The sequence below is a fragment of the Rhinoderma darwinii genome, chromosome 8, assembly GCF_050947455.1.
Source record: "Rhinoderma darwinii isolate aRhiDar2 chromosome 8, aRhiDar2.hap1, whole genome shotgun sequence".
In the NCBI taxonomy this organism is placed as follows: domain Eukaryota; kingdom Metazoa; phylum Chordata; class Amphibia; order Anura; family Rhinodermatidae; genus Rhinoderma; species Rhinoderma darwinii.
The window spans coordinates 116,741,306-116,813,223 of NC_134694.1; the positions used below are offsets into that span (position 1 = coordinate 116,741,306).

Genomic DNA, 71,918 nt, shown 5'->3' on the forward strand with positions numbered 1-71,918 from the left:
GTGTATGGTGGTTGTATGATCAGGTGTATGGTGGTTGTATGATCAGGTGTATGGGGGTTGTATGATCAGGTATACGGGGGTTGTATGATCAGATGTATGGTGGTTGTATGATCAGTTGTATGGTGGTTGTATGATCGGTTGTATGGTGGTTGTATGATCAGGTGTATGGTGGTTGTATGATCAGGTGTACGGTGGTTGTATGATCAGTTGTACGGTGGTTGTATGATCAGTTGTACGGTGGTTGTATGATCAGGTGTATGGTGGTTGTATGGTGGTTGTATGATCAGGTGTATGGTGGTTGTATGATCAGGTGTATGGTGGTTGTATGATCAGGTGTATGGTGGTTGTATGATCAGGTGTATGGTGGTTGTATGATCAGGTGTACGGTGGTTGTATGATCAGTTGTACGGTGGTTGTATGATCAGTTGTACGGTGGTTATATGATCAGGTGTATGGTGGTTGTATGATCAGGTGTATGGTGGTTGTATGATCAGGAGTATGGTGGTTGTATGATCAGGTGTATGGTGGTTGTATGATCAGGTGTATGGTGGTTGTATGATCAGGTGTATGGTGGTTGTATGATCAGGTGTATGGTGGTTGTATGATCAGGTGTATGGTGGTTGTATGATCAGGTGTATGTATGGTGGTTGTATGATCAGGTGTATGGTGGTTGTATGATCAGGTGTATGGTGGTATGATCAGGTGTATGTATGGTGGTTGTATGATCAGGTGTATGGTGGTTGTATGATCAGGTGTACGGTGGTTGTATGATCAGGTGTATGTATGGTGGTTGTATGATAAGGTGTACGGGGGTTGTATGATCAGGTGTATGGTGGTTGTATGATCAGGTGTATGGTGGTTGTATGATCAGGTGTATGGTGGTTGTATGATCAGATGTATGTATGGTGGTTGTATGATCAGGTGTATGTATGGTGGTTGTATGATCAGGTGTATGGTGGTTGAATGATCAGGTGTATGGTGGTTGTATGATCAGGTGTATGGTGGTTGTATGATCAGGTGTATGGTGGTTGTATGATCAGGTGTATGGTGGTTGTATGATCAGGTGTATGGTGGATGTATGATCAGGTGTATGGTGGTTGTATGATCAGGTGTATGGTGGTTGTATGATCAGGTGTATGGTGGTTGTATGATCAGGTGTATGGTGGATGTATGATCAGGTGTATGGTGGTTGTATGATCAGGTGTATGGTGGATGTATGATCAGAGGTGGGACCTGCATCTTACAGACATGGCATATTTTGTGGATATGCCTTAATTGTCTGAATCTATTCTCCTTCTGTGTGTAGTTGTGTATAGTTGTGTCACATACTGCTGTCTTCCTCCTGTGTGTAGTTGTGTCACACTGCTGTCCTCCCCATTTGTAGTTGTGTATACTTGTGTCACACGCTGCTGTCCTCCTGTGTAGTTGTGTCACACGCTGTTGTCCTCCCCATGTGTGTAGTTGTGTCACACACTGCTGTCCTCCCCATGTGTGTAGTTATGTCACACGCTGCTGTCCTCCTGTGTAGTTGTGTCACACGCTGTTGTCCTCCCCATGTGTGTAGTTGTGTCACACACTGCTGTCCTCCCCATGTGTGTAGTTGTGTCACACACTGCTGTCCTCCCCATGTGTGTAGTTGTGTCACACACTGCTGTCTTCCTGTGTGTAATTGTGTCACACACTGCTGTCTTCCTCCTGTGTGTAGTTGTGTCACACACTGCTGTCTTCCTCCCCATGTGTAGTTGTGTATACTTGTGTCACACGCTGCTGTCCTCCCCATGTGTGTAGTTGTGTCACACGCTGCTGTCCTCCCCATGTGTGTAGTTGTGTCACACGCTTCTGTCTTCCCCATGTGTGTAGTTGTGTCGCACACTGCTGTCCTCCCCATGTGTGTCGTTGTGTCACACGCTGCTGTCCTCCCCATGTGTGTAGTTGTGTCACACGCTGCTGTCCTCCCCATGTGTGTATTTGTGTCACACACTGCTGTCCGCCCCATGTGTGTAGTTGTGTCACACGCTGCTGTCCTCCCCATGTGTGTAGTTGTGTCACACGCTGCTGTCCTCCCCATGTGTGTAGTTGTGTCACACGCTGCTGTCCTCCCCATGTGTGTAGTTGTGTCACACACTGCTGTCCTCCCCAAGTGTGTAGTTGTGTCACACGCTGCTGTCCTCCCCATGTGTGTAGTTGTGTCACACGCTTCTGTCCTCCCCATGTGTGTAGTTGTGTCACACGCTGCTGTCCTCCCCATGTGTGTAGTTGTGTCACACGCTGCTGTCCTCCCCATGTGTGTAGTTGTGTCACATGCTTCTGTCCTCCCCATGTGTGTAGTTGTGTCACGCTTCTATCCTCCCCATGTGTGTAGTTGTGTCACACGCTGCTGTCCTCCCCATGTGTGTAGATGTATCACACGCTGCTGTCCTCCCCATGTGTGTAGTTGTGTCACACGCTGCTGTCCTCCTGTGTAGTTGTGTCACACGCTGTTGTCCTCCCCATGTGTGTAGTTGTGTCACACACTGCTGTCCTCCCCATGTGTGTAGTTATGTCACACACTGCTGTCCTCCCCATGTGTGTAGTTGTGTCACACACTGCTGTCCTCCCCATGTGTGTAGTTGTGTCACACACTGCTGTCCTCCCCATGTGTGTAGTTGTGTCACACACTGCTGTCTTCCTGTGTGTAATTGTGTCACACACTGCTGTCTTCCTCCTGTGTGTAGTTGTGTCACACACTGCTGTCTTCCTCCCCATGTGTAGTTTGTATACTTGTGTCACACGCTGCTGTCCTCCTGTGTAGTTGTGTCACACGCTGTTGTCCTCCCCATGTGTGTAGTTGTGTCACACGCTGCTGTCCTCCCCATGTGTGTAGTTGTGTCACACGCTTCTGTCTTCCCCATGTGTGTCGTTGTGTCACACGCTGCTGTCCTCCCCATGTGTGTAGTTGTGTCACACGCTGCTGTCCTCCCCATGTGTGTAGTTGTGTCACACGCTGCTGTCCTCCCCATGTGTGTAGTTGTGTCACAAGCTTCTGTCCTCCCCATGTGTGTAGTTGTGTCACACGCTTCTGTCCTCCCGATGTGTGTAGTTGTGTCACACGCTGCTGTCCTCCCCATGTGTGTAGTTGTGTCACACGCTGCTGTCCTCCCCATGTGTGTAGTTGTGTCACACGCTGCTGTCCTCCCCATGTGTGTAGTTGTGTCACACACTGCTGTCCTCCCCAAGTGTGTAGTTGTGTCACACGCTGCTGTCCTCCCCATGTGTGTAGTTGTGTCACACGCTTCTGTCCTCCCCATGTGTGTAGTTGTGTCACACGCTGCTGTCCTCCCCATGTGTGTAGTTGTGTCACACGCTGCTGTCCTCCCCATGTGTGTAGTTGTGTCACACGCTTCTGTCCTCCCCATGTGTGTAGTTGTGTCACACACTGCTGTCCTCCCCATGTGTGTAGTTGTGTCACACGCTTCTGTCCTTCCCATGTGTGTAGTTGTGTCACACGCTGCTGTCCTCCCCATGTGTGTAGTTGTGTCACACGCTTCTGTCCTCCCCATGTGTGTAGTTGTGTCACACGCTGCTGTCCTCCCCATGTGTGTAGTTGTGTCACACGCTGCTGTCCTCCCCATGTGTGTAGTTGTGTCACACGCTTCTGTCCTCCCCATGTGTGTAGTTGTGTCACACACTGCTGTCCTCCCCATGTGTGTAGTTGTGTCACACGCTTCTGTCCTCCCCATGTGTGTAGTTGTGTCACACGCTGCTGTCCTCCCCATGTGTGTAGTTGTGTCACACGCTGCTGTCCTCCCCATGTGTGTAGTTGTGTCACACGCTTCTGTCCTCCCCATGTGTGTAGTTGTGTCACACACTGCTGTCCTCCCCATGTGTGTAGTTGTGTCACACGCTTCTGTCCTCCCCATGTGTGTAGTTGTGTCACACGCTGCTGTCCTCCCCATGTGTGTAGTTGTGTCACACGCTTCTGTCCTCCCCATGTGTGTAGTTGTGTCACACGCTGCTGTCCTCCCCATGTGTGTAGTTGTGTCACACACTGCTGTCCTCCTGTATGGCCAGCTTTACTGTGCCGACATCCCGAGCATTCACTATTCATTTGGCACAGAAAGCACTGACGTCAAACGCCCCCCGGGATGTCAATCAAGAAATAATGGGTGCCGATTTATAGCTCCTTTTTCTCTCTCATAGTAAAATGGCCAATTTGAACAGGGACATGTCTAGAAAGGTGTTTACAAGCTCCGCGGCATCGTGGCTCGGTTTAATGGCCACAACTCTGGTGACAGGTTCCTATATTGCAGGTTTTACCTCAGACATCGGGGTCACACACACGGCCGTGTTACGGCTCAGCTGTGTACGGAGATGTATTAGGACTTCCTTACATGAGGCCTCTGCTGCACCTCCGTATGTCTCTGATTTTATGGGAAGGCCTACCGAAGTTTTTTCTGTCGTATCACATGAATCTGATAGAAAAACTATTGTGGCGATCTGAACCGTACTCTGTGTATACGGGGTATAAGGAAGCCATGGTTCTAGGGGAGAATATCTTAGTCTCCATGACTGCTGTCCTCCTGTGTGTAGTTGTGTCACACTGCTGTCCTGTGTATAGTTGTGTCACACACTGCTGTCCTCCTGTGTGTAGTTGTGTATAGTTGTGTCACACACTGCTGTCCTGTGTATAGTTGTGTCACACACTGCTGTCCTCCTGTGTGTAGTTGTGTATAGTTGTGTCACACACTGCTGTCCTACTGTGTGTAGTTGTGTCACACTGCTGTCCTGTGTATAGTTGTCACACACTGCTGTCCTGTGTGTAGTTGTGTATAGTTGTGTCACACACTGCTGTCCTACTGTGTGTAGTTGTGTCACACTGCTGTCCTGTGTATAGTTGTGTCACACACTGCTGTCCTCCTGTGTGTAGTTGTGTATAGTTGTGTCACACACTGCTGTCCTGTGTGTAGTTGTGTCACACACTGCTGTCCTCCTGTGTGTAGTTGTGTATAGTTGTCACACACTGCTGCCCTCCTGTGTGTAGTTGTGTAGTTATGTATAGTTGTGTCACACACTGCTGTCCTCCTGTATGTAGTTGTGAATAGTTGTCACACTTCTGTCCTGTGTGTAGTTGTGTCACACTGCTGTCCCCGTGTATAGTTGTGTCACACTGCTGTCCTGTGTATAGTTGTGTATAGTTGTCACACTGCTGTCCTCCTGTGTGTAGTTGTGTATAGTTGTCACACACTGCTGCCCTCCTGTGTGTAGTTGTGTGTAGTTATGTATAGTTGTGTCACACACTGCTGTCCTCCTGTATGTAGTTGTGAATAGTTGTGTCACACTGCTGTCCTGTGTGTAGTTGTGTCACACTGCTGTCCCCCTGTGTATAGTTGTGTCACACTGCTGTCCTGTGTGTAGTTGTGTATAGTTGTCACACTGCTGTCCTCCTGTGTGTAGTTGTGTCACACTGCTGTCCTAATGTGTGTAGTTGTGTATACTTGTGTCGCACTGCTGTCCTCCTGTGTGTAGTTGTGTATACTTGTGTCGCACTGCTGTCCTCCTGTGTGTAGTTGTGTCACACTGCTGTCCTGTGTGTAGTGTATAGTTGTGTCACACACTGCTGTCCTCCTGTGTGTAGTTGTGTATAGCTGTGTCACACTGCTGTCCTCATGTGTAGTTGTGTCACACACTGCTGTCCTCGTGTGTATAGTTGTTACACACGGCTGTCCTCCTGTGTGTAGTTGTGTATAGTTGTGTTACACACTGCTGTCCTCCTGTGTAGTTGTGTCACACACTGCTGTCCTCCTGTGTGTAGTTGTGTCACACACAGCTGTCCTCCTGTGTGTAGTTTTGTATAGTTGTGTCACACACTGCTGTCCTCCTGTGTGTAGTTGTGTATAGTTGTCAGACTGCTGTCCTCCTGTGTGTAGTTGTGTATAGTTGTCACACTGCTGTCCTGTGTGTAGTTGTGTCACACTGCTTTCCCCCTGTGTATAGTTGTGTCACACTGCTGTCCTGTGTGTAGTTGTGTATAGTTGTCACACTGCTGTCCTGTGTGTAGTTGTGTCACACTGCTGTCCTCCTGTGTAGTTGTGTCAGACTGCTGTCCTCCTGTGTGTAGTTGTGTATAGTTGTGTCACACTGCTGTCCTCATGTGTGTAGTTGTGTATAGTTGTGTCACACACTGCTGTCCTCCTGTGTAGTTGTGTCACACACTGCTGTCCTCCTGTGTGTAGTTGTGTCACACACAGCTGTCCTCTTGTGTGTAGTTTTGTATAGTTGTGTCACACACTGCTGTCCTCCTGTGTGTAGTTGTGTATAGTTGTCAGACTGCTGTCCTCCTGTGTGTAGTTGTGTCACACTGCTGTCCTGTGTGTAGTTGTGTCACACTGCTGTCCCCGTGTATAGTTGTCACACCGCTGTCCTGTGTGTAGTTGTGTATAGTTGTCACACTGCTGTCCTGTGAGTAGTTGTGTATAATTGTGTCACACTGCTGTGCTCCTGTGTGTAGTTGTGTCACAGTGCTGTCCTCCTGTGTGTAGTTGTGTCACACTGCTGTCCTCCTGTGTGTAGTTGTGTCACACTGCTGTCGTCCTGTGTAGTTGTGAATAGTTGTCACACTGCTGTCCTCCTGTGTGTAGTTGTGTATAGTTGTGTCATACTGCTGTCCTTCTGTGTGTAGTTGTGTCACACTGCTGTCCTGTGTGTAGTGTATAGTTGTGTCACACTTCTGTCCTCCTGTGTGTAGTTGTGAATAGTTGTGTCACACTGCTGTCCTGTGTGTAGTTGTGTCACACTGCTGTCCCCGTGTATAGTTGTCACACTGCTGTCCTGTGTGTAGTTGTGTATAGTTGTCACACCTCTGTCCTGTGAGTAGTTGTGTATAATTGTGTCACACTGCTGTCCTCCTATGTGTAGTTGTGTCACACTGCTGTCCTCCTGTGTGTAGTTGTCACACTGCTGTCCTGTGTAGTTGTGAATAGTTGTCACACTGCTGTCCTCCTGTGTGTAGTTGTGTATAGTTGTCACACTGCTGTCCTCCTGTGTGTAGTTGTGTCACACTGCTGTCCTGTGTAGTTGTGAATAGTTGTCACACTGCTGTCCTCCTGTGTGTAGTTGTGTATAGTTGTCACACTGCTGTCCTCCTGTGTATAGTTGTGTCACACTGCTGTCCTCCTGTGTGTAGTTGTGTCACACTGCTGTCCTGTGTGTAGTTGTGTATAGTTGTGTCACACTTCTGTCCTCTTGTGTATAGTTGTTACACACAGCTGTCCTCCTGTGTGTAGTTGTGTATAGTTGTGTCACACACTGCTGTCCTCCTGTGTAGTTGTGTCACACACTGCTGTCCTGTGTAGTTGTGTCACACACAGTTGTCCTCCTGTGTGTAGTTTTGTATAGTTGTGTCACACACTGCTGTCCTCCAGTGTGTAGTTGTGTATAGTTGTGTCACACTGCTGTCCTCCTGTGTGTAGTTGTGTCACACTGCTGTCCTGTGTGTAGTTGTGTATAGTTGTGTCACACTTCTGTCCTCTTGTGTATAGTTGTTACACACAGCTGTCCTCCTGTGTGTAGTTGTGTATAGTTGTGTCACACACTGCTGTCCTCCTGTGTAGTTGTGTCACACACTGCTGTCCTGTGTAGTTGTGTCACACACAGTTGTCCTCCTGTGTGTAGTTTTGTATAGTTGTGTCACACACTGCTGTCCTGTGTGTAGTTGTGTTACACACTGCTGTCCTCCTGTGTGTAGTTGTGTATAGTTGTCACACTTCTGTCCTCTTGTGTATAGTTGTTACACACGGCTGTCCTCCTGTGTGTAGTTGTGTATAGTTGTGTCACACACTGCTGTCCTCCTGTGTAGTTGTGTCACACACTGCTGTCCTGTGTAGTTGTGTCACACACAGTTGTCCTCCTGTGTGTAGTTGTGTATAGTTGTGTCACACACTGCTGTCCTCCTGTGTGTAGTTGTGTCACACACTGCTGTCCTCCTGTGTGTAGTTGTGTATAGTTGTGTCACACACTGCTGCCCTCCTGTGTGTAGTTGTGTATAGTTGTCACACACTGCTGTCCTCTTGTGTGTAGTTGTGTCACACACTGCTGTCCTCCTGTGTGTAGTTGTCACACACTGCTGTACTCTTGTGTGTAGTTGTGTCACACACTGCTGTCCTCTTGTGTGTAGTTGTGTATAGATGTCACACACTGCTGTCCTCTTGTGTGTAGTTGTGTCACACACTGCTGTCCTCTTGTGTGTAGTTGTGTATAGTTGTGTCACACACTGCTGTCCTCTTGTGTGTAGTTGTGTATAGTTGTGTCACACACTGCTGTCCTCTTGTGCGTAGTTGTGTATAGTTGTGTCACACACGGCTGTCCTCTTGTCTATAGTTGTGTCACACACTGCTGTCCTCTTGTGTGTAGTTGTCACACACTGCTGTCCTCTTGTGTGTAGTTGTGTATAGTTGTGTCACACACTGCTGTCCTCTTGTGTGTAGTTGTGTATAGTTGTCACACACACTGCTGTCCTCTTGTGTGTAGTTGTGTCACACACTGCTGTCCTCTTGTGCGTAGTTGTGTATAGTTGTGTCACACACGGCTGTCCTCTTGTCTATAGTTGTCACACACTGCTGTCCTCTTGTGTGTAGTTGTGTCACACACTGCTGTCCTCTTGTGTGTATTTGTGTATAGTTGTGCCACACACTGCTGTCCTCTTGTGCGTAGTTGTGTATAGTTGTGTCACACACGGCTGTCCTCTTGTCTATAGTTGTGTCACACACTGCTGTCCTCTTGTGTGTAGTTGTATATAGTTGTGTCACACACGGCTGTCCTCTTGTGTGTAGTTGTGTCACACACTGCTGTCCTCTTGTGTGTAGTTGTGTATAGTTTTGTCACACACTGCTGTCCTCTTGTGTGTAGTTGTGTCACACACTGCTGTCCTCTTGTGTGTAGTTGTGTATAGTTGTGTCACACACGGCTGTCCTCCTCCCTGTGTCTCTGGGATGGATGTGTGCGCTGCGCTCGGTTTTTTTCTCTCCTCTCTCTCTCCCCCGGCCGCCCGCGGTGCATGCTGGGACTGGTAGTTCTCGACCGGTCTGGCCCCCATTGGCGGCAGTGGTGGGCGGCGCGGTGCCCGGACTACACTTCCCGTCACGCCCTGCGCGGCCTGGCTCTCTGCTTTCGCTCGCTGCTGCCAGTGTCTCCGCCGAAACCTTCTTCTTCTTCTTCTTGTTTTCGTCCGGGCGCAGAACCCACCGCGGACACCCGGCTCACCCGCAGCCCCCGGATCCTGGATTGTGGAGTCACGGAACAGGTGCGTCTTCCAGCGACCTCTCCCCCCTCTCCTCCTCCTTCTCCCGGGTGTCCCCGACGCTCCGGACATTTAAACCCCCCACCGAGCTGCAGCTCGGCCCCCGCTCACCCCATTCCAGGCACACTCTTTACGTGGGAATAGCATGGGGTCTGGTGAGAGGTGCTCGAGTGATGCCTCCGCCGCCCGCTCACCTTCGTAACACCGGGCGCACACATCGGGTCACCCTCGGGTGTAACGATGTCCGCGGCGCCCGTGTGACTGGTCACTATGGTAACAGTCGGGCGTGCAGGAGCTGAGGGTCCCGGCTGCGCATCATCCCGTAACTCCGTATTTACCTGCGCGGAGCCGGACGCCCGCAGCGGGTGTCGCGAGGTCACCTCTCGGGTGTTGCGGGCACTTGGCAGGAGTTGGTGTCACTCCGCCATCACAATCATCACCTCGGCGGGGGGATCCTGTGTCCAGGACTGGTGTAGGTGGGAAGGATCGGCTGCTGTCGCGATATTCAGCACCATCGGCACGATACGTGCACGATATCCCCGAGATGTCCTCCCTATACACAGACATAATATCAGGACAGCTGGTGTACGGGGTGTATCATAGTGTGTCACCCCTTGTCGCCCACTAAAGAGATGGGGCGTACATTCCTAGCCTTCGGTAATGAGCCGTCCGCGCCAATCTCTGTGCGTCTACGATGAAGCGATCGCTAACGCGCAAAATAATTCAGACATGGAAAATGTGATCAACTGGAGATTCAATATGGCGTCTTACAGTTGCGCCTGATGTGAACGATCGTGTCTCATTGTCGCCACCACCAGGAGGTGAACCCCATACAGGTGTGGACGGATCGGCTGAAGACCCCGCTCCACCCCGAAGACCCAATCGTTCACATCTCACCCGCGTCTGAAAGCCGTAACCGTAGAGATCCAGCGCAGAACTTAATATTGTCGTTCTGAACAGAACGTCTCTCCCGTTGGTCGCGTGTTTGTACTTTATGGCGAGAGCTGCGAATCGATGCAGTGCGTGAAATTGTGCGGTAAAGTTGCGGACGTGAGATTTTTTTTTAGCTTCAGATTTTTTGAGATGAGAATTACAATATGGCGTACGATGTTCACAGGGACGGCGCGTTTGTCACAGTAGAGCGCAGTTATTTCTTTACAGTTGCGTTTCGGAGATTGTCACCGCCGCGATCGCTTTCGTTATGTAACATTGTAATTCTCAATGGGAAGTCGTCAGGTTCCATATATTTGTCCGCACTCTTTGCAGAGCGGCGGCTCGTATACGGTCAGTCCGACGCTTAGCGACGCAGACTACAAGTTTGGGCCTTACGTTTTGTGAATCGCCGGGGTCCTTGTATCGGTCATGGCGGAAAATACAATTAGGTGCGATTTCCCCTTTAAATACCACAACAGATATCTATCGTTCCAGTCGTAGCACGTAAATATCGCCTTACGTGGGAAATTCTCAGCCCATCGCTAAAGCAGGATCTGCCCCCCCCCCATCCGAGCATCATTACAATATTTTTTTTTTTTTAAAGGGACATACACGCAGCGATCGTTAGTATGCTGGGCTCGATTCACGTGCGAGACTGCTGCGTGTGTACTATCCTCTGCCGCTTGCGCTCTATGATTGTAGCATTGACCAATAACGACGGAGATATAGCGCGTATGAGAAGTACCGTAGATGTAACGATTATGGGAACTCTGGTTAGTAAATATCATTACTCCTGTAGTCACAATGTTTTGTAACCCAGACCCGGTTTGTAGTTGACGGAGTTTCACCTTAAAGGGGTTTTCCCACCGTCGTATTTTATGACCTAACCCCCCCCCCCACTGATTCGTACCAACTTCCTCGCCAGCCGTTGGCGCAGATTTAGCCTCTGTCTTATGCTTGTCGGTGGCCGTTCAATTAACAGGGTCGGTCCCCAACTGATCCCGGTTTTATGACGTCACCTGTTGACACCCTATGGTGGGTAAAACCTCTCCATATGTCGATTTTGGCTAGGACCCCCGAGAATCCAGAGAACGAGGGTCTGTGACCCCAATTTGCAGATAAGCGGTGGGCACGCTGTTACTGGAGAGTGCCAGTCCCCGTACATTTCCCTTCGGTAAATAGGACACAAAGGACGCCCACTTTTGTGATGAGTTCAGGGTCCCCGCTGGATCTTGCGTGGCTTTGTAAAGGGGTTTTGCCTTAATAAACGCATAAAGTCGGAGTCCCAAATTATTTGTTACCTGTAGATTAGTCACACGGTCGGGAGGGGGGAGGGGGGCGTGAGTTGTGACCCCCAACAACTCCTCAAATTAATGTCCATCACTGCTGCCTGTAATGCGCCCGAGCCGTAACTCCGACACGGAGCGTTTGGTCACGTAGACGTCATGTTGGGGGGTTTATCGTAGTGTGTAGGTCACCGGGTGGGGAAGTCCTATCATCCTCTCTGTAGACGTCTGTGACGGGCACACCATGGGCATATAAAGGGTGCAAGGTTCGAGGATGCAGCATCTTCCACTGGGGGGCAATAAAGTCGTGTGTGTTATAAATAGGACGCCGTGCTGACAGTGATGCAGGTATGATGATGATGATGATGATGCGGGCACATAGGTGAGCAGAGTGATTATGTGACTGCGCCGGCTGCTGAGGTCGGCTGTGTCGCTGCGTGTCAGTAATGACGGGTAATTCTGCATTCGCAGCTTGTAATAAGGATTATGTTCACTTCAAAGACCGGTGTTCTATTCTACATGCACGGGGGAACTTAAAGGGGGAATCCCACCTCATCGTTTCACACGTCATAGAAACATGTCAGGGGTCCACCCGAGAGGGGGCGCAACGCTCTGTTAACCACCAACCCCTTCCCCCGTGCCGGATTTTCCTTCCTGAACCCGGCAGGAGATCTGCGGACACAAGTGTAATATTGTATACGTCCCCAGAGGTGATTATACAGGGTCGTTATCATGCTCTGTAGGCGTCTTGTGTGAGTCATGTCTCCTTTAAGGGAATGCACAGTATATATTATGTTACATTTTATATTGAAAGCAATTTACAGGATGAATTTCTTTTGTATCGTTTTACGTTATACTATTGTAGCATTGTGTCCTGTACGTTCTACGACACCCTATGACATCACCATTACGCCTCATATTATAATGTATTCCCTGGGGAAGGACTCTGGGGTTATTATACAGGGTAATCTGCATAGATGACCTCATTGATCGGTGCGTCCGCTCCGTGCTGTGTAGTGCAGCCTCTCGGGTTGTAGTGCCTGGCTTCAGGAGCGGCTCAGCTGGTTTCTGGTAACGTTGCAGCGCCGCAGCTCGTGGGAGGACGTTGTAAACAACATAATGTGCCGTTCCAGTCCTAAATATTTTAAAGGCAGGAAAAAGAAAACGTACGCTTTTCTATTGAGATTTCTTTCGCCGCTCCGCAGCAGATTATAAACTTCTGACCGCGGCCTCCTTGTATCTGTGTGACTAATGTGGCAGCGGAGTATGGTGAGCGAGCGTCTCACGTAGAACTGATGCTGCTGTTCCTCCTCGCTCTGCCGTTTATTTGCTTTTGAGTTTAATTAAAGCTTTAATCACCCGTCCTTATTATTGGTTTGCCTCTTCCCGGCGCGGCGTTCCTGTAGAGTATGCCGAGCGGCGTCTATTCACACTTCTATTACTTTTCTTCTATACGATTTTGTGTCTATTATACGTTCACAATATTATTAGATTAGAGCGGTAATATCCAAATACATAAGACTTCATCATGACCTAAATAATCCTATTATTAGGAGTTTGTTATTGTTACTTATAAAATGTTTTTATATTATTTTATTTATTATTAGGATTTTCTTTTGTAAATAATATAATGCAGGACACTCCGATACCCTTAGGTTATGTTCACACAGTTTTTTGCAGGCAGAAAAATCTGCCTCAAAATTCCTTCAGCAACCTGCCGGCACTCTTTTTGCAGCGTTGTTTGGCCGCGGCCATTGAGCGCCGCAGGCAAAAAACGCAATGGAAACCGCTTTCTCTGCCTCCCATTACTGTCAAAGGGGGGTCAGAGACAGAAACACCTAATGAAAGAGCAGGTCGCTTTTTTTAAATCAATGGGAGGCGATTTCAACCGTTTTTTGGCGCGGTTTCCGCTTCAAAATCGGCACCAAAAAACACTGCGTGAACTAGGCCTTAGGCCCTGTTCACACTGAGTTTTTTTTGCAGGCAGAATAAAATCTGCCTCGTAATTCCTTCAGGAATTTTGAGGCAGACTTTGACCTGCCTGCGCTTTTTTTGCTGCGGTTTTTGATGATCTTTCGCTTGCGGCCTTTGAAGCTAATGCAAGGACCGCGGGCAAAAAACGCTCAAGCGAGCACCGCAGGCTTTCTTTTGCCTCCCGTTGATTTCGATGGGAGGTCAGAGACGGAACCGCGACAAAAAAGGACATGCCACTTTTTCGCCGTGAGCGGTTAAAAGCCGCCAGAGTAAACAAACGCCTCTGCCGCCCATTGAAATCAATGGGAGGCAAACAAAACACGCGGTGCTAGTTTGAGCGTCTTTTTGCCCGCGGTCCTTGCGTTCGCTTCAAAGGACGAAAACCGCAGCAAAAAAAGCGCATGCAGGTCAAAATCTCCCTCAAAATTGGGGGTGGGGAGCCATTTTTTTTGCGCTGATTCCTATGTGGTTTCCGCGTCAAAATCAGCGCCAAAACACTCAATGTGAACAGGGCCTTACATTCAAGACGCACGGTGCCATTCTCACCAGGCTCGTCCCGTCACGCCATTGATTTCAGTAGGAGAAAAAAAATACATGTATAAACTTTTTCGGGTGGATTTAGATGTCGCAGATTTTTTGTCACGGCTGCTGCAATACAAAGGAGGAATTCCGCAGGTAACCATTGCAGTGGATATACGGCAAAATCTGCAGCGGAAAATCTCCGCTACATGTGAACGGCAGCACACAGGTCCCTGCGGCTCTGTCATACGCAGCTGCAGGAATTCAGTGCACTGTCGTGGCTTCGCCGTACAGCGCCATATTATGGAAATATTCTCCGTAATCCGCCTCCTGATGGGACATGCCACAATTGTCAGGTTTCATATCAATCCGATAGAAATAAACCCCTTCGTAGAGGCATAGGGGGTGCAGTATCGCCCCACAGACCGTTGTTTATCTCGTAATTCGCTTGCGTGCATTACACATTCGGTTTTACCTGCCGCTGATTTTCTCCAATTGAAGAAAATGTGCGGTCAAACCTGCGCGGCACAGGACGTGCGCTGCTTTATTTTTTAAATCCTGTGCCATTCACAGCAATGTAACATCTGGGCAAAGCGCTGCAAAACCGTCGTCACAATTGAGCGCGTTCCGCGACACCGAACGTGCGCAGCGTATCGGTACAATAATTGTTATCTGCCGGCGTTGTAGGAAAAATCGTGTGTAATCGCAGCTTAACCCCATCCATTCAGGGCACTGGCCATGGCTTCTCCTACTAAGCACTATGACCTCCTGACCTCTGGACGTAAAACTGGAGGCGCCACCCCGTCCTCCCGGCCAGCGGGAAGAATAAAAGGGGATGGAAACGCGATGAGTAGAACAACAAGTCACTGCAGGCCGGACAGAAGCGCAGTCATCAGTGATCTGTTATATGGGGGGGGGGGGGGGATACCGATCAGAATATAAAATAGGATACAAAAACATTCAATTAATGACACATTTATTTATCTTGTGTGGTCAGAACGCGAAGACTCCACAAGGTCAACGCTCGAACTTCCTGACCCCCCCGGGGGCGCCGCAGCAGTGGCAGGGAGTTTAATGTCTCTAGTGAGGAACAGCTGGAATATTCCTAATAGATATTGAACGCTGTGTCATGGGACCCCCATACTATTATTCCTGCTCCTTAGGCCAGATTCACACAAACGAGTGCACCCGTGCGTTACCCGCTTTCACGGATGCCTCATAGACTTGAGTCTATTGAGGGATCCGTGGAAACGGAAGAAAATAGGACATGTTCTGTATTTCAACGGACCCTTCACACGGTGCGTTGAAACAACAGCCGCGTGAACAGCCCCATTGAAATACATGCAGCCGTGTGATGGCCGCTGTTTTAACGAACATATACCGCGGTCATCTGAATTCGGACTAATTAGTTAGTTGATCTTAGATTTTAAAGTAATTGCATAAATAACAATTCCACAGCATATACTGATTATCTGACCCTCAATAATAGGGCGAGAGGACTGTGGGAAGATCAAACCCTTCACCTCTGTTCTGGGAATCTATCTATCTATCTATCTATCTATCTATCTATCTATCTATCTATCTATCTATCTATCTATCTATCTATCTATCTATCTATCTATCTATCTATCTCATATCTATCTATCTCATATCTATCTATCTATCTATCTATCTATCTATCTATCTATCTATCTATCTATCTATCTATCTATCTATCTATCTATCTATCTATCTATCTATCTATCTATCTATCTATCTATCTATCTATCTATCTATCTATCTCATATCTATCTATCTCATATCTATCTATCTATCTATCTATCTATCTATCTATCTATCTATCTATCTATCTATCTATCTATCTATCTATCTATCTATCTATCTATCTATCTATCTATCTATCTATCTATCTATCTATCCTCATCTCTAATTGCGAAGCTGCGATTCTCATTTAGTAAAGGAATTAACTCCAACAATACACGTTATGGAATTGCTATTCATGCAATTCCCCAATGCACTAACCTAGTCAGTGGTTTTTCGGTCCCTCATTGGCTGATCACGGAGGGTCCCCATGCCGGGATCGTTATTGCAGAGGTCCCTGTAAGTGATCATTGCTCCTGCAGCATTACATGATACCCGTCTATTACCATAAGAGCCCCCGTGCATTGTCTCTTGGCTTATTGGGGAGGGGGTGGTGGATTGATCAATTGCCCTACCCACGTCTGTTACCTCTATAAGTCCAACTAGGGCATATGGTAATGGGTCGTTGATCTGGGACTACCCCTGTAAGAGTGATAGCCCCAGGTATGAAGGCTTGATGTAGCGGAGGAAGCTGCGTTCTCTGCCCTAATTCTAATGTTTCCAGGATGTTCCTGGGGGCTCCTTGCCCACAGATCAGGCCACGTTCCCTGACGACTCCCGTGTGACAGCAGTAATGCCCCCTTGTCATGGACTGGAGGTGTCCGTGGATGACTCTCAACATCCACTGTGACGGCACTCGACGTGCATTTCTCTTGTGGGTATTGATTAATTGTGTGGCTTACGGCTTGTAATCTGTTCTCATTGTAGGGCTGCGTTCATTAGACGTTCTGTCACCAGATTACAGAGCACCCCCCACTCCTGAATTGAGAAAATAACCTTTCAGTATTAGTCCTTGAGTCGTCCTCTACTGTCATGTTGTTATAGATGTTATCCAACCGGTTTTCAGTTTTATCTGTTTCTGGGAAAGCTGGGTGTTTACCAATATGGGTTGTCATTGCGCTTTCCTAGAACAATGAATGGAAAAATGGCCTAGTTATGTTATAGTGCATTCTCCTGGCTCTAGTATTCCTGCCGTAGTTGAGTGTCTAGGAAAAGCTAGGTTACTACCCCTATTAATATCTTGTACTGATCCTGAGTTACATCCTGTGTTATATCCTGGAGCTGCACTCACTATTCTGCTGGTGGAGTCACTGTGTACATACATTACATTACTTACCCTGTACTGATCCTGAGTTACATCCTGTATTATACTCCAGAGCTGCACTCACTATTCTGCTGGAGGAGTCACTGTGTACATACATTACATTACTTATCCTGTACTGATCCTGAGTTACATCCTGTATTCTACTCCAGAGCAGCACTCACTATTCTGCTGGTGGAGTCACTGTGTACATACATTACATTACTTATCCTGTACTGATCCTGAGTTACATCCTGTATTATACACCAGAGCTGCACTCACTATTCTGCTGGTGGAGTCACTGTGTACATACATTACGTTACTTATCCTGTACTGATCCTGAGTGACATCCTGTATTATATTCCAGAGCTGCACTCACTATTCTGCTGGTGGAGTCACTGTGTACATACATTACATTACTTATCCTGTACTGATCCTGAGTTACATCCTGTATTATACTCCAGAGCTGCACTCACTATTCTGCTGGTGGAGTCACTGTGTACATACATTACATTACTTATCCTGTACTGATCCTGAGTTACATCCTGTATTATACTCCAGAGCTGCACTCACTATTCTGCTGATGGAGTCACTGTGTACATACATGACATTACTTATCCTGTACTGGTCCTGAGTTACATCCTATATTATACTCCAGAGCTGCACTCACTATTCTGCTGGTGGAGTCACTGTGTACATACATTACATTACTTATCCTGTACTGATCCTGAGTTATATCCTGTATTATACTCCAGAGCTGCACTCACTATTCTGCTGGTGGAGTCACTGTGTACATACATTACATTACTTATCCTGTACTGATCCTGAGTTACTGCATTCACAATATTGCAGTCTTGAGAGCTGAAATCTGCAAGGATTCCCTGCTTGTTCATTGTCTACACAGAGCTTTATCTGATGTTTTGCATTCTGGGAAGTTTCCCCTTTACACCAGACTTTATAAGAGCTCCGCCAAGCTGTCTTGTGTGTGTTTGTCAACAAGATTGCTGACTGTTTCCAATGGCAAGCAGCAGAATTGTGACTGCAGCTCTGGAGTATAATACAGGCTGTGAACCAGATTCCTTCTAAATGGACAACGAAAATTCTGAGGGTGAATAGACCCCCCATATATATTATTACTATTAATATCATTATTTGTTGTCTTTTGGTCACCACGTGATTCTCCTTCTCTTTGGGTCTTCAGGCTTCTCATCTGTCTGTCCATGATTTCTGCGATTTTCCCCCATGTCTCGCTGTGTTTTGTGTACTGGAGCTGTTGCCCTTTCATTCCTCAGTAGTTTGGCGTGTAGGTCGCCCATTAAAGTCTATTCTCAGCCGTGTCATATAAGATTGTGTTGAGTCCTCCAGAGCAGGAGCCGCTCCGGCTAACAGTGTCCACCCCCCATGATAAATGGTCGTATGTGCAGTGGTTTTTTGAGTGGACAACCCCTTTAAGGCCCGGCCGCACAGTGATACCAGGTGCCTGTGTCGTGGATTACAGGGATGGATTCTCGTATATGTCCGTCATGTTGCGCCCGCTCCGTCTCCAGATGTGAGGCAAAGGTCACCGTGCAGCCGGAATGAAGAATACGGTTTAGATATAAGGATCATTAGCAACGATTGTAAAATCGCTAGCGATAATCTTTGCATCCTAGGCCGGCGAGGAGACACGAGGCACAGGATGCTTCAGGCCCCAATGACATAATTAGCCCCCAAATCCCTTGAACGATTGTCCGGCCTCTCCCACTGGTATTTGTTAGTCGCAGTTTCTCCGTATGAGATGATCATTTTCCTCTGATTTCCATGAGCGCCCAACGCAACCCTGTATACCCCAAGTCTTCCGTATTTTGACCTTGCAGGGAACATGCGGCCATATAGCCTGTCATGACGTCAGGGGGGAGTATGCGGCCATGTAGCCTGTCTTTACGTCGGGGGAGTATGCGGCCATATAAGCTGTCATGACGTCAGGGGGGAACATGCGGCCATATTACATGTCGTGACGTCCGGGTTTTGCAGGAATATAGTGACTGCAACAAAGATTTGTCGGCTATATTTGTGTGCTGATGATGAAATCTGCTTTGAGCTTACGATTGGTGGGGGGGGGCAGGCGTCGGGCAGAGCGGTGTGTGGGGGGCGGCGTCGGGCCGAGCGGTGTGTGGGGGGGGCAGAGCGGTGTGTGGGGGGGGCAGAGCGGTGTGTGGGGGGGGGCAGAGCGGTGTGTGTGTGGGGGGGCAGAGCGGTGTGTGTGGGGGGGGGGGGCAGAGCGGTGTGTGGGGGCAGGGGTCGGGCAGAGCGGTGTGTGTGTGGGGGGGGCAGGCGTCGGGCAGAGCGGTGTGTGGGGGGCAGAGCGGTGTGTGTGGGGGGGGCAGAGCGGTGTGTGTGGGGGGGGCAGAGCGGTGTGTGTGTGTGGGGGGCAGGGGTCGGGCAGAGCGGTGTGTGGGGGGCAGAGCGGTGTGTGTGGGGGGCAGAGCGGTGTGTGTGGGGGCAGAGCGGTGTGGGGGGGGGCAGAGCGGTGTGTGGGGGGTGCAGGCGTCGGGCAGAGCGGTGTGTGTGGGGGGGCAGAGCGGTGTGGGGGGCAGAGCGGTGTGGGGGGGGCAGGCGTCGGGCAGAGCGGTGTGTGTGGGGGGCAGAGCGGTGTGGGGGGGCAGAGCGGTGTGTGGGGGGGGCAGGCGTCGGGCAGAGCGGTGTGGGGGGGGGGCAGGCGTCGGGCCGAGTGGTGTGGGGGGGGGGGCAGGCGTCGGGCAGAGCGGTGTGTGTGTGGGGGGGGGGCAGGAGTCGGGCAGAGCGGTGTGGGGGGGCAGGCGTCGGGCAGAGCGGTGGGGGGGGGCAGAGCGGTGTGTGTGGGGGGGCAGGCGTCGGGCAGAGCGGTGAGGGGGGGGCAGAGCGGTGTGTGGGGGGGGGCAGGCGTCGGGCAGAGCGGTGTGGGGGGGCAGAGCGGTGTGTGTGGGGGGGGCAGGCGTCGGGCAGAACGGTGTGGGGGGGCAGAGCGGTGTGTGGGGGGGGGCAAAGCGGTGTGGGGGGGCAGGCGTCGGGCAGAGCGGTGTGGGGGGGGCAGAGCGGTGGGGGGGCAGAGTGGTGTGGGGGGGCAGAGCGGTGTGTATGGGGGGGGCAGAGCAGTGTGGGGGGGGCAGAGCGGTGTGTGTGGGGGGGCAGGCGTCGGGCAGAGCGGTGTGTGGGGGGCAGAGCGGTGTGGGGGGGCAGAGCGGTGTGGGGGGGGGCAGGCGTCGGGCAGAGCGGTGTGTGTGGGGGGCAGAGCGGTGTGGGGGGGGGGTGCAGAGCGGTGTGTGTGGGGTGGGCAGGCGTCGGGCAGAGCGGTGTGGGGGGGGGCAGAGCGGTGTGGGGGGGGGCAGAGCGGTGTGTGTGGGGGGGAAGGCCTCGGGCAGAGCGGTGTGGGGGGGGGGGCAGAGCGGTGTGTGTGGGGGGGGGCAGGCGTCGGGCAGAGCGGTGTGGGGGGGGGGCAGAGAGGTGTGGGGGGGCAGAGCGGTGTGGGGGGGCAGGCGTCAGGCAGAACGGTGTGGGGGGGGGCAGAGCGGTGTGTGGGGGGGGCAGAGAGGTGTGGGGGGGGCAGAGCGGTGTGTGTGGGAGGGGCAGGCGGGCAGAGCGGTGTGGGGGGGCAGAGCGGTGTGGGGGGGGCAGGCGTCGGGCAGAGCGGTGTGGGGGGGGCAGGCGTCGGGCAGAGCGGTGTGTGTGGGGGGGCGCAGGCGTCGGGCAGAGCGGTGTGTGTGGGGGGGGGGGGGCAGGCGTCGGGCAGAGCGGTGTGGGGGGGGCAGGCGTCGGGCAGAGCGGTGTGTGTGTGTGGGGGGGGGCAGGCGTCGGGCAGAGTGGTGGGGGGGGGAGGCGTCGGGCAGAGTGGTGTGTGTGCGTGGGGGGGGGCAGGCGTCGGGCAGAGTGGTGTGGGGGGGGGCAGGCGTCGGACAGAGCGGTGGGGGGGGCAGGCGTCGGGCAGAGCGGTGGGGGGGCAGAGAGGTGTGGGGGGGGCAGGCGGGCAGAGCGGTGTGGGGGGGGCAGAGAGGTGTGGGGGGGCAGAGCGGTGTGGGGGGGGGCAGGCGTCGGGCAGAGTGGTGTGTGTGGGGGGGCGCAGGCGTCGGGCAGAGCGGTGTGTGTGTGGGGGGGGGGCAGGCGTCGGGCAGAGCGGTGTGTGTGCGTGGGGGGGGCAGGCGTCGGGCAGAGTGGTGTGGGGGGGGCAGGCGTCGGGCAGAGCGGTGTGTGTGTGTGGGGGGGGGGGGCAGGCGTCGGGCAGAGTGGTGTGGGGGGGGGGCAGGCGTCGGGCAGAGCGGTGGGGGGGGGGGCAGGCGTCGGGCAGAGCTGCGGGGGGGGGGGCAGGCGTCGGGAAGAGCGGTGTGGGGGGGCAGAGCGGTGTGTGCGGGGGGGGGGGGGGGGGGAGATAGTCAGAGCGGGAGAGGAGTTGATCATTAGCACAGGAGACAGAGGGGGGAGCGCAGGCCGTACAGCAGGCACATTGTGTGCCGGGCACGGCTCTCCCGGGATCCAGTAGTCACTCGTAGCTCTGATCCGCTCAATGGAGCTCTTGGTGTATTGAACAGTGAGTTCCCTGGAGCGCGACCCCTCGACTCTGGGGACGGCGCGAGCGTTGAAGGTGCGCTGTTAATAAGGGGACGGTGCAGACGGGTTTATTTCCTTTGGTGACTTTTTTGCTGGACTGAATATTCCCGGAACGTTCCCGTTTTCATGTATAGAAATGTCCACTCTTCTGTAAATTAGGGTATGTTCACACGGCCTATTTTCGGCCGTTTTTCGGGCCGTAAACGCCCGAAAAATCGGAAGCAGAACGCCTCCAAACATCTGCCCATTGATTTCAATGGGAAAACGGCGTTCTGTTCCGACGGAGCGTTTTTCACTGCGTTTTTTTACGCGTAAAAAACGGCCACGACAAAGACGTGCAGGACACTTCTTGGGACGTTTTTGGAGCCGTTTTCCATAGCCTATTGAAAAAAGCTCCAAAAACGGCCGTAAAAAAACGCTGCAAAAATCGCGAGTGGCACAAAAAACTTCTGAAAATCAAGAGCTGTTTTCTCTTGAAAACAGCTCCGTATTTTGAGATGTTTTTGGTCACGACGTGTGAACATACCCTAAGGGTATGTTCACACGCCCTATTTACGGACGTAATTCAGGCGTTTTACGATGTTCTGTGCACACAGGCTTTTTTTTTACGCGCCGCTGTCAAAAGACGGCCGCCTCACAGAAGTGCCTGTCACTTCTTGGGACGTAATTGGAGCCGTTTTTCATTGACTCCATTGAAAAACAGCTCCAATTACGTCCGTAATGGACGCTGCGAAAAACGCGAGAACCAGCAATTACGCCTGAAATTCAGGAGCTGTTTTCGTCTGAAAACAGCTCCGTAATTTCAGACGTAATTGACGTTGCCGTGGGAACATACCCTAAGGATTATTCATTGTAGAACGGAAACTTTGGCAACTTTCTAATTTGTCTCGTGTTTCAATTTCTCACCGTTTGCAAGATCTCTGCTTGCTGTCTTTGAATGGGAATATTCTTGTTTGCATTTTGAGACTAAAAAGCCTTAACATGACTAATACCTCTCACAGCTGTAGGTTTGTTACAGCTGTATCCAGTCTAGACAAGCCTTGGTGAGCTGAATGCATCAGCATGGCACGGTCAGGAGCTCTTTGCGCTGGTTAATAGAAGGGTCCCCCTCACTAATAGGACATAGGGAAAGTGGTTGACCCATCAAAACTGCCTATGCCTGCAGCGCTATTCTTGCTGTTAAAACAACGGAGACCCAGCGGACCTTATTGTAGTGGGGTCCGTCGGGGGCGATGGTGGTATTCATCGTACAAAAGATCCAGCGTTGCGTCTTGATTCCCGTTAAGAACAGAAACTTGGATGCAGATGTGAACAGAGTCTTATGTACACAAAACCAGAAGCCGCTAAAATGGATGACTTCGGCCACTTGGGCTGATAATCGAGTCCGGTCTTAAAGTGACCTGAAAATGGAAGCGACAGGAAAGACGGATTCCCGTCCATTGTGCCGCTTCTGTTTTACGGCCGCCTGTATTCTCCCTGTGGAGCAGCAGGCACAGGCTGTCATTAAATATCCAGGGGCTGCCGATGGGCTGACAGGGAAGCTGCAGGGAGTTTCATTACTGGTTAACACTTTGGGCAACAAAACACCATCTGTGACCGGGGTGTGCACTGTGACGGCAGCTGCTGCTGCACAGAGGACGACGGGTTATACCGGGCAGCCATGACTGTCACAAAGGGCTAAGTTCACCCTCGCACTGAACACCGCGTGGCACGTGAGATACTTGGACTGATTACTAATAGACGTAAAACATCGTGTAACTGCTGATGGCGGACGGGGGAGACAGCGAATACAAATGACGGGGCTGCGCTCCTTTATTATCGGGGGGGGGGGGGGGGGTCTGGTAATAACAGGATATTAGTTGACTATGCAACGACCTATCAGAGTAAATCCAATAAATCTGCTGTTCTCATGACTGCTGAAGTGCTAGACTATCGTATATAGATGTAATATATATACACACACACACATAACGCCAGGGAATGGGCAATACATATACGCGGACTCTGCGGCCTCCATGGCTGTCGGCTCCGTAGCATCTTTTTTTTCCAGCGTCCCTCTTGATCGCTCACACTGATAATTACGTCTCTTGAGTGTCGGCGCTGACGTTGATGCGCACGTATTAAGGCCGGAACACCGATACCGCAAATGAACGGCCGACCTTGTAATACATAAACCACCAGCGCTGATCTTTGTGATTGGTTCTGGCTCGTAGAAGGAGATCCTGAGCTGGGGACCCCCCTCTATGATGTTCATGCGCTCTAATAGGACATATGGAAAGGGGTTGTCTTTATCTGTTGTTATCTGTGCTTTACACTGCAGCCGTTCTCCAGCACAGTAAGGGTAAATGCACACCATGCGTATTACGTGCAGTTTTGCTGCGCATATTTGCGTGCGGATAAACCGCAGCATGATACAGTACCAGCATAGGCAATGAGATTCCAGGGAATCTCATGTCCACGCTGCAGTATTTTTCAGGACATTAATTGACCCACGGTGCGTATTTTCGAAACCGCAGCATGTCAATTTATCTTGCGATTTCGCTTGTGAATTATAGCCCTTTAGTTCTACAGAAATACGCAGCAAAAACCGCAGCATGAAAACGACGCGATTTACACAGTAGAATGTAAAAAACGCACTTGAAAACGCATAAAAAAAAGGCACCTTCCGGTGCATTTTGTCCTGCGAATTTCTTGCGGTTTTGCTGCGTATTTTCTGCAGCAAAATACGTAAGGTGCGGTAAAACCGCAGCATAATACAGTACCAGCATAGGCAGTGAGATTCCAGGGAATCTCATGTCCACGCTGCGGTATTTTCCGGCACGTAAATTGACCCGTGGTGCGTATTTTCAGAAGCGCAACATGTCAATTTATGTAGCGATTCCGCTTGCGACTATCTCCCTAGTTCAGGAGAAATACGCAGCAAAACCAGCAGCATGAAAACGCCGCGATTTACACACCAGAACGCGACAAACGCAGCCAAAAACGCACCTTTCCTGCGAATTTCTGGCGGTTTTGCTGCATATTTTCCGCAGCAAAATCCGCAACGTGTGCAGGTAGCCTTAGCGTCCTACAGGAAAGTCCAGTGCTGTATCTGTGCTAAGAACAGGCTGACGTTTTGTGGACTGTCGCTCAGGGTCAATGACAGTCACCGCAGAGCAGGGGTCATGCCCGGCTCCCGCTGCTCGTGCTGTCACAGGATCAGCCACTCCGTGTGTGACGCTGACATTCAGGCGTGCTTACACTGCAGCTGTACCAAAAGTGTTGAGTAAGGGGGGGGCGTCCATCAGGGGCTTTTCACTAAGGGGGCCTCAGAACGTTCCACCCCATGTGCCCCCCGTGCACATGGTAAACCAGCAGCACAATGTTGCAGCCAGGGGCAAAAGCTTTCATCAAGTGCATCAACACGCAGAGTCATTTATAGAATACCTACGTAAATGTGCACAGCCCTGTCACAGGTTCCTATTCCTAAAATCCCCCATGTATAAACCTGCAGACATAGAATTTATCACATGCGCTATTAACCATGTACTATCCTTTTCCCCCCCCCCATAATCCAATATGATTCAGTATTCCCTTCACTGAGCTTCTACAGAACTATTCATCCTAATTTTCCTGGTTGATGAACGTAATGCTAAAATGGCAGTGAAGACTGACACGTGTAAAAGGTAGACTTGCAGTATAGCGGGATAAGAAAGGCGATATCAGCTGGGTGACAGCCTTTCTGCGCATAATTATGGCAACCATAAATGTCTTTCATCGAGCACCTGACCAAAATAATAAGTGCTCGCTATAGAGAAGGATTCGGGATTAGATTACCAAATGCTCTTTAAAAAGAAAACCTACCTGCACGTGTACATGTAATCAAATCAAAATCTCTCAGACGTTATAGGACAAGCCCCCGACCTCATGAGCTGGACGATTTATAACTAATCCAGTACCGGAGTGGGGTAGGGGGATGTCGTTTGGAAATTGCAGTTGGCGGAGTTGGATTTTTCCTGCCCGTGCTCGTGCTGCCTGCGTTCCTCCTCACCGCTGCGTAGCCGTAAAGGAACACTAAACATACAAAACGCACAAAAAATATCCCAGCGCTTCCTCTTCATCTCTGCTTTCCCTTTGATCCTATTTTGTCTCCTATTGCAAATAATGCTGAGAAAGAAGTCTTGTCTGTGTATTGCAGGAGATCTTCTATGTCCCCCCACCTCCTCCTCACACTATTCCTCCCGATCCCCCCATACACATGCACTCGGCTGAGCGTACTCAATGGGGAGAGGGGAATAAGCTGCTGCCACACATCTCCGTCAGCATCTTATCTCCCGTCAGACCAAAGGATCAGGCATGATGAAATCCCACATACCCGATCCTATTTTACCCCAACATCTGTCAGGGGAGAGTCTGGACACCCCCAAACACATTAGATGGTCAGCCTATTCCACCGAAATTGGGTTTGGGCGCAGTTAATCTTATATGTATGGGCACTTTATAATAATGTTATGTAGTAGGACAGACACACACAGACAGACAGACAGACAGTATTCTGCAGGTGGAGTCACTGTGTATAAATTACATTACTTATCCTGTACTGATCCTGTGTTACATCCTGTATTATACTCCAGAGCTGCACTCACTATTCTGCTGGGGGAGTCACTGTGTACATACATTACATTACTTATCCTGTACTGATCCTGTGTTACATCCTGTATTATACTCCAGAGCTGCACTCACTATTCTGCTGGTGGAGTCACTGTGTATAAATTACATTACTGATCCTGTACTGATCCTGAGTTACATCCTATATTATACTCCAGAGCTGCACTCACTATTCTGCTGGTGGTGTCACTGTGTACATACATTACTTATCCTGTACTGATCCTGAGTTACATCCTGTATTATACTCCAGAGCTGCACTCACTATTCTCCTGGTAGAGTCACTCTGTACATACATTACATTACTTATCCTGTACTGATCCGGAGTTACAATACTCCAGAGCTGCACTCACTATTCTGCTGGAGTCACTGTGTACATACATTACTTATCCTGTACTGATCCTGAGTTACATCCTGTATTATACTCCAGAGCTGCACTCACTATTCTGCTGGTGGAGTCACTGTGTACATACATTACATTACTTATCCTGTACTGATCCAGAGTTACATCCTGTATTATACTCCAGAGCTGCACTCACAATTCTGCTGGTGGTGTCACTGTGTACATACATTACTTATCCTGTACTGATACTGAGTTACATCCTGTATTATTCTCCAGAGCTGCACTCACTATTCTGCTGGTGGAGTCACTGTGTACATACATTACATTACTTATCCTGTACTGATCCTGAGTTACATCCTGTATTATACTCCTGAGCTGCACTCACTATTCTGCTGGTGGAGTCACTGTGTACATACATTACATTACTTATCCTGAGTTATATCCTGTATTCTACCCCAGAGCTGCACTCACTATTCTGTTGGTGTTGTCACTGTGTACATATGTTACAATGCTTATCTTGTGCTGATTCTGAGTTACAGTAAGAGTTTACACTAAGAATCAGTTCAGGATAAGTAATGTAATGTATGTACACAGTGACTCCACCAGCAGAATAGTGAGTGCAGCTCTGGAGTAGAATACAGGATATAACTCAGGATCAGTTCAGGATAAGTCATGTAATGTATGTACACAGTGACTCCACCAGCAGAATAGTGAGTGCAGCTCTGGAGTATAATACAGGATGTAACTCGGGATCAGTTCAGGATAAGTCATGTAATGTATGTACACAGTGACTCCACCAGTAGAATAGTGAGTGCAGCTCTGGAGTATAATACAGGATGTAACTCGGGATCAGTACAGGATAAGTAATGTAATGTATGGAGCGACGGTCGAGCATGCGCAGTTCCGCTCCATTCAAAGTCTATGAGAATGACGGAAATAACTACAGCGCTCGGCTGTTTTGTCAGTTCCATAGACTTTGAATGGAGCGGCAGGAGCTTGATTGACCACTACTCCATTAAAGCTTCTCACTGCGGGGTATGCAGTAAGTAGGAGCTGGGGTTCGGGACCCGGTTCTCGCAATCGATAGGCGGTCCCAGCGGTGGAGCCCCAGTGATCAGACAATTATCACCTATCCTGGGACAACCCCTTTAAGGACCAGCACACCAAAAGTTCAACATTTTGTATTGTGAACATATTGACCCTTGTATGTCCAGGCTCATGTGGGACATCTCGGATTTGAAGGTCGTGTCGGTGTTTTTATGACAAATTGACTTCAGTCCGCCGCCTTGTAGTGTTGCACTTCACGCTTTCCTATACACCCTTTGCATGCAGTTTGCCCCCGGCTTCCAGATCTGCTAAATTTTTCTCCTTGGAATCTCACTATTAATGATAATTTACATGAAGCAGCGTTGCTCATTATTTATTCATCCATCTGTAAGCAGAGAAGCAGCGCGCCATTACACTGGGAAGACGTCTAGATGATATAAGTACCATTGGGAAAGCTGGGTGACAGCCACAATGGCCACCATGAGGGCCAGTTCACAGTTTTTTGACACGGAAACCACGTAGAAAAACGCACCAAAAGATGGCCGAAAATGCCCCCATTGATTTCAATAAGAGGCGGAGGCGTTTTTCCCGCAAGTGGAAAAACCGTTTAGCGGGAAAAAGTAGCGACATGCCATATCTTCGGGCGTTTAAGTATCTGACCTCCCATTGACATCAATGGGAGGCGGAGAAAGCGTATTTCGCGACGTTTTTGGCTGCGGCGCTAGATGGCCGTGGGCAACTGCCGCTAAAAACGCTGCAAACGGCGTGCAGGCAGATCAAAATCTAATTTTGAGGCAGAATTTTCTGCCTGTAAAAAACTGTGTGAGCATAGCCTTATAATATGGATTGCCACCCAGCTTTCCCAGTGCCAAATGGGCCTAGTTTCTGCAGCTATATTGGGGTGTATCGCTCCTATCTCCGCGGTCCGCTGCGCGGTCGTGTTTATTTTTGTCCTTCTAAATTTCATTTTTCTTTTTGCAGGTGGAATCTGCATAGGGTGCAGGGGAGGGAGGCAGGGGAGCTGCAGACACGTTCAGCAGCTCCGGGGGTGCCATCACCTGCCATGATATCGGCTGCCCCGCTCTATGGTGGTGTGCACAACTGGACCAGCGCCGACCGTGTGCGTATGTGCGGCATTAACGAGGACAGGTGAGTAAGAATATTCTACAACAGTAACTTACAACCTATTTACCATGAGGGGGGACCCCTAAAAATATTTTCCAGTTTTGGGGAACACCTACAACCACCCCATCCCTGATTCCCTAACTAACACCAGGGCCCCACACTGTCTAACAGTAAAACTGGCCTTGTTGCCCATAGCAACCAATCAGAGCTCAGCTTTCATTTCATAAACTACTCTGGAAAAATTAAAGCTGAGCTCTGATTGGTTGCTATGGGCAACAAGGCCTGTTTATATAAATGAGGCCTAATGTTCCACACTATGGTGAATGTTTGCAGTGTCAGTCGTTCGATTACTTCCCGGGAAATATAAGTAATGCTCTTCGCCCACAGTATTAAAAATTATAGTCCGCAATTTCAATGTCATATCTGTTTCATGAAATGCTGGGTGACCACCGGTATGGCTGCCGTTACAGCTCCCACATGGGTTGTTATGCATTGCCCCATTAGGAATTTGACTTTCAGGTTTCTGGGAAAGCTGGGTGACCATCCCTGTGGGAACTGTAATGCCGATGATATAATTTGTCACCCACGTTTCCCAGAAACCGATATAACTAAGAAACGAGAGTCTAGAATTTTGAACAAGATGGCGGCTCGTGGTCCTAGGTTTAGAGTTCACTGTATTATCTTGCTTTGTTTTGGGACAGGAGGACGCCACTGTCTGATGAGGAGTCAAAATCTAATAGCACCCAGCACCTGGGATCTGAAGATCGTTGTGTGAGCAGTGTCCTTTCCAAGGTAATGGGGTCACCCATTGAGACGTCTCCTGACCGACCTTCTATTAGCGGCTAATTTCTATATGGCCACCATGTAATGTTGCATTTCCAAGTGCGGCCGGCGCTGTTTCTCGGGGTCTCAGGAGCCAGGTTGGCTTTCAGATTAAAGGGGTATCACCAAACGCGTTTCCACAAGTTCCCCCCTGATTTTTCATCAGCCATTCCACAATTCCTCGAACATTAGCAACACCGTCCTGTTTGAGTAAACCTTAATGTACATAGCTCTATTCAGTCTGAGCTTCCTGGTTGGCTCATGAATAACATGCTAGAACTGCAGTGAAGACTGACACACACAAGGGCACTGTCCATCTCGAACGATCTAGTTTATGAATAGAATGCCAGAACTACAGTGAAGACTGACACACACGTAGATCAATTGTAGGGAACTCTGGAAAGTTGGGTAACAAACCATATGTGGACTATAAGTGTGGCCAGTAAAAGTTTTTTTAACCTTTGTTCTTTCTAATAATACTTTGTTAGAATAAGAAATCTGAAGCAGCTGAATAGAAGAGCGAGGCTTCCCACCAGCTGACACCTCATATTGCCATGAGCAGGAGGTGCAGCCTTAATGGCGATATAAAGGAATTCATTCATTGAAGCAAAAGCGTGTTTAACCTAAATATCTACATCCTGAGGGTACCCATACACGTAGTCCGTTTTGCTGTGTATTTTGCCGCCGTTTTGCGACGAAGTGCTTCACCTGTACAAACTGCCAGGCCAAAGACCTGCATTGTAAAACTGCGATAATTCTCGTTAAAGCATGTGTCGTTTTTTCGTGCGATTCTCGCCCACCGCTACGTGTACGGGCACCCTAAGGCTATGTTCACACTGAGTATTTTGGGGGAGGAATATCTGCCTCAAAGTTCCAAACGGAATTTTGAGGCAGATATTCATCCCCCAAAATACTCAGTGTGAACAGCAATTATCGCGCCGTTTTTCGCCCGCGGCCATTGAGCGCCGCGGGCATAAAACAGCGAGATATACGCTTTCTCCTGCCTCCCATTGAAGTCAATGGGAGGTCGGAGGCGGAAGCGCCCGAAGATAGGGCATGTCGCTTCTTTTCCCCGCGAGGCAGTTTTACTGTTCGCGGGAAAAAGATGCCGACGCCTCCCATTGAAATCAATGGGAGGCGTTCTCGGGCCGTTTCTGCCGAGTTTTGCGACGCGGTTTCCGCGTCAAAAAACTCGGCAAAAGACCCTGTGTGAACATAGCCTAAATGTTCTCTGATTAATTTGACTAATTCTATTTTTTTTGTTCTCAGGTGGATTTAATACCTGCAACCAACCAAAGTGATGCCCTGATGCTGCAGGAAGTTGGTGCTACACAGGTGGAGACTGGGCAAAAACCGGAGGACAAACCACCAGATCGCACTGAACCAGAAGCGGCAGGAGCCATCTCATCGTCTAAAGCCTGTAATAATGTATCACCACCCGAGGGCAAAGCGGCCACAAACGCGTCGGAGAATTCTACCCAAGCAGCTTCAAGCAGACACAGTAAAAAAACAGAGCCTGCGAGGGCTCCGACGCAAGAGAAGGCTGCAGCCCCCGAACACCCTGCCGCCCAGCCTGATGAGGACGACTCTGTAAAGCAAAAGACTGTCCTAGGCCCTGGATTACAAATCGCAGGTCAATCCATAGACCCTTCACACGCTGTTGTTTCCTCTGGGTTTCCCTTTACTATGAGCAGAATCTGCTTCTCCACCACTCAGGTCCCCAATGTGCAGAAGCTTCCTCTGTCCTTCCCGCCTGGTGCCGTTTTGACGCCGAGCCAACCCTTAGTTTACATCCCACCTCCCAACTGTGGACAGCCCCTCAGTGTAACTACCTTACCGACCACATTTGGAGTGACGTCAACTCTGACCCTTCCCATCATGCCCACCTGCTTGACGGACCGTTGTCTCCTACCGGCACCGTCAGAACGGCAGTCACATACTTTTACTTCAACTCTGGGAAGGCCGTTGACCGCTGACCCCAAAGTGGTCCCTGCAGAGCTGAATAAACCAGCCAGCACAGTGGCCCCTACTGTTTCTCTCAGCAATAGTCTGACCCCTACGGTGGACGGTTCTACCGTCGTCACCAATACATCGACCTCCACCCTGTCCGCTTTACAGACCCTCCCGGTGGTCAGTGTGAACCCGGTCACCCTAGCTTCTTATACCAGAACACCGAACCTAGAGCCACAAAACGATTCTTCTTCGTCGTCCTCAGTTTCTCCATTGAAGTCCCCTCCGCAGCTCGAAAGGGAGATGATCTCTCCCCAAGACTCTTATGAAATGCCTTTGGATTTGTCCTCTAAATCTCACCGCCATAAACACGCTCCATCTAACCAACGTAAAACTCCACCTATGCCAGTGTTAACCCCGGTGCACACCAGTGGGAAAGCCTCGTTATCCACCGTTTTGTCCAGGACTGACTGTAGCGCTCAGAGTCCTGCCCCAATCAGTTTCACCAGCAGCAGTGTTAGCCAGAGTCTTCGAGGAGTACCCCCATTGGTAATGTTCCCCGAATTTTTGAGAAACGGGGATCCGGTGTCATCACAGTTAGCATCGGGATCTTGGATCAAGAATTCTGCTGCTCTTATTAGTACTATACCAGGTACTTATGTAGGGGTGGCTAACCCAGTGCCTGCCGCTCTGTTGTTGAACAAAGACTCTAGCTTGAGCCTTAGCACAGACTCCCGACTTTTGGCAAAGCAGGAACCGATCTCGATTATTGACCAGGGAGAGCCAAAGAACTCAGGGTCATGTGGCAAAAAAAATAGCCAGACCAGTGTAGATGGCCATCAGTCCACAGAGAAGCGACATCTTCACGGACGTCCTACGACGGTGAACTCTCTCTGTTCTCCAAAGGACTGGACCTTACCTGGACATGGGACCGTACATCCAAAGTGTCCCTTAAACGGGAAGCCCAGCAATTCTCAGGTTCTGCCAGTCACTTGGTCTCAATACCATCAAACATCAGTGCTGTCCATTGGCATACCAGCCACAGGCACTCTCCATTCAAACCAAGGTCCTCATCAGAGACTTAGCGAGTTCACTTTATATTCCAGCATTCTTCCAGCAGAATCCAAGGTGACGCCTCAAAAAGGCGTAGGAGATTCTACATTAAGTACTCAGCAAAAGACGACGACGACGCCATCAGCGGCCCCCGAGCAAGATCTGCTGGCCAAAACAAGGACATGTGAATCTGTTTCTAAGCCTCGAAAATCCCATACAAATAAAACTTTACTGGCACCGAAACCTGCTGCAGGAAATGCCGCGTTATACCTTCAGCCTGGCATGGCGGACGGCAGCGCAAATGGTAAGCAATCCACTTTAAATAAACTACCCAACAAGCAGAACTGCAAAGACGACAAGATCCGGCCACCAAAGTTAAGTTGCAATCGAAAGATTTTTGGGGACACCAAGCCGAAAAACAAAGTCCTGGCCTCCTACATGACGAACGACCCACAGGCAGCGTCTCCGAGAAAAGACGGTGGTCACAGCTTCCCTTTATTGAGTCAGGACGGCGGCAAAAAGGACGCCAAGAGCGATGGGTTGCAGGATCCGCCCGTACGTCGCAAGCGCAGCCACAAAAAAGCACATGCCCCTGCGGACACTATGCATTGTGTGCAGGAGGTCGACTTGAGCAAAGTCAAAATCGAGCGGGTGGACGATGATGAGAACTTTGGCTGTTTGCCGTCTTTTAACAGTGCATCATGGTCGCCTGTGGAAATGCCGCCAATTACCAAAATCAAAGCGAAGGTTAAAAAAGAGCCGGGTTTACGAGGTCGGGGTAAGCGTCTGGAACAGGTCACACCAACCAAGCCAGCACAGCCGAAGTCGAAGTGTAAAGTGAAAGAAAAAGACGAGGACACGAGTTTACAGGGACCTCCGAGAAAAAAGGTGAGTGTTACCAGAGACGGAGCCGGAGATTTTACCAGGTTTCACTTTATAGATCATAACACGGTTAAAGGGATTTTTTTTGCCATAGACTTTTGTGACTTCTCAACTAGATATGCCATAAAGTCTGATTGATAGGGGTCTGACGGGACTCCTGAGAATGGCGGTGCCCAGTCCCTGCCCCGGTCCCTCTGACCTATCAGCTGTTATATGTAGCAAGTCACCGATCTTTAGCTTCCAATAATTGTATTGGGATTTCTGAACCAAGAAACAGAACAACGATGCGAATGTAAATGAAAAATACAAGATGGGGAAAGCAAAGAGGAGGAAGGTGGAGGGGCCAGATAAGGAAGGAGGGCGCAGGTGGGGAGGGGGGGGGCCGCTACCGGGGACCTCAGATAACTCATCCACGCGGCTCAGACCTAATCAAAGATGTCCCGTTTATCCTGCAAGAGTCAAGGTAACGTTGGCCGTGCATTAGTGATTACAGACGTCCGTTTTCTGTACGACTTGTCATTCACGGTTGATCTGTGAAGATCGTTCTGGACGACAACTCCGTAAGTTAAAACGACAAATTACCATTGATCTCGGCCCTGATCTGTGGCCTGGTCTTGGCTTCTGCTGATGTGACGCAGATCTGTCTTTTTGGCATGAACGATTTTAAAGTGTAGCTAAACGTTTGAGAAACTAGTATATGTGACAGGTCAGAAGTTTGGATTGGTGGGGGTCCGAGCACTGAGACCCCCACCAATCGCTAAAACGAAGCAGCTGAAGCCCTCGTGTGAGCGCTCAGCCGCTTTGTGTCTGTTCGGCTTTTTCCGGAAATAAATGTATCGTTCACACGAGCGCTTCAGCTGCTACATTTTAGCGATCGGTGGGGGTCTCAGTGCTCGGACCCCGCACCAATCCAAACTTCTGACATGTCACTATGACATGTCAGAAGTTTGTGAAATGTTTAGCTTCACTTTAAAGAACTGTACCCGACAACGACCGAAAAATCAAACACGGCAGATAAAACTTTTCCACAGATATCTGTCGTCTTTTGGCGCCAGTCACGCTTGTTCGTGTCATGAAAAGGCGCCGGTAGAAAATCCAGTTTGGTGGTCCAAAATCTCTAGTCTATGGCCAGCGTTACTGTTAGTTCACCTTAAAGGTCCCGTAGAATTACAGACTTTTTTCAAGAAAGCAAAACTTTTTGAATGAAAGATAAAAAGTTTGCGGGTCGTCAGATGGACCGTCTGAGGAGACTTGTCCTTCCAATGTAAAACTTCGGGTATGTTCACACGTCTTAACAAAATACGTCTGAAATTACGGAGCTGTTTTCAGGCGAAAACAGCTCCTGAATTTCAGGCGTTTTTGCAAGTACTCACGTTTTTCGTGGCGTCCATTACAGACGTAATTCGAGCTGTTTTTCATTGGAGTCAATGAAAAACGGCTCCAAAAACGTCCCAAGAAGTGTCCTGCACTACTTTGACGCGGGCGTAATTTTACGCGCCGTCTTTTGACAGCGACGCGTAAAATTACACCTCGCGGGAACAGAACATCGTAAGACCCATTGCTGACCATCCCTGACTTGCACAGGCAGCAAAGTAGAAATAGGACTAGTTAGGCGAATTTCTCCAGGCTACGGAGGTCACCGGCTGATTTATGGGGGTCACCTTATTGTCACCACTGGTGTAAATGACAGTGTGAAGGTGACGGGGAATTGTGACTGATTTAATTAGGGATGTCTATAAGGAGGACGGACATTTAAATAGATCATGTCATTGGGGGTCGTAAAGGACATATTCACACGCTGCAGTAACCTACCACGGTGGCCAAACCTGTCGGTGTAGTAAACAGGATTTTAGAAGGTCCCGTTCCCAGCATACTGGATTTTAGGGACACCGCGAGTCCTATCCGTTTGCTGCCTATCTAGGACTTGATGAATGTGCCATTCAGGCTTTTAGGAAAGACTTGTGGGACTGTCATGGCAGCTCGTCCTATGGTCACGGTGATGTATTTTATTTGTGAAACGTTCTATAGGAGAGTCATCGGTTTTATCCAAGGGGTGCACAAGCTGCGCCCTGCAATGCCGTTCTGCGTGGCCCCCCAACCATTAGGATCTAAGCAGCTTAAAGGGGCAATCCAGGTAAAACTGGGGGGAATTTATTAACGGCCTTACGCCGCTTTGGTGGCGTTAAAAAGTTGCAAATTATGGCGCACATCATATTTGCTAAATAACTTTGTGACTATTTGCTGCTTAACAATTCTCTTCCAACTTTTTAAAAGTGGAGCAAAAAGTTGGCGGGTGTTAGCGGAGGGGGCGTGGCCTTCGAGGAACGGCAGATTTACTATAATTTACCCTAGAAATGGTCATAATTTATAGAGCAAATCTACACCTGCTCTTAGCTTTTCCAGAGTGGAGGGCCCCTCTCTCCATTGCTTGGATGTTTTCTTGTTCTCCCGATCGTGTCTCAGATGTGAATAACGCAAACTTTTATATTGTGCCCCCTTAGAAGTGGTGGTCTGACGACGTTGCCCTCAGACCTGGAAAGTTTGTGCACCCCTGGTTTAGCTTTTTACCCTTTTATCAGCTACTTGTGCCAATTTCAACGGGACACAGGGTAATGCTCCATTAAATGAGGACTTGCTGACCGCTACCCCCCCTCCCCTCCCCCATGGTATGATCGGATTGAGGGGGATCTCCCCAGTATCAGATTATCATTTAAAATGGGTTTTGCAAACCAGACGACCACTACGTTAGCTTTGGTACATTAATGTATTAGCAAACTGGATCAGATGTTTGGAATGCTCACAGCAGCACAGAGTATTTTATTCGTATGCCTATGGAAAGGAAATAAAAGCAAATGGGTAACATTCAATGTTTTTTGGAGTCTGCTTTACTTTACTTTACTAAAATGTCATTTGTGAAAATGAACCATAGATCGGAATATTGTGGATTTCTATACATTACATCTCCGCAGGATAATGAACGAGGTTAATAATGAACGTTGTAATAATTTATAGTGTTTGGGCCTCCTAACTCCGATCTGGGTTTTTATAAACTTCAGTATTGTGCTGCCTTTAAGAGGGTACGACTTTAATTATTAAAGGGGTATCTAATGACAACAAGCCCTGTCTGTACCCCTGGAGTGGGGGTCATCCGGCCAGACCGACACGTCCATGTGTTATGTGGACGTCTATTTATTTCAATGACCGACATGTGATTGTCATTTGCTGCATGGGAAACGTATACCTAGACGTGATAAGAGCTGATCACCGGCGGCTCTGATCCTGATCGCCATGCCGTTTTCTTTTCGAGCATTCCCCCACCTAATAAAAAAAATTCACCAGTAGGTAGAAAACTATGTTCACATCTACATTCGACAAACGCCACCGGCACCCGACGGAACCCATTGACTTATAATGCGGTCCATCGGATCCGTCAATGTAAGTAGCGCTGAGGTGTGAACAGAACCGAGGTCCTCAGGGAAGGCCGGATTATATCCACTCCCCTGTAGCGCTACGCACAGCATAATGTACCTCTCCGTGGCTTGGAAAAGTTGAGTGACAACTCAGCCCAGGAGGGAAATGCTCGTTCAGTCTGATATCTGCGAAGATCAGGGCCGCGTAGTCGTAGTCAGGAGAAATTTTTCGACTCCAAAATACAAATATTAAAAGCGATCTATTATTCATAATGTATTAATTTACCGACTACGCCGCCGTTTACAGGTGGAGATTCCCCTTCTAAACAATCTCTTGTATGTTTCAGTGTAAGAGGCAACGATCAGTCACCAACCTTGAGAAGAAAGAACTTACGACCCCGAAGACCAAGAAGGAGCCGGTGGTCCCCAGGGTCAAGAGGCGGAGGAGGAGAGCCATAAAAACTGAGCCTTTTGATCCGGAATTCGACCCAGGTATGAAACCAGAACCAGCAGCTCGTAGAAGAGCCGCAATAATTCACTGAAAACATGTGGCGTCTGGACCGACCTGTGCGCAAAAGTGGTCGTGGCTTCAGTGGCGCTCCGCGTGTAACGTGTCCCGTATCCGTCACATATATGGATGTAAATGATTATGGAGGGGCTTCGCACTGGAGACTTGTAGGTAGTGATCATAAAGGTGAGGGGTCCCCTCCGTCCTCCCATGATCACTACAGTTAGCCGCAGGGACTCCAAATTGAAGGGGCTCATGGTAAGACCCCTTTAACCACTTTCCACACTGCGTTGTACATTTGTCTCTTTGGCGTTCCTGCGGTGCGATCGCGGGGTGCCGATACGTTGTCTATTGTAGCGGGAGGCAGGGCCGGATATGATGCCGGTCTGTATAGAAATCTATAGGAGTATTGCAGTGTAAGGGATCACATGTTCAAACAATGCAAAATTGTTATCGCCGCATCCGGAACGACTCGTACTATAAAATGATCTCGTTATTTAACCTGCGCCGTGAACGCCATAAAAGAAGAACCTAATAATAATGACAGAAATTCTGTTTCCCCCCACCCAAAAATAATGGAGTTATTCAATACATTATATGTACCCCAAAATGCCATTACCATACGGCGGACGTGGAAATAAAAAAAAAGTTACGACTTAAAAACGAAAAAAGAAATCGCTGCGCCCTTTCGGGGTTAAGGGGTACGTCTGAGTAAAATATTGTGTACGTCCTGGAGTCTTGTAACTCTGTGGGGGGGGGGACCCCTGAGTTTTGGTGCTTTATCATAACATTTTCTGAAATTAAGGGGAGATGCTGTGATGTGATAGATTCAGGTCCGGAGATCACATCGGGGGGTCTGTCATCTTCTACCACTATGGATTCTTTTCTATAGATCCGACACGGCTCGGAGATTTCTGTTTCCGCAAATCTACAACATCCGACCAAATGTAATCCAAACCAGATACAACCCGGGGATCAAACGTCCGTCAGGCAGAATCAAGCACTTCAGTCCCAGAGAGATGACGATAATCAGTAACTGCTGCCTTTACGGTCGGATCACCACATTTATAGCGTCTACGACAGTTTCTGGAATTATAGAAATAAAGCTTCTTCCATTGTAGAATTATTCCATTTTCTAATACACTTTGCTTGCTGTCAGTGAATGAAAAGATACATACATGTTTACAGGTTTTCAGCCTCCTGGATGTAAACAAGAATGTTTCCATTCACCAACTGTAAGCAGAGGGCTTGCAAATGGTGAGAAATTGAAACACAAAGTATATTAGGAAGTTTCAAAACTGCGATTAAACTTTATTTACACAAAACTGGAAAATCCCTTTAAGGAAAAGCTCTTCAAGGGCTACTCCACGTGGAATAACTTTTTATACCGCATTATAAGGAGATGCAGGTTCAGTTTTGTTGGATCCAAGAATCACAGCTTCATCCTTGGGTCTTGTACCTATAACATATCTGAGGAACAGACGCAAGGCCAAAAACCAAAACAAAATAAATGTGTGCGCCGAAGCCTTACCCACATGGGTGCCCCGCAGCAGAGGGAAAACCGTTCTCAGCGCCATCTTGTGGCAACTGAAGGGATTGTCACTGGCCTTCCAGCACATTGCGGTGAACGGGAAAAGCTTTATTTACTGCAGATTTTTACGGCTGAAGTTTTCCCCATTGAAGTCATGGGGTGAGATTTTTTTTTTTTTATCCCGAACGTCCCCATATTATTACTGCACGAATGATTTTTTTTTTTGTTAAGGGATTGTCACATCAAGGCGACCTCTTCTCTAAAAAACAGCCGCCCTATTGAGCAGCTGACCCGGTTCCTGGAACCCCCTGCGATCAGCTGTTATCCCCAGGGCACGTCTTGTCCACCCATACATTCCTCCTGCAGCGCCTGCTTCAGGGAAACTCTGGTATTACATGCCGGCGATTCAAATAAATAGCCAAGCATGTAATACGGGGCAGGCCGGGTGCACCTTGTACCCTGTTAGCGGCGGTTTTACAGCTTTCTGATGCATTGTGTAGATTGTATTTTTCGAAGTACGTTGAACGCTGCGGTAAATTATAAATGCAACGTGAAAAGACAGACTTATTGAGACGTGGATTTCTAAGCAGCGTTATAATACACGCTCCTGTATGTGACCCCCCCCCCCCCTCTCTCGAATTTAGAAGTAAATTCGTGGTCCTGCGAGACGCCGCTTTGAGTATTGCTGATAGGACGTTGAGAGGAGAAGTCACAGCAGGATATTACATAAGAAGCAGCAGTCAGTGGCCGGCCGTTATCTGCGCTTCCTGTGTCCCCGTTCAGACTTCCTATTGCAGACTCTTCCCCAGGTTTATTAATAAGACGTAACGCGCTGAGCCTTCCTGCAGTCACAGCTTCACCACCTGATATGGAGGTTTTCACGGTTCCTTCGCTCACACCATGGATTGGGTGATCGGCAGCCGACAGAGAATGCTGGGAGTTGTAGTCTCGGCATGCTCCAGATTTGCATTACGAGGCTTGAGATATTCTGCGGCCAATGTGCAATGATTTAAAAGGATTACATGGATTTTGACAACCCCTTTAAGGGGAAGCAGGTGATTCCACGCCCCCAATTTTTTCTTAAGCAGCCACATCTGGACATGGGGAAGGGGGGGGGGGGGTTATTAAAACGGTTCATCGCTTTTATGGGACTATTAAACTTAAAAGTTTAATTGCTGAACATTAAAGGGGTTCTCCGCTTTGGGCTTTTTCTGCTTGTTAGAAGGGACCCTTGATCACAAAGTGTCCTCCTGCTGGAGGACACTTGTAATGCTGTAATGTGTGGGGAAACCTGGCAGGAAGTGTTCAGTTTCCCTGCAGCGCCACCACAGGAGAAATTAAGCATTACACGGTGTCCATTCATATCAATGTGGTGTCTGTAATACAGGACAGGACGGGTCCTCCAGAGAGAGAGACACTCTATGTAACCGCTCTCGACTCTGACCGAGAGATGAAGATCCTGAACAGAGGACCCCCCACTATTAACCCACAATTCCCTGATAGGGTGTATGGAATTGGGTTTTCCAAACTACACAAGCCCTTTAAGTTAATACTCTTCTCTCTGGTGAAAATAAAACTTTCCCATGTGAATTCTACCCTGAACTCGTGATGTGTGAAGCTCTCTTGGTTGTTCTACATGATATGATATCTGCTGTATTTTGATGGTGCCGTTGCCCAGCAACAGTCCATGCATGTACCGGGTGACAACTGCAGGACTCCGTCACCCTGTGTGATGGTCAGTGAGAAATTCTCTGGGTTCCCTCCTGTAGATAATCTATGTTCCCTCTATGTCTGTTCCCACAGAGGAGCTATCCCTCCCGCAGAGCTGTGGCTAGGCTTCAAGTAATGAAGCCCTTGAACGGCATGGTTAGGAATCAAATAAAATAAGAGTACACCTTTGCGCACAATTTCCCATTTTCTGACATGTCCAGGTAGCATTGGTCAGAGCGCGGAGACCCCCACCAGTGAAAGAGACTGCTACGCACTTCTTAATGCGGTGCCCTTTTGGCTCCCCTTGGCCAAGAACACGGCTGCCAGTCTATTACAGTCAATGGCCTGACCAGCGGGGGCCCCAATGACCGGACCGCCACGCGTATCAGAAGACTGGAAATTCTGCACAAAGCGGAGCATTTACTTGAAAGCACCAAAATCAACCGCACGACGAGCAAATAACCGAAAAGAACTGGTGGAGATTTGTCTCCCGGACCCTCACCAATGTTATCCTGCGACGTGTCAGAAGGCGACAATGGAATTCCCCTTTAACTGCAAAGAACAACATTATTTTGGGGTCCGGCTTGCCTCTCCCTCTCTGCTGCCTTTTATACAAAGCGTTGTGCCTTACTTGCCTTCCTCTCTCATTGTGCTCTCCCTTCCCCGACAGCCCCGCCAGAGAGAAAATCCAAAAACAGCTTCAAAGACTTCATCCCAGTCGTCTTAAAGAGCCGAACCCGCAGTCAGACAGGTAAAAGGGGTTTAACATTGAAATGCAGCAGCGGGGGATGGGCGTGGCCTTTTGTTATTGGGTGTTCCAGTGTTCTGGGCGTTTATGGATAAGTAGGGAGTCGTTCACACCTGTTTTCCGGCATGCGCGGTTTGATCCATTTTGCAACGCATTTTACTCATGGAAGGAGGAGTTCACCCGGTGAATAGAGACTTCTGCCGCACACAGAAAATATTCATTTTCCAAGCGGCCCAGCAGGGGGTTCAATCCAAAGTGTCCGGCGCTGTCCCGTTTCTTTGTTGCTTGTTTTTTTTTTTTTACTTTTTTAAATGATCTGACACAACGGGATCACAGGAGTATAAATATCTCGCCCCTTTCCTGACCTTCATCGCCTTCCTAAAACGACAAAAAAATTCCCCGGTAAATACCAAATCCTAAATCTTCTGTCAGGTTGCTAAAAATTCTGATTGGTTGGCTGACAACCCATGTGATCCGCCGTTACAGCTTCCCCAGGAGTGGTTACCCGGCTTTTCCAGACTCTTGAATGGTAAATTAGTTACACAGTGATACGTTCCCCTGCCGAAAAAGTCAGATTTGCCTTTCAGGGGTCTGGAAAAGTTGCAATCCTTTGGGAGTAGTAATGGTGACATCATGGGTTATAACCCAGCTTTCCCAGGAAAAGAACAGGAATAAAAAGTGGAGTCGTTTTTTACAACCGAACAGAAAAAGTCGACTCAAAAAAACGTGAAAAATTACTTTTTTTTTTTTTTTTCTTATTAGGCAAAATATTGTTCTAAGCGTCCGTCCGGTTGTGATCTCCTGTTCTTGATCTGACAGCGCCGCTATACCCGCCGGGTAGTTCAGTTGCTGTGGAAACCGTACGATGCCCAGAGAGGATTGTACACGGGTCATATTAACTAGGATATTAATTACGACAGTCTCTGGGCGTCATACGGTTGTCACTGTAACTTTAGCGCTCCGCGTGCAGTAGCGGCGCTCCGCCCGTGATGTCCAATCAGACGGGAGATCACACCTGGATTCTGGTGAGTCTAAACAAGTTTCTAGAAATGTCCTGCAAAGTCCTCAATGACCCGTTTTACTTCTGTTCAACTGCAGGAACTTATGGATTTTCAGACGTCGGATCAGTTGTAGACATTTTCCGAACCGAGGTTAATGAAGAGTTAGAGGAGAAGGGCACCCCCTATAAGAGACGGAAGCACGGCAAGCCGGGCCGGCCACGAAGGTGCTTAGTTGTCAAGGAGGAACCAGAACCGGAACTGATCAGCCCAATAATACAGGACTCCTGGGAACTGTCCAGCAGAGGTCTAGACACCGGGAAAGCGGCCATCTTGGAGCAGGACGACAATGGTGAAGAGGACGGTACACTGCGGCGGAGAAAGAGGCGGAGGCAGAAGAACCGTAAATACCAAAATGGCGAATATCTAACGGAAAAAGAGGAAGAAGAAGTGTCTCAGTACTACTGTAGGAGAAGGGCCAGGACAGGTGAGTCATTGTGCCGTAGGCATAAGTGAGCAGACGGTCAGGTGATCGTAGGTGCATGATGTTATTTCATTGGGACGATCGAGATAAGCGTCTATCAGTTTTATCTGACACCACTTATCTCCTGCAGAAAAACAAAGGATCAAATAGGTTAAAATCCACCTTGCCCTTGTTTCTCCTCTTTGGTCGAGCTCTCCCATATACATTTTATCTGCCGACAAATATCTCTTGTGTTTGGCCACTTTAAGATGTGTGGTAAGAATTTTATTTTTCCTTCAGATTAATTTGTGAAGTTAAAGGAGATTTTATTCCTCAGCCCCACACCGTTCCTGGTTTGGGAAGGTGCTTCATGACGTGTTCATAGTGGCATCGCATCACGTGACATTTTAGCACCTGTGGTCACATGACTCATGCCATGAAATGTGGGAGATCTGCGTGATAACCATATTTGTTGTCACCCATCGTTCCCAGAAAGCGATAGAACTAAAAACGGCCGAATGCAATTTGTAACCAGAACATGTTAAATCAAGCACTCCTGTCCGGGACTAGTCCTGCTCTCACAGCAGAACTTTCATTCCACATTTCTACAAAGCTTTAATTATACAAAACCAGAAAACCCCTTTACATAAGTGTCCCACAGACCTGAGATATTTGACGGCTGATCCTAATGGGGATAGAGGGGACGACGACACAGGTATAGAACAGGTCGGGTCCGATCCTTTGTTTCCGCAAGATAAACGGTGCCTGATATGGGCGCTGCTTATCTCCTTCCCTTCATAGAAATAATAAGCAGGTGGCTGAGCCCGATGGACATATTAATGGCGGGACTGTGAGGTATCTTATGACTATGGCCGGCTTTAGTGGTAGTTTCTGCTATATATATATATATGTATGTTGTTTTTTTTTTTTTTCTTAAAGTGACGGTATTCCTTATTTTAAAGAAGAAGTGAGACGTATGGTTTTCCTCGCTGGTTAAAGTGATGGGTTGGCTGTTTTGGCTTGACGCTTTATTCCAGAGTTATTACATTTCATAGATCGATGTGTTGTCCTAATTAGATATTGTAGCCGGAGGCAACGCTCTGAAAGCCGGTATACAGCGAGCGACAAAAGCCATAGAACAGTGGAAGGAAACCTCCCTAGGAAATAGAAAATCCCATTATTTCATTTGTTTTTTTATTAATAACCATCCTTTTCAGTTTCGCTCATATTCGCCCTCTTCTCGCCGTTGACTTTAGATTTCCGGAAGAGGAAAATATCACCAGACGGAGCCAGCGAGATCCTGAGGAGTAACCAGAGACCGGGCGATCCCAGAAATAACTCCTTCAGAGGCAGCCATGACGACTCGCCCTCCATACAGAGTCTAGAGAAACCCGCTGGAAAACGCAAGTGCAAGACCAAACATATAGGGGGCAGAGCAGACGAGACGCCCAAGGTAGGAGATTGTAGAGCATCTCGTGCGCTGAACGATCCTACAAGCATAGAAATAACGGCCTCCCCTATCTGTTGTATTGTTTAATGGTGTACCGAGCCATAATAAGGGACCCTATAGGACCCTACTCTACCGCCGCATGCTCTAATTTCATACCAGGACATACGGGCCTCCATTTATTAAAGCTGGCTTTCAGTCTAGTCTTATTAGTCTTTCAGTTCCTCACCATGTCATGATCTCTGCTTGCTGTCAGAGAATTGGGATGTTGTTTACATCTTGTTTAAATGTACAACCCGATTACTGGGAGTTTGTTATAATTTACTACAGTCTAGTTTAATCTGCTGCAGAAATCCGCAGGTAAAACTCCTATTTCTGCCACGGATTGACATGCGGATAAAGTCCATTGTAAGTCCCTGTTCACACCGAGTTTTTTTGGAGGCAGAAAAAAAACTGCCTCAGAGTTCCTTCAGGAATTTTGAGGCCAATTTTGAACTGCCTGGACGAACGTTTCCGCGTTTTTTTTTTAGCTTTCGGACATTGAAGATTATGCGAGGACCACGGGCAAAAAACGCATGAAAAACTCAAACGAGCACCGCAGGCTTTTTATGCCTCACATTGATTTCAATGGGAAGTCAGAGGCGGAAACTGCGGCAAGAAAGGAGATGACACTGTGGGAAAAAAAACCGCCTCTGCCTCCCATTGAAATCAATTGAAGGCGATTTCGAACGTTTTTTGGGTTCTGATTCCGATGCGCCAAAAAACTCTGTGTGAACTGACCCTAATTCAGTGACCTAATTTTTAAATCGGCGTCACGTTCATTATTTGGCGCAGATTTTTTCTGGGGCTTTTGCATGGGACATAAAGTACCTCCACATGCATCGCCAGCAGATTCGTGCTTAAATCCTGACAGAATCCACAACGTCTGAACATGGCCTTAGGGTGAATTCACACGCTGCAGAATTGCGGCAGATTTTCAGCACGTACGCTGCATTCAAAATCCGTAGCGATTTACAGAACAATACATTTGGATGGAGTTTTAATAACCCCGTCCACAGGTAGCGGGAAAAAAATCAGCGCAGAATTGAAGGCCAAATGCAGATTGTTTTAGTCCTTCCCAAAATCTGCATCAAAATCCTGATTTCTCTCTGATGTTAGAAACTTTTTATTTTTGGTCAATTTTTAACGAGACTGTAATATGTTTTTTTTTGTAACCGTGAACCCAGTATTTACCGCGCTCGTATACTTCATCAAACTTCATATTTGCTGTTTTCTTATTATAGGGAAGAGGCAGACGGAGGGGTGCAACTCCCAAAAACACTCCCATTAAATCTCCCAGGAAGAGCTGCGAGCCAGGAACCCCCGGCCGCTCTCGCCGTACCGGTAGCCTCGGCTCATGCGACACCCCGAGCGGGCAGTACATGCCTCCGGAAGCCAGGAGACTGATCGTGAATAAAAACGCTGGCGAGACCCTGCTGCAAAGGGCGGCGCGGCTGGGATATAAGGTGAGGTACAGATAACCTGGAAATGACACCATTAATCAGGCGGCATCCAGAATATTTACAAGTAAACGCACGCCTTTAAGACGACCTTAAATTGTTGTTTTTGAGAAACCTGAAAGGACGGTGTCCGCTTCTTCACAGCCTGTGCGATGATGGTCACCCAGCTTTCCCAGATCACTGAGTGTCAAAACCGCCAAAGGCAGCAGTCTGGACTCTGGAGGAAGATGAGGCATCACATAAATAGTCAGATATGTGTCATTCAGGAGGCGAGGAAAGATGTGTGGCAACTGTAATGGATGTTACTCTGTTATAGGGGTCTCCCAACTTTCCTTACCATTATCAAGATCTCTGTTGATGTCAGTGAATGGAAACATTCATTGTTTAGATATTGAGGCTGAAAACCCATACCGCCCGAGCATCGAGAGTTTACTACATTTGTGTTCAGTTTACGCAACTCACTGTAAGCTAACCAGCCTGGTATCAGGGCTAAGGCTTCATTCACATCTGCGTTCTTCAGAATCGCATAACGGACACGAACCGCGCCCAACAAAACTCATTGACTTTAATGGGTTATGTCGGGTTTCCTGTATTTTGTCCGCCATTTTGTCCGGCATTTCTCACCGGATCTACAACGGAGGCTCCTAAAGGAGACTCCAATGCAGATGTGAAAGCAGCAGAAAACGTGTTTCCTGCACTGATACATTGTAACAAATTATCTGCTGCGGATGTGTTTTTATCTCACAGTGAATTGTCTAGGCTGCCTACAATTGTATCTATCTCCCAGCTGTGAGAAGTCTTAAGTCTGGACGTGTTTGTCGGCTGCTGGACGTGTTTCTATTCACTGACAGCAAGCCGAGATCTTACAAAATGGTGTGAAATTTAACCACAAAGTATAATAGAAAGTTACAGGATTTTTTTTTTATTATACAGTGATTAAAGGGAATTCCCATCATAGACCATCCACAGGGAACGGCATAAATGTCTGATAGGTCTCAGAGGTGGGAGCCACGTTCTGCTAAGGATGAATGGAGGGGTGATCGCTCACGTGTATGATTTCCTGTTTCCATAATACATTCGCGGTCATTCTCCGCCTGGATCCGGCAGCCGCCTCACCGGACAGGGTCGGGTGACCAGTGCTCGGGAGGTAGATACGGATCCCAGTGAGGACCTATCAGACAGTTATGTCATATCCTTTGTATATACCACGGACGTCCATAATAGGGATATCTCTTTGAACTTTATTTACATGAGCAGAAAACCCGCTTTGGGGTTATTTTGAACCCGAGCGTCGTCGTACATTGGATTTCTGCTATTAAATTCTTAACAATAGAGACAGGTGGAAGAGTCAGGGATTTGGGGCCTCTGTGGTATATTTGGCCCCAGTCCCATGAACATCGCACTATAGGGTCATGTATCATCTGTGGGATTACCCATGTCAGGAGACCTATTCATGAAAATCAAGAATGAGATACAAACTTAAAGGAACAGTCCAGGAAGAACTGATACAGTGTCTTATGCCTGGTGCGGGGCTTGAGGGGGCGGGGCAAGATTCAATGGACACTAGAAGTCAGGCTCCGCCCCTTCATGCCCTGCAGTAACAGTGGGGGAGATTTACTAAACAAAATGCACAAAAAAAGTGCAGTACTCGCTGTGCGCCATATTTTTTTTCGATCTTTTTTGCACCATCCTCGACAATTTTAAAGTGTCTAGAAAAGGGGAGTCCTGAAATTCGCCAAATTTAGTGTAAAATACGCCGGCCGTGAAGTAGCGTGAGGAAGAGAAAACTGTCTAACATGTTTGGCAATTTGCTCCAAAGTTATCACTCTGCGTGCACCGTATTTTATGGATTTTTTTACATTATTGATTAGTCTCCGCCAGTGTCCGTTTTCCTGAAGTCTTCATTTAATTTTGGAAGTTAAGAACTTAACTACTTAAAGGGGTTAATCGGGGTTAGAAAAACAGGTCTGCTTTCTTCCAAAAACAGCGCCACACCTATCCACAGGTTATGTGTGGTATTGCAGCTCAACCTCATTCACTTTTATAGATTTGAGCTGCAGTACCAGATACAACCCATGAACATGTGTGGCGCTATTTTTGGAAGTAAGCTGCCATGTTTTTCTAATCATGGACCACCCCTTTAAGTGTCTTCCGGATTTATGTAAATAATGCTTAATCATTGTATAACAAAAAGTTTTGCAACTAATATACTGAGCTTTTAATGCCTCACAATTTTTAAGGTATCTGATTACTGTCAGTGAATGGAAACATTCATTCTTTACCTCAAGAGGGTAAAAACCCATACATGATTTCTTACAGCTGAGGGTTTGCTACAAGAGTCTAGACAATCCTCTGTGAGCGAACCAGACTGATACAGTGATACATCCTAACAAACAAATGTATCAGACTGAAGTCCAGGCTGTTTAGATTACAGTGATCATACAAGTGTAGCAAACTCTCAGCTGTGAGAAGTATGAGTTGTGTTCAGGTTTTCAACCTCTGGATGTAATCGGTGAATGTTCTCTTTCACTGACACAAAGCAGAGATCTTTAAAGTGGTGAGGAATTGATGAACAAAGTATATTAGAATGTCGCAGAACGTTTCGTTGAGCGCTATGTATAGAAAACCCGGAAAACCCCTTTAAGTATCTGGTACTCGGATGAGTTCCCCAACGACAGCTCAAGGGTGTTGAGGGGCTGATCGGTGCGGGGTCCGGATGACATAATGATGACCTATCCGGTCGATAGGTCATCAGTTGTCCGGTACTGGACAATCCCTTTAAAGGAGTTGTCCAGGATTAGAAAAACACAGCTGCGTTCTACTAGAAACAGCGCCACCTCTGTGCATGGGTTGTGTCTGGTATTGCAGCTCTTCTCCATTGAAGTGAATGGGGCTGAATTTCAGAAAACCTCGTTTTTTAGTTGTGGTCATATCTCGTGTTGATGTTTTATTTTGAGATTTCTTCTTGGAGATTCTCTGCTCTTATTACACAAGTCCTTTCTCTGATAGCGGCTCGCTGACCAGTCCGTCCTGTCTCGTCTTACTGAAGGTTTCATAAATCTAATTTTCTTCCCCTCCAGGATGTTGTATTGTTTTGCCTACAGCGAGATCAGGGTGACATCAACCACCGGGATAACGCTGGGTACACCGCCCTACATGAAGCTTGTGCCCGCGGCTGGACGTCCATCCTACAGATCCTCCTGGAGAATGGAGCAAATGTTAACTGCAGTGCTCAGGATGGGACCAGGTAAGAGAATGGCACCACTGGAAATACATTGCATTTCTGATCTCGTAATGATCCTGGTCGTTAGTGGAAACCATCAGCAAGCTTGTCGACATAAGCACCCCTTACCGTGTAGCTGAGCTCCTATAAAGCAGGGGGTAGTCAGTTTTTTTTTTTTTTCTTGTGTCATATTACTGTACAGTTTCTAGTATAAAGGCTTCACTTCCCAGAACGCTAATCACCAGAGCAAGCTCTGTACAGACACTGAACAAGCAGGGAATGCTGTCAGTGAATGGAATTCTGAAGCCTGCAGATCTGTAGGTATAATACAGACTATAACTCCGGGTCAGTATAAAACAAAGCCGCAGAACCCAGTGCTGAATGCTGGTTTATACCTACAGCTACGCAAATAAGCAGCTTTAGGTGGTGTCCTATCGGTATATTGACTTAAAGGGGTTGTCCATTTTAGAACACTAATTTCCATACACCCTATATGAGATTATAGCGGGGGGTCCTCTGTCCAGGATCCTCATCTCTTGTCCAGAGTGGAGAGCGTCTCTCTGGAGGACCTGTCCTGTCCGGCGTTACACAGACAACACATTGAAGTGATTGGACACTGTGTAATACTTCATTTCCCCTGTGGCGGCACTGCAGAGAAAATGAACACTTACTACCAGGTTTCCCCACAGATCGCAGCTGATCACGGTGGTCCCAGCAGGGGGACACTTTGTCATAACATTATTGTCGAGGAACCCTGCTAACAAGTAGAGATTGTCCAAAGCGGAGAACCCCTTTTAGTGGACACACTGAGTCTTCCAGAGCAAAAAGCAATCCGCTCTGGTCAGCCCGTTACACTAAAATGCCGTAATAGGGAATATTAAAAGGGGTTTATCTACTTCAACTCCTTCTTCTATCAGTACCTGCCCCCACTTCAATACCAGGTTGATGAAGGATTCTTACAGCCGGCGCATCAGGACACGTCACATATGCCCCCCTCATGTCACATACCCGCCCCCCCCCCCCCCCCACGTCACATTTCATCATCCAGCCGGGTCGCATTGTCTGTCGTGCGTCCCGTAATCCCGTCAATGTAAAGTGAAGGGATCTTAGACGCCGTCTGTCATGTCTAATGGAGTCAGGCCTGAGCCCGCATGACCCAGGGCCTCCCAGGAAATGTTCCAATATGGCCGTCTGCCCAGTCAACCCCGTTATTTCCATAGAGATGACGCATACAGGATGTGACATGGGGAGGAGGATCTGCTTATTTATTGCCCTCTGGAGGAGGTCGGGGGATTCGGGGGCTGGGGAGTTTGTCGTCTGGTTTTCCTGCGTGCAGCCTAATTGGATATACATAATTAATGAGGATTGATGAAGGGAACTTTCATCCCATCTCCTGACGTAGCCGCTATTTGTCAGTGTCACTTTACTGGCGTCCTGCAGGATAATGAAATCCTATTTTCCCAGATCTCGGGACCAGTTTGCGCGCTGGTGTCACATGACGAGGTTATATTTATTTTTGGGCTTTTTTTTTTTTTGCTACAATGGTTTTGGTTCTAACACACGTTACTTTGTGACAGGCCCATCCACGACGCAGTGGTCAACGACAACTTGGAAACCGTATGGCTCCTGCTGTCCTACGGTGCGGACCCAACGCTGGCGACATACTCCGGACAGACGCCCATGAAGCTGGCCAGCAGCGAAGCCATGAGGACGTTTCTAAGCGGTAAGGCTGCCGTTATGTGTCCACAGGCCACTCTAGGCTCTTCAGATGTTGGGAACTATAACTCCCAGCATGCCCTCACTGGTTAGAACTAGAACTCATTTGTTAGAGGTTTTATGCTATTATGTAAGTAGAGTTTTTTTCATTTTGTGTCATGAAAGGATCTGCAACTTTATAATATTTTTTGTAAGATCTCTGCTTACGGTCAGTGAACGGCAACAATTTGGTTCACATCCAGAGACCGAAAGCCTGCCCTTATCCGAGAGGTAAATATGATTACATCCAGTCTAGACAATCCTCTGTGAGCTAAACCGTCTGGGCTTCAGATAGAAACATTTTACCTGCACTGATACATTGAAACAGGATAGGTAAGAGATTTACGCTGCTTATTTTTTAGCTAGAAGGAGCGTCTAGACTGGTTATAGTTCTAGCAAACTGTGCTGTCAGAGATATTAGGTCAGGATGGATCCTCTGCCGCTGTATGTACCAGAAAAATGTTTCCATTCACATCCAGCAAGCGGAGATCTTGAAAATGGCGCGGAATTGGAACACAACATATATTAGAAAGTTGCAGAATTTACTCACAGATGGTGTTGATTTTACGTGGGACTGCCTTGAAGTTCTGTACGGTTATACATCGCAAGCAGACCAGGACACCGGTGAAATGAACGGCGCTCTTCTGCTAATGTTTAGTCCCAGTAATATTAAAGGGATCGTCTCGTCAGTGACCTCCCCTCTCACATGGGAGGCAGCGGCAGCTCCCGGCGTTTCCAGCAAACAGCTGATTTTGCCGGAGGAAGCCGTGGCCAGCCAGGAAATGTAATGTAATATTACATGGCGGCCTCGTCATACATAGATGGTTTGAATCTGTCAGATTGGGAGATTACAGAGCGGGGACCCTGAGCGGGGGACCCTAATATATGGACACGAGTTGTCTTCATGAGACGACCCCTTTAATCATTGGGGGGGCCGGACGCATGTTCAGCCTCTCAGCTGGTAGGATAGAAGATACATGTGTCTGGAATCCTCCTTTATCTGTCATGTCCACTCCTTCCTTTTAGATTACCTCTCGGACCTGCGAGGACGTTGTGATGGGGACCCGCGAGCATCCTGGGACTTCTATAGCAGCTCGGTGTTAGGTAAGTTTTGCAACCTTCATTTTGATTGATCGCTGCCATTGATTCTCTTAACCGGTTCCCGACCGCCAGCTGTGTATATAAAGGTCCGGTGTTCGGGGTCCTTAAAACCCGCGCCGTAGGAGTATTTACGGCACGGCTTTTAGTTTGCCGAGCGATCGGGCCGCTGAATATCGGGTCCTCGGCTGTCAGTGACTCCTGGTGAGGAGAAGATAGAAGCAGCTTCTATCTTCTCTGATCTCTTCTACACAGCGATCAATGATCGCTGTGTATATGAATAGAGGTAGCGCCGCTGCCTTTATTGGTTCCCGGTGATCATGTGACTGATCGCCAGGTGCCGTTAGTGGCAGGCTGCTGCCGGGTCTTACTAGACCCAGCACAGCCCTATTAGTGACAGGAGTCACTATGAGAGGGCTGATTTCCCTGCAGCCCCAGTTACAGGGGAAAAAACATGGTGTGAAAGAAGAAATAAATAAAAAAAAAGAGTAAAATAAAGTTCCACAAAGATCTTTTCTGACCTTTTGAGGGACAGACCATAGTAATAAAAAAATAAAAGGAAAATAAAGTGCAAACATTTTTTAGAATAATTACACATAAAATACACACCCCAAAAAAACGTTCCCCCGCCAATCATTGTCATGACACCAGCCCTGACCCAATTACCCTAAAATAGGCATGTGATATATCAAAATTTACGGTAGACGACGACGATCACAACTAAAAGGTCTATTTTAGGATAAAAATATATTATTACCAGAAAAATTGCTAAAAAGTAATTTAAAATCAATTTTTTTACTATCATTTTCAAACTTTAAGCCTAGAAATTCTAAAATAGGAAAAAGGATGTGTACAAAAACGATTAAAAAAAAAAGAAACCGTCATTGACTACAAAAAAAACATCGCAAAGATCACGTCGCCAGCCCAACAAATAAAAAAAAGTTATAGCCGTTTTTACTAACACCTGCTAAAAATGGCTGAACGGTGTCCGGTCCTGAAGGCTCAAAATAGCGCAGTCAAGAAAATAAAAAAACATGTAATTCTCCCCGCGCCAGCACTGGGGCCGGCGACCATCTGCCCCTACATGGTGCATTGGGTAGGAGTGGCGGTAGCTGATAGCAGTCTCCTCCACCAGCACGATATAGAAAGTGGTCACCTATGGAGCCGGATGATGGGGAGATCACTGCGCTGGAGTGTGAAGTCGTCTCTAATGAATTATTATAGTGGGAGGAGCTCTGGTCTTCTCCGGAGTTCCCCTTTAAATAGTGGGGAACCTATTACAGCATACAGACCTTTTGCCTTATAGAAGTGCCCCGACCTTCCAACGCTCCCATCATTGTATAGAGCCAACACGTCTTCTTTTCTCATCACTAATTGTGTATGTCACACCAGCTCTGTATAGACAGACGACGGCATCCCGGGATGATTGGCGCTAATGTCCGATATCCGTATGGAGAGAAGCCGCCTAACAAATCACCTATTAAAGAGGTATTCCCAGAATCAAAAATGATCACCCACAGGATAGATGAACATTTTCTGATTTCTGGGGGCCCCACTGAATGTAAGAACGGGGATCCCAAACCCCCAGACCTCCCCCGCACGGAGGAGGAGCTTGAATGGTGCGGCAGTCCAGCATACGCCCGCCACTCTATTCAATGTCTGTGGGACTGATAGAAAGAAGCTGAGCGCTGTACTCGGCTGTTTCCGTCATTCCCATAGACTTTGAATGTAGCGACAGCGCGCGGGCCCGATCCACAACGCCCTTCGATGTTCTCACTGCAGTCACGTAGTAGAGGGACAGAAGTTTAGGGACCCCCATTCTCACAATCACTCCCAGCGTTCAGAAAACGATCACCTTTCCTGTGGATCGGTGATAATTTTTTATTCTGATACATAAAATCTGATCTGGTTGATAGATTAGTGGTCTGTGCTGTGAAACTACAAGTCCCAGCATGCCCTGACAAGCTGCAGCTCTGTGCTGGGACTGGAGGGGAGCCATCGGGGGCAGGACACGGCTCCCTGACCACTGTGACTCGTTCTGTCTTCTTAGATCCTAAAGATGAGGTCGGCCATGACATCCTCCTAGACGCTACTGAGACCTCTAAGGAGGAGGAGGAGGAGGAAGGGGAGAAGCAACAGGAAGACAACTTTTTGTTTGAGTTTTCAGACACGCCACTGGTTTCCTGCTACAACCTGCACGTCTCACTGACCAGCGGGTAAGTGTTTGCTCAGTACCGGGCTGGAGGATAACGGCGCCAACAAAAAAACGGTTGACGTAGTACCATGGGCTTCTTTTTGATACTGCGGGTTATATTTTATACAATGCCTTGCAGTTTAAAATGATGTCATTTTTAGGGACACTGCAGGGATTTTTAATTATTAGTATTATTATTTATTGTCAACAATGGCATATGAAAAATAACATGTACTGTTTCTTTAAGAAAACCGCACTCACAGCGGCAAAAATTTTTTTTTTTTCTTACACGCGACCTTTGCAGTGCGTCCTCATAATGTCACTTGCGAATTACCGATCCTTATAACAATAATGACTTCTTCCGGGCCCTGGCAAGTCGCTCTTTATCGTAAGGACGTTGTGGGGATACATCAATGTCCGCACATATATTCATCTAACTGTGGAAGGTGATTTATATAACCCACGGTGTCTCTTTGACCGGGCTAAGCAAGGTCAGAGCCCCGGCAGGAAGTGTTGTCATGAGTACATAGGGGCAGAGCAGCAGGCTTTAGACTTGTAACCGCAGTTACTGAATAAGAAGAAAGTTATAGCAAACTTATTTATTTTATGTCTAATAGTTGAACTTTTGCCCAGTCTAATCTGGCGGTCTGACCGGGCACGATGGGAGTTGTCATTTCGCAAAACAGGTTCCGCTGCTCGAGATAACGAAGATGCTTGAAAGCGTGGATAATGCTGACCTCTTGTGGTCAATGGGAGAATTACACTTTATAGTTTTTAAATATTTTTTTTTTTACATCTTTTTTTAATACTGTTGCAACCATTTACTGAGCCAGAAGTATCTATACAAAGCTGTTACATTGTAGAATGCTGTTATTACGTCTTATTATAGGAGCTCAGCTAAGTGGGTACACCGGTATTTGTCAACTAAATTGCTGACTGTTTCCAATAGCAACCAGCATAATTTTGAATGCAGCTCTGATTTATACAGGCTGTAACTCCGGACTCCAGGCTGTAACGGTTTCCCTTTATGTTTGGCAAGTACGCCTGGAAAACTCCAGATTTATGCGTTGAATGTAAAGGCCTAACATATGCCAGAAAGCGGAATACATCATACATGGGCCCCATGTAAAAACAAAGTAACTCATACCACACAGCATTTTATTTTCTTGTCTGTGGTGACCCAATGTAATGGAAAGCACAGCAGACGACCCTTTCCTATACAGTAAAAAAATCAAAACAGTATACCGACGTGTACCTGCCTGGCGAATGCCAAAAGAACACATACCAAACCAGAGCCTGAGTGATGTATATACAAAGTAATGCTAGCTATAGACTCTCTACATAGTGACGTGGGAATAAAAGGCTCTGGTGGAACAGAGGGGGCGAACGGCTACAAAGAATTGGGCATGTTTCATTCCACAGTGCCCAATTGTTGTCTCGTCTGGGGGCAGTACGGCTTTCTCCTTACAAATTATATGGTCAACAGATCCCAACAAATTGTAAATGGATATCTTAAAGGGGTTGTCCACGACTGAACAACTGATGAACTATCCACCAGATATCAGTATATCATTGGTGCAGGTCCGACAAACGGAGCCCGTGCCGTTAAGCCGCTCCGGCTGCCTCCGGGCACCGGATGTTATGGCCCATTATGCGATGTACGGAGTCGGAAGCAGTTGGCTCCGTACATAGCGTAGCGGCCAAACTGCAGCTCTGCTCCTATTCACTTGAATACTACAGCTCGGCCGCTAATCAGTGGTCAGAGTAAACTGCTTCTGGCATAATGCTCGGAGGCAGCCGGAGCGCCTTATCGGTGCGAGGTCCGGGTGTCGGACCCCCACAGTGGACGACCCTTTAAACTGACAGTCTTATGTACATGATATCTATATGTAAACTTGAGGCGGCCATACGTCTTCAATAGCTGTCGGCCGAGCGCTCGTCTGGCCGTCCGATATTCCTCGCTCCCCCACACACATGCACGCTATGTTCAGCCGAGCGCTCGTGTTCTCAATGCGGAGAGGGGAATAAGCCGATGCCGGGCTCCTCTGGCCGCAGCTTATTTCCCTTGAGAACAACGGGTCGGGCATGTTACAATCCATATGCTTGATCCTTTTTTTTCTCGACATCGGACGAATATCTAATACGTATTAGATGGTTGGCCGGTTCGCTGAAATCGCGGGTTCGCTCGACGTTAGGTTAATGTGTGTGTCCATCTTTATTACGGTCTTCCATGGAGGAGAGTGGTAAGGAAACGGATGACTGCAGTGAAGTCCCGCGCCCCGGCACGCGGTCATCACATTCCCCATCTGCTTCACTCATTTTCTCTTTTTTTTTTTTTAACCAGACCCAGTAATTGGTTCCTCGTGTCCGATGTGCTGAAGAGACTGAAATTATCCTCCCGCATATTCCAAGCTCGATACCCGAACTTCGAAATCTCCAGCATGCAAAAGAAGGAGTTCACCCGGCAGGTGTTCACCAGCCAGATCCTCACGCCCGCCGAGGGAATGGAGCTCTGGCCGCAGGACTGCGGAGAAATGGTGGAGCTGGTGAAATACCAACCTGATCTGATCCGGCTCCTGGGCTCCTCGGTGGAATACCAGTGCGTCGACAGCTGACAAACAACCCCAGCTCACGTGCAAGACCCTTCATCCGCGTCAGAGGCAATAACACAGGGGGAGGCCGGGCGGCTCCCGCAACGCCCGCACCGGTGAATGCAGCTCTTGGTCGTGCCCTTCTTAGTCTACCGGCCATCGCTCATCTGTTCAATGCTACTACGGCGGTGATGAGATTAGACGCGCGGTATCGGAGGGCGATGGTGAACAACTCTAAATCCACACCACACCGCTGGAGGATCCTTCATCCATCCGCCATGTTTGTCTTGTTCGGACGTTTTATGTGTCCAAATGAGTAATGCACTGGTTTATCCATAGACAATATGGATGAACTGACCCGACTCGGGCCTCACCCTACACGAGGATAGACAATCATGGTTCCGCTGTCAGAAGAAATTTGCAGCCAAAGCCAAGGAGAAATTTCCAGATTTTTTTTTTTTTAATCAGTCCATTTATGAAATGTTTACTTTTATACCGGTGTGGATGACAAGGAGGATCATGGGAGTGAACAGGCACAAGCCCCCCCCCCAAACCTGCAGGAACGGGGTCTTCTACTGGCTCCCAGCATTGTGCGCGCCTACTGATAACACTGAACACGGGGAGGCCGTAGGGATTGACCAAGGACAAGTCGAACAGCCCTGAGTACCGAGGGAAAGGAGCGCGGAGGTGAATGGCTTCTGCTCATGCGAGAACTTCAGGCCTCGCCCGCACCACTAGAGGCTTCAGTCCGTGGAGAAACCATAGACCGCATGGCTCCAGATGGTGGAGGAGGAAATGTGTGCGATCGTCCTCAGGGCTCCTCTTCCCGCTTCATCCGATGCTTCTTACTTTTTATAGTAAATGCTAATTTTAAAAGAAAAAAAAAAAAAGTTATTTGGAGTGAAAGAAAAAACAAAAAAAAACAATAAACAAAAACGCGTGTGACCGTTCGCTTCCTGGAAAGGCAAACAAAAAATGAAATCACAAAAGCCCCTCCTGTGTTTCGGGGCGCAGGTCGTGTGTCGCGCCATGAAACACACGGCACTTTAAACTTCTTTTGAACTGAGTTTTTTTTTTTTTTCTTTTTATTGTAAATGGTACAGTTTTATTGTACGGGTGCTAAAAAAACAAAAAATACAACTAAAAAATATTCATTTGAAGGCTTGGACAATCCGTTATTCACTCTCGAAGAGTACGGGGAAAAATAAATCGCTGTTTTTCTTCCGCATCTACTTAGAATATCGGCTCGCCAGAAGCGGTTTGTGATTTTCTTCACCGCCATTCAGACGTTCTAGCGAAATTTGGAAGAAATCTGGGAATTCTAGTTCATTCTACCAGATAAATTAATGGATAATGAAAAGTTCAGCAAATTTCTAGTAGTTTGGGGAGAATTTCCGCTATTTTTAGGAGTATAAACGTCACATATTATGGCGCACGGCACATTTCCGCTATAATGTGTGACTTTTCACACCTTTTGCCATTTTTCAAAAGTGGGTGGGGTTTCACATGAGGGGCGGGGCCTCCCACAGATTTACCATCACTTACACCAGAAATTGCTGTAAATTTGGTGCATTGGACTCGGCGCACTTCAGTTTGAGACTAAAAAATGTACCCCCCTTGTTCTACAATCTGTCACCTTTTCCATGATCTCTGATTGCCGTCAGCGAATAGGAACACTTGTTTACACCCAGAGGCTGAAAAAGAATGTTTCCATTAAATGACAGCAAGCAGAGATCTTGGACATGTTGAGGGACTGAAAAGCAAAGTGTATAATAAAAAAGTTCTGTAACTTTATAATATAATAATTAAAGGGGTGGACTCATCAGAGACATCCCCTTTCAGAATGGGGTTGCGGTGACCACTACAGGGGAAATGTAGTATTACATGCCGGCCATTCGGATACATGGAAAGCTCCAGTCCACCAGAACGGGAGCTGCTCTTAAATAATGTCTCTCCATTCTGCGTCATGAAAGGGGGGGTCCCAAGCAGCGGGTACCCCACTATGACGTCCATATGGTCTAATATGGCCCTAATGTGTCGTTTTCTTAAAGACAACCACTTTAATCTGAAATTAAACCCCTTCCTGCACTTAGACGTACAGTTATAGGAGCTGTGCTGGCGCCATCTACAGCGGGTGCCAGCTATAACACCGTTATCTCTCAATCCTGGCTGTTAAACCCCTTAGATGCTGCGGTTATTAGCGACCTCGACATCTAGGTGGTTAGACAGGGAGAAGGCTCCCCCTGTCAGCCATCGGCCAGGGTGCTGATGGGTGGCCACGGGTAGTCAGAGGCCTAACAAAGGCTTAGCAGCTATGTTTTTTACAGGACAAGTTGTCGTTTTTAGGCCCGAACCACACGGCGCAGAAAAAAAACCACATGTAAAGTGACAAAAATACAGGAGCTTTTTAAGCATTTTCGCTGCGTTTTTTTGGTGTGTAATTAGGACTCCCATTGACTATTGGAATAAGGCGCGTTTTCGTTGTGTTTTACGCACCAAAGTATAGGCCTGACGCTGATTTTTTTTTTTTACTTGATGCGTTTTTTTAAAACACGCGTGTGCGTAGAAAAAAGCGTCGTATGCACTAACAATGCCCTTTCCCATTGGGAAGCTTAAATCAAGCGTTTGCGTTTTTCGGCGTGTAAATTGTGCCGAATACACGCCGTGTGAACAGGACATTATTGCCACCATTTAATGTACCATATAATACATTGGGAAACGGAGAAAAAAATCTATGGAGAAAAAAACAGTGATTCCTCCATTGTACTTTTGGGTTCCGTTTTTCTGACATTCAGCGGGCAGTAAAAATGACGTGATCACTTTACTCTGCGGGTCAATATTACAAAATTGATCTTGTTTTTTTAATGATCTGCGGCTTTCACAAAGAAAAAACAATTTGTTAAAAAAAATGTCAACGGTTTTGTGTCGCCGTATTCTGAGAACAAAAACGTTTTTATTTTTCCTTCGATGGAGCGCTGTGAGGGTTCGTTTTTTTTGCGAGGGAGCTGTCGTTTTTGTTGGTAACATTTTGGGATTTATACAACTTTTTGATAACTTTTTATTCCGTCTTTTTGGGAAGCAAAGTGACTAAAAAACAGCAATTGTGACGTTTTATTCTTCCTGCGGCGTTTACCAGGTGAGTTAAGAAATATGATTTTTTTTTTTTTACTTGTTCACTCTTTTATTGCTTACATAATGATTTGTGAAAAATGTGAAAATTTATTTACATTTATCATATTTTTAAAAATGTTGTTAAATATTTTACTTTTTTTTTTTTGGTCCCCGTAGGGCACTTTACCCTACGATCATTAGATTGCTCAATCAATACACTGCAATACTTATGTATTTCAGTGTGTTGCTTTTTAAGCCTTGCACCTGATAGGCCCCATGCACGCGTCCGTGCCCGTAATCACGGTCCGTGGTTATGGGCGCAGACAGCCGTCCACATTTGTGGGCGGACATCCCATTATAAAGTATGGGAGCATGGTCAGTAAAAGCAAAAAATAGGACACATCCTATCTTTTGCGGAGCCTTTCTACGGCACGAACACCTGCCCGTAAATATACGGGAAGGTGTCCGTGGGCAATAGAAATGAATGGGTCCGTAATTACGGATGAATTCTACAGTCGTGTACATGAGGCCTTAAAGCTGAATAATAGGACAAAGAAGGCAGATCTGGAGGTCTTCAGTAGACGTAGGGTATAGGGGAGAAGAAAGCAGGGTGAGAGACACACAGAGATGCTGCTTCAGTTTGTAGTAAGTGTTGTATGTTACACCAGTGCTGGATTCACCGCTACACTGCTCATTACTGCTATATAATCTCCATGCTGTGCAGCTTCTAGATATGTGATAGATAGAGATAGGAGAGCAGGAAAGATGCAGACACACACAGAGATGCTGCTGCAGTTTGTAGTAAGTGTTGTATGTTGCCCCAGTGCTGGATTCACAGCTACACTGCTCATTACTGCTGTATAATCTCCTCCATGATAATGCAGCTTCTATATATGTGATAGATAGAGATAGGAGAGCAGGAAAGATGCAGAGACACACAGAGATGCTGCTGCAGTTTGTAGTAAGTGTTGTATGTTACCCCAGTGCTGGATTCACAGCTACACTGCTCATTACTGCTGTATAATCTCCTCCATGATGATGCAGCTTCTATATATGTGATAGATAGAGATAGGAGAGCAGGAAAGATGCAGAGACACACAGAGATGCTGCTTCATCTTCTAGTAAGGGTATGTTCACACGCTTGGCAAAAAACGTCTGAAAATACGGAGCTGTTTTCAAACGAAAACCTCCTGATTTTCAGACTTTTTTTTAACAACTCGCATTTTTCGCTGGGTTTTTTACAGTTGTTTTGGAGATGTTTTATAGCATCAATCAAAACGGCTCAAGAATTGACATCACTTCTTTTTCGCGGGCGTCTTTTTACGCGCTGTTTTTTCAAAAATGAGACGTAAAAACACGCCCCGTCGCTTCCGATTTTTCGGGACGTTTACAGCCCGAAAAACGGCCGAAAACAGGTCGTGTGCACATACCCTAAGAGTTATATGTCACCCCAATGCTGGATTCACCGCTACGCTTATCATTACTGCTGTACAATATCCTCCATGCTGCTGCAGCTTCTATATAAGTGATAGATAGAGATAGGAGAGCAGGAAAAGAGGCAGGGAGAGACAGATGCTGCTGCAGTTTGTAATAAATGTTATATGTCACCCCAGTGCTGGATTCACAGCTACACTGCTCATTACTGCTGTACAATATCCTCCATGCTGCTGCTGATTCTATATATGTATTAGACAGAGAGCAGGATTCTCCTCTTCTATGTGTGTGCTGTGTATAGAAGACATTATAGCCATTAGTCTGCACCCACTAGCTCAGGGAGAACTGAGAATTAGAGAGGGAGCCTGCAGAGGGGAAAACTGCTAAAAAAAGAAGTCATATAATGGCCAGAAATAATGTTATTCTTCATGTCCACACATATGACAGCTTATTCTGAAAGTTTAAGTACGCTTAAACTAAATTAAAACATTGGATATTTTTATTTTATTGGAAAAACAACCCTGCGCTGTAGGCGGAGCTTAGATGTCACATGACTATACCACACTGACAACTTTGTAGGGAAATGAAAATAACATAAGAGGAGCCTGACTGTAAAGGATCTGCCAGGCACTACGTCTGGGTATACTCCCAGGATTAATCAGTCGACACCTGAGGCCAGACCTCTGAGACTGACACCTGCTCCCACCAATCAGGAGTGGGAGAGCCTATCGCGGCCTGGTCAGTCAGAGTTAGCTCCGCCCCCTGTCCATTTATTCCTGCCGTTTTCTCTTCCTCCTTGCTTGTTATTCTTCTTGGATTCCTGGCCCCACTGCTGCCTTGCTCCAGCCTGCTTCTGCCGTGCTTCTGCCTTGCTTCAGTTCCGTTTATCCTGCGTTGCTCTGCCCCTGGCTTGCTTCTGCTCCGTGCTCCCGTTTGTATACTCCACTACTTCCTGATCCTGACTGGCTCATTCACCGCTCCGTTTCCTCGCGGCGTTCCGTGGGCTACTGTATTCCCTTGCTTGTTCCCTGTCTGTACTCCCTTGCACTTAGACAGCGTAGGGACCGCCGCCAAGTTGTACCCCGTCGCCTAGGGCGGGTCGTTGCAAGTAGGCAGGGACAGGGCGGTGGGTAGATTAGGGCTCACTTGTTCCCTTCACCTCCTTCCTGCCATTACATAATAACAAGCCCTTACCTAGTCTACCATTTCTTCTACGCTGACGCTATCATGGACCCCCTTGAGACCCTGACCCAGCAGATGCAGGGCCTCTCCCTACAGGTCCAGGCCCTGGCTCAGAGGGTCAATCAGTCTGACGCTGCCTTTGTAGTACCCCTCACCTCACCTTTAGAACCCAACCTCAAGTTACCTGACCGGTTCTCAGGGGACCGTAAGACTTTTCTCTCCTTCCGGGAGAGTTGCAGACTTTATTTCCGCCTAAGACCTCACTCCTCAGGTTCCGAGAACCAGCGGGTGGGTATCATTATATCCCGACTCCAGGAAGGGCCCCAAGAGTGGGCCTTCTCCTTGGCTCCTGATGCCCCTGAACTTTCCTCCGTTGATCGGTTTTTCTCTGCCCTCGGTCTAATTTACGACGAGACTGACAGGACTGCCTTAGCCGAGAGTCAGCTGGTGACCTTACGTCAGGGTAGGAGACCTGTTGAAGAATACTGTTCTGATTTTAGAAAGTGGTGCGTAGCTTCTCAGTGGAACGACCCGGCCCTAAAGTGCCAGTTTAGGTTAGGATTATCTGACGCCCTGAAGGATCTGCTGGTTAGCTACCCCTCTTCTGACTCCCTAGACCAGGTTATGGCCCTAGCAGTACGACTTGATCGACGTCTCAGGGAACGTCAGCTTGAACGTTTCAATGTTTTCCCCTCTGACTGCCCTGCGATTCCCCCCGAGGTCCCGTCTCCTCGCTCTTCCACGGAGGACTCGGAGGTACCTATGCAACTCGGGGCCTCCATGTCCCCTCGACAACATAGAGAGTTTCGCAGGAAGAATGGTCTCTGCTTCTATTGTGGGGACGACAAGCATCTACTGAACACCTGTCCCAGGCGCAAGAATAAGCAGCCGGAAAACTTCTGCGCCTAAGTGATCATCGGGGAGGTCACTTGGGCGCACAGGTATTTCCCGTTAATACTAAACGCAATAAGATTTTGCTTCCCTTTCAGGTCTCGTTTGCTGGCCGGTCTGCCACGGGCAGTGCTTTCGTGGATTCTGGCTCATCTGCTAATATCATGTCTGTGGAATTTGCTATGTCTCTAAAAATGCCTGTTATTGATTTACCTTATCCTATCCCTGTAGTAGGAATCGACTCAACTCCCCTTGCTAATGGTTATTTTACTCAGCATACTCCTGTTTTTGAACTCCTGGTTGGCTCCATGCATTTGGAGCAGTGCTCTGTACTGGTGATGCAGGGATTATCGTCTGATCTGGTTTTAGGCCTTCCCTGGTTGCAGCTGCATAATCCCACGTTTGATTGGAATACTGGGGATCTCACCAAATGGGGTAGTGATTGCCTGATGTCATGTCTTTCGGTTAACTCTATTTCTCCCCGGGAGGAGGTAAACACGCTTCCTGAGTTTGTTCAGGACTTCGCTGATGTGTTTTCTAAGGTGGCCTCCGAGGTGTTGCCCCCTCATAGAGATTACGATTGCGCCATCGATTTGGTGCCTGGTGCCAAGCTTCCTAAGGGGAGGATATTTAATCTTTCATGTCCTGAACGTGAAGCTATGAGGGAGTATATCCAAGAATGCCTGGCCAAGGGTTTCATTCGCCCCTCGACTTCTCCTGTAGGTGCTGGCTTCTTCTTCGTGGGGAAGAAGGATGGTGGTCTTAGGCCGTGCATTGATTATCGGAACTTGAATAAGGTCACAGTAAGGAACCAGTATCCCCTTCCTTTGATTCCGGATCTTTTTAATCAGGTTCAGGGGGCCCAATGGTTCTCTAAGTTCGATCTACGGGGGGCATATAACCTTATCTGCATCAAAGAGGGGGATGAGTGGAAAACTGCGTTCAACACGCCCGAAGGTCATTTCGAATACCTAGTCATGCCCTTTGGGTTGTGTAATGCCCCTGCCGTCTTCCAGAATTTTATTAATGAAATTCTGAGAGATTACCTGGGTAATTTTCTTGTAGTGTACCTTGATGACATACTGGTGTTTTCCAAGGACTGGTCCTCGCACGTGGAGCATGTCAGGAAGGTCCTCCAGGTCCTTCGGGAAAATAATCTGTTTGCGAAGACCGAAAAATGTGTGTTTGGGGTACAGGAGATACCATTTTTAGGTCAAATCCTCACTCATGAATTCTGCATGGACCCTGCCAAGGTTCAGGCTGTGGCGGAATGGGTCCAACCTGCCTCCCTGAAGGCGCTACAGTGTTTTTTGGGGTTCGCTAACTATTACAGGAGATTTATTGCCAACTTCTCGGTCGTCGCTAAGCCTCTTGCGGACCTCGCTCGCAAGGGTGCTGATGTCCTCCATTGGCCCCCTGAGGCCGTCCAGGCTTTTGAGACCCTCAAGAAGTGCTTTATCTCGGCCCCCGTGCTGGTTCAGCCCAACCAAAGGGAGCCATTTATTGTGGAGGTTGACGCGTCCGAGGTGGGAGTGGGGGCCGTCTTGTCCCAGGGTACCAGCTCCCTCACCCATCTCCGCCCCTGTGCTTACTTCTCTAGGAAGTTTTCGCCCACGGAGTGTAACTATGATATTGGCAACCGCGAACTTTTAGCCATTAAATGGGCTTTTGAAGAGTGGCGTCACTTCTTGGAGGGGGCCAGACACCAGGTAACGGTCCTTACTGACCACAAGAATCTGGTTTTCCTAGAATCTGCCCGGAGGCTTAATCCTAGACAAGCTCGTTGGGCACTATTCTTTACCAGATTTAATTTCTTGGTTACCTATAGGGCTGGGTCCAAAAATATTAAGGCTGATGCACTGTCACGTAGTTTCATGGCTAATCCTCCTTCTGAGAAGGATCCTGCTTGTATTTTACCCCCTGGTATAATTGTTTCTGCCACTGATTCTGACTTAGCCTCTGACATCGCGGCTGATCAAGGTTCAGCTCCCGGGAACCTCCCTGGGGACAAACTGTTTGTCCCCCTGCAATACCGGCTAAGGGTACTCAGGGAAAACCATGACTCCGCTCTATCTGGTCATCCTGGCATCTTGGGTACCAAACTCCTCATTACCAGAAACTATTGGTGGCCTGGGTTGCCTAAAGACGTTAGGGCTTACGTCGCCGCTTGTGAGGTCTGTGCTAGGTCCAAGACCCCTAGGTCCCGACCTGCGGGCTTACTACGTTCCTTGCCCATTCCCCAGAGACCTTGGACCCATATCTCCATGGATTTTATCACCGATTTGCCTCCATCTCAGGGCAAGTCGGTGGTGTGGGTGGTAGTAGACCGCTTCAGCAAGATGTGCCACTTTGTGCCCCTTAAGAAACTACCTAACGCCAAGACGTTAGCTTCTTTGTTTGTGAAACACATTCTGCGTCTCCATGGGGCCCCAGTCAATATAGTTTCGGAAAAAGGGGTACAATTTGTTTCCTTATTTTGGAGAGCTTTTTGTAAAAAGTTGGAGATTGATCTATCCTTCTCCTCTGCCTTCCATCCCGAAACTAATGGCCAAACGGAAAGGACTAACCAATCCCTGGAACAATATTTAAGGTGTTTCATTTCTGACTGTCAATTTGATTGGGTCTCATTCCTTCCCCTCGCCGAATTTTCCCTGAATAACCGGGTCAGTAACTCGTCAGGGGTCTCCCCGTTTTTCTGTAATTTCGGGTTTAATCCTAGGTTCTCCTCCGTTTCCCCTGGTTGTTCCAATAATCCCGAGGCAGAGGACGTTCATCGGGAACTGTGCACAGTCTGGGCCCAGGTTCAGAAGAACCTAGAGGCGTCCCAGAGCGTACAAAAGATTCAGGCTGATAGTAGACGTTCTGCTAACCCCCGGTTTGTCGTCGGGGATCTGGTGTGGTTGTCGTCGAGGAACTTGCGCCTTAAGGTCCCGTCCAGGAAGTTTGCTCCCCGATTTATTGGACCTTATAAGGTCATTGAAGTCCTCAACCCTGTATCCTTCCGTCTGGAGCTGCCCCCATCCTTTCGCATACACGACCTCTTCCATGCCTCCCTCCTGAAACGCTGCTCCCCGTCCTGGTCCCCCTCGAGGAAACCTCCTGTTCCCGTTCTCACCCCTGAGGGGGTGGAATTAGAGGTGGCCAAGATTGTGGACAGTAGGATGATCCAGGGCTCCCTCCAGTACCTGGTCCATTGCAGAGGATACGGGCCGGAGGAGAGGACTTGGGTACCTGCTCGAGATGTTCACGCTGGGGTATTGATCAGGAGGTTCCACCTTCTCTTCCCCACTAAACTGGGTCCTCTTAGTAAGGGTCCGGTGGCCCCTCATAAAAGGGGGAGTACTGTAAAGGATCTGCCAGGCACTACGTCTGGGTATACTCCCAGGATTAATCAGTCGACACCTGAGGCCAGACCTCTGAGACTGACACCTGCTCCCACCAATCAGGGTGGCAGGCTCAGGAGTGGGAGAGCCTATCGCGGCCTGGTCAGTCAGAGTTAGCTCCGCCCCCTGTCCATTTATTCCTGCCGTTTTCTCTTCCTCCTTGCTTGTTATTCTTCTTGGATTCCTGGCCCCACTGCTGCCTTGCTCCAGCCTGCTTCTGCCGTGCTTCTGCCTTGCTTCAGTTCCGTTTATCCTGCATTGCTCTGCCCCTGGCTTGCTTCTGCTCCGTGCTCCCGTTTGTATACTCCACTACTTCCTGATCCTGACTGGCTCATTCACCGCTCCGTTTCCTCGCGGCGTTCCGTGGGCTACTGTATTCCCTTGCGTGTTCCCTGTCTGTACTCCCTTGCACTTAGACAGCGTAGGGACCGCCGCCAAGTTGCACCCCGTCGCCTAGGGCGGGTCGTTGCAAGTAGGCAGGGACAGGGCGGTGGGTAGATTAGGGCTCACTTGTTCCCTTCACCTCCTTCCTGCCATTACACTGACCCATACATACTGGTGTGAGAAGATAAAATGACTGCTTCTATGTAGAAACCATACTGTAACATCCAGATACTGCAGCCTGAGATGGAGAATGAAATGATGAGACTTCTGCCGAGACCCTTCCCCTCAGTGCCAGTGCAGCTACCGGCAGATCGTGCCTGATCATCTGGTTGCTACAGAAACACTGCCTAACAACCGCAGTCTTTCAAGGGGTTGTCAGGTTGCATATCCTTAGTAACCAGTCCATCAGATTATAAATATCATCTCAAGGCAGAATTGCCACTGAAAAGAGGTGGTAGGACCTAAATCAGGCCTCCCTCTTAGGCCCCAGGCACACGGCCGTGCCCGTAATCACGGCCCGCGACTGCGGGCACGGCCGGCCACAGACAGCCATCCGCATTTGCTGGTGGTGCACCCATATAAAGTATTTCGTTTGAGAATGTTTTAGTGTCAGATATATAAATGCAAAGTTCCTTATATCAGTCCTGGAGATCATTTACCGTGTTGTCCAGGATTAGAAAAACATGTCTGCTTTCTTGAAAGAAATAGCGCCACACCTGTCCACAGGTTGTGTGTGGTATTGCAACAAAGTTGAGCTGCAAGACACAGTGTTTCTGGAGGACTGGAGTCCTGTTTTTCTAATCCTCCACAACCCCAGTATCTGTCCTGAATAAGTTCTGGCTCTTGGCTGGCAACAAAGGAAACGTCCGGCTGATGACGATACTGAAGATCAATGCTTTTGCACAGAGGCGTTTATATTGACAAGAAATAGTTGCTGCTGGGCGCCGGCGCTGGATGATTGTTTTCTGGGAATTTTTTTGAGGGTTGGGGTTGAGGTCTTAGGGTCGGTCAGTTCACACGTAGCGTAAATACTGAGGATTTTCTGCAATGGATTTAGTTGCGGAAAATCCGCAGCATAAAACAGTAGCAGCAAAGTGGCTGAGATATGAACAAATGTCACCACACGCTGCGTATATAATAAACGGAACAAACGCTCAGAAATTTACCTGCGGTGCGTTTTTTTAATCCGCAGCATGTCCATTGTATTTGTGTAATCGCTGCTTATTTGTTGCGAAAAAAACGCAACTCAGAATTATATATTTTTTTATGCTTACCCAGAAGTTTGTGCTTCTTCTTCCTGCAGCCCGGCCTCCTGGGACGATGTTTCATTCCATGTGATCGCTGCAGCCGGATTTGCTGCGGTCACACGAGATAAAACGTCTTCCCAGGAGGCCGGGCTGTAGGACGGCGGAGGGACGCGTCCCCATGGCTACGTAAGTATGAATCCTTTTTTCTTTTTCAGTTGCAGTTTTCCGCAGCGGACATTCCGGCCAAAAAACTGCTCCACAATTTGGCGCGGTTTTTCTCCTGGAATTTCCTGCGGCGCATTTTGCATTTTTTGCTGCATTTTACGCGCCGAAAAACACGTCAAAAACGCTTGCTTTAAGTTTTAAACACATTGTAATGCGTAGGACGTGTTTTTTTTTTTTACACTCGCGTGTTTAAAAAAATGCGTTATGTAAAAAAAGAAGCGTCGGGTGCATTTTTGGCGCGTTTTACGTGCCAAGAATTGACCTATTTCCCATAGTCAATGGGAGTCCTAATCACACGCCCAACAACGTGCCAAAAACGCATAAAAAAACGGCTGTACTTTAAAAAGTGCTTTGCAAAAATGCCAGCGTTTTCGACACGTTTACACTTAGTTCTATTTGAGCGTCGTGTGAACAAGGCCTAAGCCTCTGTGGTCATGGCGGGCATAGACGTGCCGGTGTCTATCTCTCACTTTGTCTCTAAATACGGCTGCTACATATAATGTTTGTATGGGGTTTTTTCCACCTATAAATCTCTCCAGTCCCCGCTCCCGCATTGGCGCACGCCTACGTTTTAGGATTCTTCCCACGTTTCCGTATTTGCGCTGAAATAAAGCTTGACACTGGCCGGGGACTGTGCTCGGCAGGAGTGATGGTTCCCGTCCTGTTCGGCTTTCAGGCCTGAGCAGGGATTTCTAATTAAGCGCTGCAGAATGTAGAGAATTTCCTGGCGCTCGCACGTCACCCCCTCCCCTGACCCAAATTTTACTTTGCGAGAGGTTCAGGGAGAGTTCAGAGCCGGTAAATAACCACCCGGAGAGTCCACATTGTATTAATGCCTCACATTTTATTGGACCCGTATGGTTTCGGGTGAGACGTCGCTGCCCGGCGAAGCTGCAGGAGGGCACGACTGGCAGCGACAACCCGACTCCCCGGAGGGAAGGCTGGAGCGGTTTTTTACTGCGTATCGATCACTATATACGCAAGACCTCGTATATTACACTGAGCTGCCCGATCCTGGATTAATCTGTGATCACGAGACCGATCACGTGATTCCCGTGACTGCTCGGAGGGCAGGGCCGCCGGGTCTAATAATCTTCATACTACAGGACTGAGAAGAATATTGCGCTGTATATCCGTACAAAGGCCTGTTGTGAGCTAACTGGAAACTCTGTATAAATATAAAAAATATCATCTAAAAATATTTTAAAAGAAAAAGACAAAAACGTAGAAAAAAGATTAAAAATAGAAAAGTGAAAAAATAGGAAAAAAACGGTGAACGTTACACAGAGGCCGGATTCACACCAGCGTGTGCGTTTTGCGCGCGCAAAAGGTCCGTGTGTCAGCATATTGTGCGCAGCTGCATGATTTTCGCGCAGCCGCCATCATGATGACACTCTGTTTGTATGTTTGCACGGTGTGCTTTTCTGTTTTCATTCATTTATTTGACTGCTGTTGCGCGAATCACGCACGGCACCCGGAAGTGCTTCCGTGTGCCGAGCGCGATTTGCACGCACCCATTGACTTCAATGGGTGCGTGCGGCGCGAAACACGGCCAAATATAGGACATGTCATGAGTTTCACGCAGCGGACATACGCTGTGTGAAATTCACTGAGTCTGAACGGCCCCATTCACTAACATAGGTCCGTGCGACGCGCGTGATTTCCACGTACGTAGCACGGACATATTTTACGTTCGTGTGAATAAGCCCTAATTTTCACTTTTGCAGCCCAAAAATGTTAACGTATATTTGTCTATTTACATTTATCGTTTATTGTATTCACTAACCCAACTCTAAAAAAAAAAAAAAAAAAAAATAGCAGACATTCCGCTGCGGCAAAAATGCACCGTTTCCTACGTTTTTGACTGCAGAAAATGGTGCATATTTTGCTGCGTTTTTCTCAATGTTAGGAGACATCTCTGAAAAGCGCAGCAATTCTGTCCACGTTCCGCAGCCGGAATTGACCGAAAAATACGCACCTAAGTGAATTTCTGCTCTGAATTTTTACACAGCGTGTGGATGAGATTTGGTAGATCTCATCCACTTTACTGCTACTATATTCTGCTGCGTATTTTCCGTCTGCAATTCCGGACGGAAAATACGCAGAAATTCCGCTACATGTGGACGAACCCCTACTCTGATGAGAGGCGTAATGGTTTGGTTGGCCTCGCTGGGGGAGGAGCACAAGTTATATGGCAGGTTCCTGGGTAAAGGTCTAGCCACGGTTTGTCCAATGGTTGGCCGGGAGTTCGGCTGATGGCAGACGTGCACTGTCGACACCTTGTAAGGGTAAGTTCACACGTAGCGCGGATTTTCCGCAACTGATTTAGTTCCGGAAAATCGGCAGCGTAATACAATAGCAGCAAAATGGAAAAGATTTGAACAAATGTCACCCACACGCTGCGTAAATGATAAGCGGAAAAAACGCTCAGAAATTGACCTGCAGTGCGTTTTTTTTAATCCGCAGCGTCTCAAATGTATTTGCGTATTAATGAGGAGATAAAACAAATAGCAGATGTTGCATTTTTTTTTGCGGCGGAGAAGCAGTGAGTTCACCGAAAAACGCAACTCTGAAAAAAAAATAAATCTTATACTTACCCAGAATTCTGTGTTTCTTAGTCCAGGCTGGCCTTCTGGGATGACGTTTTATCCCATGTGACTGTTGTACCCAATCACAGGCTGCTGAGGTCACATGGGATAAAACGTCATCCCAGGAGGCTGGGCAGAGGGACGCGTCGCCTTGGCTACATAAGTATGAAACTTTTTTTTCAGGTGCAGTTTTCCGCAGCGGACATTCCTGCCAAAAAACTGCACTACCATTTGGTGCAGTTTTTCGGCCGGATTTCCCTGCGGTGCGCAGGGCGGATACACTGTACCTTTATGCAGCTTATCCGCCCTGTGTGAACATACCCATATGGTGCCAGGGGAAGGGGTGCTCAGGATTATGGAGTGTGGGGCACTGCCATTGGTCAGAATTCTCTTTTCACTTTTTTGTCCCTTCAAAGAAATAGCCTGAGTGTGATGTCTAATTATTATGAGGACGGTCGGGCTCAAGAAGAATCTACCGGGGTGATACCATGAGCGCTCCTTATCCAAAACTACTCCGGTAAGAAATGTATAAATATTCAATTAACAAGGACAAATTGTGTCTAGTCATTAAAGGGGTAAAAATACCGCGGTCATAAATGTTGTTGAATGATAACATGGGGTTGTGGGCTCACTGCAGGGACTTCTCCCCTTTCAGCTTTTTGCCCCAGGGGGGCTATTAGTGAATATTCATGATCAACTCCTGAAATCAGCAGACATCGGTGCCAGCCATTGTTTGCCGTGGACAATGTGTGGCTCTCGGCTTTAGCATTTGAAAAAAGGGATTATTAAAGGCGACACGACCTCCTTTACAACAGCCTCCTGACATTGTACAGACATATGTAGTGTAGTCTATGCCTTATGGAACACGCATATAGAGGGCAGGCTCGGCTGTGTCCAGAAAATGGAGAGCGCCGCGCACACGTTATGGGTGCGAGTCCCAAAGGT

At 48.0% G+C, this 71,918-nt stretch overlaps 1 protein-coding gene across 3 annotated transcripts; it reads left to right on the top strand.

Moving 5' to 3' along the window:
* Positions 1 to 9,091: 9,091 nt before the first annotated feature.
* BCORL1 (BCL6 corepressor like 1) lies at positions 9,092 to 57,688 on the top strand. 3 transcript variants are annotated; one of them, XM_075836586.1, is made up of 14 exons: positions 9,092 to 9,277; positions 28,503 to 28,670; positions 29,348 to 29,438; positions 30,738 to 33,359; positions 37,111 to 37,255; positions 41,183 to 41,263; positions 42,359 to 42,745; positions 43,978 to 44,174; positions 45,452 to 45,673; positions 48,748 to 48,914; positions 50,468 to 50,613; positions 51,672 to 51,749; positions 53,794 to 53,959; positions 56,282 to 57,688. In XM_075836586.1, exons 2-14 carry the CDS (start codon positions 28,585 to 28,587, stop codon positions 56,550 to 56,552), a joined length of 4,659 nt encoding a protein of 1,552 aa, XP_075692701.1. In that variant the 5' UTR covers positions 9,092 to 9,277; positions 28,503 to 28,584; the 3' UTR covers positions 56,553 to 57,688. The 3 variants fall into 3 exon arrangements, with proteins under 3 accessions (XP_075692701.1, XP_075692699.1, XP_075692700.1); XM_075836584.1 differs by lacking the exon at positions 9,092 to 9,277 and adding an exon at positions 21,355 to 21,521; XM_075836585.1 differs by lacking the exons at positions 9,092 to 9,277; positions 41,183 to 41,263 and adding an exon at positions 21,355 to 21,521.
* The last annotated feature ends 14,230 nt before the right edge of the window (positions 57,689 to 71,918 follow it).

Bases quoted from the DNA above. Each gene is read 5' to 3' on its own strand.
- BCORL1 (XM_075836586.1), top strand. From the start codon at position 28,585: ATGATATCGGCTGCCCCGCTCTATGGTGGTGTGCACAACTGGACCAGC. The intron at 45,674-48,747 runs GTGAGGTACAGA...CTTCCCCTCCAG, and splicing joins CGGCGCGGCTGGGATATAAG to GATGTTGTATTGTTTTGCCT. The intron at 48,915-50,467 runs GTAAGAGAATGG...ACTTTGTGACAG, and splicing joins AGTGCTCAGGATGGGACCAG to GCCCATCCACGACGCAGTGG.